The sequence below is a fragment of the Rutidosis leptorrhynchoides genome, chromosome 8 (genome assembly GCF_046630445.1).
Source record: "Rutidosis leptorrhynchoides isolate AG116_Rl617_1_P2 chromosome 8, CSIRO_AGI_Rlap_v1, whole genome shotgun sequence".
Lineage (NCBI taxonomy): Eukaryota > Viridiplantae > Streptophyta > Magnoliopsida > Asterales > Asteraceae > Rutidosis > Rutidosis leptorrhynchoides.
Window position 1 is genome coordinate 15,259,629 of NC_092340.1, and position 72,089 is coordinate 15,331,717.

Sequence of the window (72,089 nt, forward strand, 5' to 3'; positions counted from 1 at the left end):
TACGCGATGTAGTGGAATTTTTTTTGAGTTTTAACTAGTGATGCCAGTGGATAGTGTAATTTTTTTTGTGTGACACCACTGAATTAAGCCATCTAGTAGAAAAGTTTTTGGAGTTTTAACCGGTGACACCAGTGACCACTAATTCTAGATCAGCCACTGAGAGTGTTAGATAATTTTGTTACAGTTTATGGTTTTTTTTATATTTAAACGTATAATGTATAATTTTGGAATTTAATATTTAAATCTATAGAAGTTATAATTCTATTAATCTCCGAATAAATGATTACTCATTTTAAAGTCCCGACTAATTACTCTTCAATTAATAGTTAATTTTGCAAATTTGTATTTGTATAAGAGTATTAATTAATATTAATATTAATTAATTATCGAGTACAATTGTGTTGTTTACTGTAGTTGGTGAGAGAACCAGCAAATAGTTATGTGGCTTTAAATTGTCTCACCGCCGACTCAAATTCTCTCTCATCATTCTTGAGTCTCTATAGAGAGAGAAAAAAACATAAAATTCAGATTTCAGCCCTCTAGAACACTTCTTTGCAGCTTTCATTACTTCATTACAAATTACTGTACAATATTATAATAATAAAAATAAATCCTTTTCTTTGTTCCATCTTCATTTCATTTCTCACCAAAAACTTTATTTTTGAGAGAGAGAGAGAATAAAAGAAGAAACAAATCTCTCTAAGATTTTCAAAGGATGATCATCAAGTTCTTGTAAGCAAACAACATTTCTATAAATAATTCAGGTTCGTTTTCCATCTTTCTTGATTGATTAGATATTAAATTAAATACTATCTAAATTTCTCTTTTTTTTTTTTTTTGGGTTTTAATAGTTTTCTTAATTTGATTCTTTGTTGAAAAATTGAGATTATGACTAATCATGAATGAATCTTGTTCTTACTCAAGAATCACCCATTTCTTACATTGTTATACATGTAAAACAATCATAAAAATAGTACCTTTTTGTGTTTTCGTTACTGTTTTTATGATACCCAGTTCTTGATTAACTTCTGTGCTTCTAAATTTTGGATCTTTAACGCGAAAATAGAATAGAAAAATAATAAAGGCTCTGAATTTCTCCACAACCCATTAATTCTTATACATCTAAACAATAAAAAAGATTATTACTTTTTTGAAATTAATTAATTATTTCCGTGCTATTATTGGATACCTAGTTCTTGATTTGTGGGCTTTGGAATTTTCTACGAAAAGGGTAAAGGAAACTAAGAATATACGGTCCAGATTTCCAGAAATGGCTTCTTGTACTATTCTGATTGTGTTCACAATTTCAAGATTTTTGCCCCTTCTTGCGGGTCAATGGAAGTCTTTAAAAAAAAATAAAAATGGAAGTCTTTAAACGTAAAAGACATTTCTTTTTGAAAGCATACTGCCTAGTCTGTTTGCTCCTTATTTAGAATTATTGCATGTTTTCAGGTTCTAGCTTTTTTTTTTTTTGGTTTAACCTGGTATCCAAACGGTTAACTTGACTAATCCCTATTACTCGTATCGAGAGCTGTGTTGTATGTTATGATACTTTTTATTTGTTTGTACAACTTTTAGGTGGTTTTGTGTGGATATTTGACTTTTTGTTACCTCTTCTAGTCTTTACACCGTATTTGTCTCGTTCCAACCAAGCTCTAGTTCATAATTGTTCAATTGGATTCTATTTTCTTCAACAACATATTAGTTGATTTGTAATTCTTGATCAAAAATTTTACCCCCAAAAAGGTGAAATTATGAAAGAAAGCCATTCAAATTTACATATTAAAAAAAAAAAAAAAAAAAAATCAACCTGTGAGTTTGAGTCCCGTATTAGGTAAAAAGGTGTGTGCTTTTGTTATAATTTTTTTTTTTAAATATTATTTCGCTTTTTTATTATTATTAGTATTGTATTGTATGATACGGACTTACGGAGTATATAATTATAATTATAATTTATAATTTATAATTATTATTATTATATTATAATAATAATAATAATTCAAATTTCAATTTCTGTTTAATTTTAGGTTAAATCCAAGTTGTTTAGTCGTTTAGTTATTTGTTAATCTGAAATTTGCTCAATTTGATTAATTATTTACAAATTTCTTGTTCAAATAACAGTGAAAAAATGTTGAACGCTCCTGTTCGGTTAGTTCGATGCCCAAGATGCCGAAAACTTCTGCAGGAGCCTTTAGAAGTTCTAGTGTACGAATGTGGAGGCTGTGGTACAAAGCTTCAAGGTTCGTACGATATAAAAAGTTCTGTTCTTACTTTCTTCGTTTCTTCGATTTTGTCGCTGTTTATTTCAAACATTCTGTGACATTGCGCTTTAATTTGATGTACTGATGCAGTAAAGAAGCGGAGAAACGATATAGTTGATACAACGTCACAAAAACCCGAAGATGATTCTTCGGGAAAACAGATAATGAAGCAACTTTCTAATGATCATGAAGCAAGCAGCAGCTCAAATAATCAACAATTGGTGGTTAATTCTATTAATGAGCAAAATCGTAACAGTGATCATAATGATCTGCCGAGCTCAAATATAGATCAAGATGCAGTTAAGAAAGCAGAAAATGATTCGTTTAATGCATCATCAGATGAAGTTTGCAGCAGCTCGAATAAACGATCACCGGTTAATTCAATTGTTGGGACGGATCGAAACATTGAGCATAATGATCCGCGTAGTTCAACTGAACTTTCGGGTAATGAAGACCCTGAATCATCTCCTGAAGCCACAGCTTATAACAGAGTAGTTCGAAAGGAAAAAGAAAATGTTACGGTTGACTTTGACCATTCGTCTGAAAAACAAAAATTGAAGCAACTTTCTGATGACCATGAAACTGGTGACACTTCGGATCAACAATCGTTAGTTAAACTAACGAATGAGTCGGACAAAAACATTGATCAAGATAACGAGCAGGAATTTAAAAGCTGTAGAAATATGGATTTGACTTCCAGTTCATTTTCAGAGTTAGAAGAGCCATTACGAGAGGCTAATTTTAATAGGAAGATCGTTAGGGATTTTGCTAGTGGCTCGAAGTCGAGTTTTAAGAGCTTAATTGCAGAAAAGTTGCTCGATACACGACAGAAAAAAGTGATGTACGTGGACGAAGACGACATGTTATCTGAAGATGGAACTGCAGATTTGAGCCACCGTCGAAGATTTGATCGTATCAGTTCGGAAAACGTACAATTCGGTGGCGCGAGTAATTATTACGGGTACGAGGGAAGTGTATCTTCGTTCGATGGTAATGAAGATAAAGTTAGTAGAAAGAATCGAAATGGTTCGAAAGGAGATGAATATGTCGTTTCAGGAAACATGCATCGTTTTAATAGGCGTACAGAATTTCATCCTTGGAATGAGCACCAATCGAACGATGTTCGATCGTCATATGGTTTGAACGAGTCCCATGTGAATCCTAGGTATCATTCATCTACGATTCACGAAAATCCTAAAATGGAGAGAATAGAGTTGTTAAAAATGGTTCGACAACTGCAGGATCAGCTCGAAAAAACAAGCATTTCGAATCCTGCACAGCAAGTTCCTGGTTACTACGATCACGGTTTGAACTATCCGGGTAGATATGGTCATCGAATGGCGTTTTCTGGTGAAACGACAGCTGTCAATAGACAACTAGACAGAAACGCGTGCCACCAATGCTGTCCACAAGACCGACATTTCTCGGCTCAGCTTCCCCGACAACATGTTTGCTGTAACGGGCCACATTACGGGCCCAACGATTACTACAGTCCTCGATATTCTGTCCCTTCGAGCGGTAACCATCATACCGAGTCCGAATTCTCTGTACCTGATGATCACAGGCACAAATATGAAGTCACAAAACCGTATAGATCTCCGAAAAAGAAGCGATATGTGCGGCCTATTGCAGGTGGATCACCGTGGATCACTTGTTACTGGTGCTCGGAGCTACTTGAATTGCCTCAAAGCTTTCTCGTTTTCAAGAAACGATACCATAGTTTAAGATGCGGTGCGTGTTCAAAGGTACTCAATTTCACTCTTTGTAATGGTACTCATGTTAGCCGATACTACCCGGAAGAAACGATAGCTGCTCCTCCAAGTAGTGAAGTGGAAGACTACGATAAGTCAATCGGGTCACGGGCAGACCCGGTTTCCTGTACGGATCGTTCATTTCAAAGAGATTACTCTACGGAAACTGATAGATACGGTTCTCGGGAGTTTAGTGAGGAGAGAATGAAGGCAGCCATGTCTCGAGACCCATCGGCTTCAACCCAGGAGTCTTCTTCAAAGATATCGGGTCGGAGAAATACTATGTCAGAAATCGAGGAGGTTAAGCGTGGGACCCACGCTTCACCACTGCATCGGCTCATGGGGTATGCGTCACCGAGCAAGGTGATACGGGGCTAATTGAGATCGGTCATTGGGGATATTTTGAATATCAGTTATGTTATATATAGTGTATAGTTGCATACATTGGCTTCATATAATTTTGTTGGTTTATTTGTTCAGGCTGTTGATTGTTGTTATCATATGGAATTGGGTATATTTTGATTTTTTGAGCCATATGTTTATTTATATAGATGAACATGATAGTGTATCACATATACATAAATAAATATAAATACATAATAATATGAATTGTAAATCTATATGGCACATTACATTACACCTTAGGACTAAAATTTCTCCAAGGTACATTTACATTGCACTGCATTATGTTGTTATTCATAACAGTTTTTCTTTAAGTATATGCTCAAGTACTATTTATTATATACGTATGAATATGAATAGCTAAAAAGGTAGCAGGGAAGCTTCTATAACCAATTTGACCTGACTAAGATTGTCATGGGCAGACTAGAAGCTGTTACGGTAGTCGGTTCTTCGATTTGAGGCGATCGTGATCCTTTGATCTTGAAGCATGTTCATATTGGGAGCTAGTAACCGAGTGTAGCGATCAAAATATAAAAGCTGTTTCATTAGAAGTGCAAACTCCCGAGGGAATTTTAACCCGTACGATTCACTAACCCGTACCTATGGACATTGATTAAGCCGATTAGTTATGCAGTATTCGAAAGAATCCAAATGCAATAAGCAGAGTCAGTACTATATGTAGTCTTAAACCACGAACTTCATTATAGTGCTAAATGAGATCAAACAAGTGCATATAAAAAGCTAATAGGCAGCTATAATATGCAAAGTTTATAAGATGCTAAAGCTTACCACATCTAGAAACAGTGCATTCATCTGCCTTTCATCAACAACTAAATTGGCTGATACAGCAGTCGCATTTGTGCTTGCTCGGGTAGTTGTTGCAACAACAATTTCCGTATCCAAATCCTGTAAACCAGAAACCTCTTAATTCTTATCTACGTATGATCATTCTATTTGATAATTTACTAAATACAAAATAGGCATAAATTAACAGCGAATTAGTTCTATAACTTGAAAAGGGCCAGAAATGTGTGAATGCATACTTGTATAGATGAAAAGATCTTCTCCAAATCTTTAGCCAAGGCCCTAAAGTCCACATTTGTACTTGTAGCACCCATTTGAATCAAGGCAGAGGCCATTGTCTCGTAATCCTCAATTGCAATTGAACCCAAAAATGCTTCCATAGCACCCCATGTTTGAGGTGATATCCGTCCAACAATTCCTGCAACTCGTAGATGTTGGTTCAGGTGACGTGGCGCATTGTGTGATGCAGGTAAGCAGGTTTGTAAGATAAAATCACAGGTAGCAATTGTGATCCATTTAGTAATGAACAGGACAATTAAGTAGTGTATCATCTCAAATGGGTGACACCCATAAGTAAATGGATTGAATATTCCACCTTCTAAGTCATTTCATTCAGAGAAAGATACTTGTAACAATTTTGTTTGTTTAATCATAGTCGATGCATTTAAAATTTGTAGAAAAAATAATTAATGACAAAATACTATTAGCAGGTGAACCCAACTAGTCCCACCGTCCAGGCCCATGTCGACCCGTACTAAAATGGCCCATTTCAACCAAAACCTGTTTTGGCCCGTTACTCAAATGTATCCCATCCATCCACCCATTGCACTACCTCTCACTTTAATACAAGCAACACTTATAAGATGGACCCATCAACTTATCCAGAGCTAGATTGCAATGAAGCAATAATAATAGGCAGTGTGAGAAAATACAATTGGATACCTACCAAAATCAAGAAATCCAATACGACCATCACGTAATAGCCATAAGTTACCAGCATGTACATCTGCGTGGAAAGTTTCACATGCCATCAAACTACCAAACCTGTACAAATATTCGCACACAAAAATTATTGAATTTCATATATCAGCATATCACGGGGGACATGAACTAGCGTAAGTAACAACAAAATACTACAATTTTTACCATACCATACGTTCAGGGCAGTTATTAGACTGGTTTCGGGACTTGAAACAAGAGAACTTATCGAGTCTAAGTCAGTAAGTGGAACTCCATATAGTCTCTCCATTGTAAGAACTTTTTTGGTACTGCATTCTGGATATACTTTAGGAGCCGTAGCCTGCCTGGTAAGGCCCATTGATTCTAGGTATCTTCTGAAGGACTCTATGTTTTCAGCTTCTTTCTTAAAGTCCACTTCTTCAAGCATTGATACTCTTATGTCATTCACAATGGCAACCTATTAAATGGATTCTAGTATTAAAATGAATTATTTTACTACCCCAACAACAGAGTATTTACACCAGACAAAGAAGAAACATATATCGACTCGATATAACAGATCCAGAAAAGAACTCTAAGACAATGCTTCTACCGGGTTAAGGGTATGTTTGGTAAAACTAGCTAGTAGTTGGTAGCTAGTAGCTAATAGTTGATAAACAGTAGTTGTTAGCTTTTTAGATGTATTTAGATGTTTGACAGAGTAGCTGGAACTGTTAAAAAAAGAGTAATTTGACAAAAATCTAGGAGTTTATTCTCAAACGCTAGTTCTAGTAGCTTCTAGTTTTTCCCTTCCGTCTAAAAGATTTAAGCTCTTTTAACAAAACAAAGCTTTTTATAATATAAGAACTTTTTCATAAAAGCTATAAGCACCTAAAAGCTCCTTACCAAACATACCTTAAAATTATTATAATATTTTTTTTGTAGGTTTGTTATAAAACTAGCCATTATTCCACAAAATAGAGTGTAACTCATTGTATATGTGATATTCAAGGGTAATAAACAAGAAAATGAGTTACTAAAACATGAAAAAGATGACCCTTTTAGCTGCAATGAGGATAGAATTACCAGGTCATAGAACATCTTAAGTGAGAAAATTATATAATCATTATCAGTTAGCAACTGAACAACGGAGCAAAATCTGATTCATTATAATGTTAAAAAGATAGTTTTAAATTTTCAATTTTTCAAAGTCATACCAGTGACGCACGACTCAGCTCAGGGTTCAAAAACTCTACAATGCGAGCAACGACATAAATGAAGTTCAGATCTGCAACTAATACATCTTCAATTCCAGGTTTTAGAACCTTTATTACTACATCCGCTTGCGATCCTTTAAGCCTTGCTGCATGTACCTAGAGATCACATTTCCCAAAATATTACATAAACTTATAGACATATAATAGTAATATTACAATCTAACATAAAGCAATATTGACCTGTGCTATTGAGGCAGATGCAAGTGGTGTAGGATCAACATACTCATAGATACTATCTATTGGGCCCGCTAGTTCCTCACGCAAAATACTCTTTATCTCGTCAAAAGGAACAACCGGAGCTCTATCAAAACAATACTGAAACTCTTCCACATATTCTTGTGGAAACAATGTTGGAGCTGATGCAATAAACTACAAGTAAAAAGGTAAATATTAGTATATTATTAGTATTATTATAAACTGCTGATGGTCGAATGTGACATGATAAAATCAATTGAAAGATACATGAACTCACCTGACCTAATTTGATATAAGTAGCCCCCAAGCGTTCAAACAACTTCCGAAGGTAAAGTGGCGACAACAATCCAAGCTGTAGCTGTGACGGTATTCCGTTAGGTGAATTTCTCGACTGCAATACATTCCACCATCATTCTCATTTAGTTACACATAATGAGCTATATAATTACAAATCCAAAGCTGTTATATACGACTTCTGGTAAAAACGAGAACTACAAAACGTACATACCTGCGATAATTCGGTTAGCCACTCGCTTCCTACACCAACAACCGCTTGAACACCTTGCGCCAGCCTTAAAGCTCCACGAGGACCAGTATTGATAGACGTCTGTACAATATCCTCTACAAGCTTTGGCAGATTCTGGATACTGTCTGCATCACCATACAGTTACAATAAATATAATGTTAATGAAACTGTAAATACATAAACTATAGCTGATGTAACTACCTTGAAGACGCGATGTAAATAGATCTTGTGCTTGTGTTGATTGTGATTCTGAGTACCTTGCATAAAGCCTAAACCTATTAGATCGATGATTCAGGTTCTTTGAGCTGATCAATATGCTCGTAACCGGCAACTGAGAACGAAAATTCAAAATTTAATTTAAAAAACCGTTAATAAACTAAACAAAGTATTGCAATTAATACAAATTATTGTGCTAAATGTTACTAATGTATATAATTACAGTTACAGTATAAGTAGGAACGTAGAGTATGGTTAGTACCTGAGACTGGTGTGGAAAAAGAGTGACGCTACGGCTATGGACAAACCCTCTGAAAACTGAAACAGACGCCATGGATAAATTCAATTTGGTCTTCAAAATTGATTATAAATGATTGTGGATTCCGTTTTTGTTGCGGTAAAGTGATTGCTACGTCACCTTACCTTAATTGTAATACGATCAGTGCCTCTAAAACTGGAATTGGGGAAAAATGTAAGTACTCTGAAAAAGTGTCGTTTTTGTAAAAGAAACTTGCGAAAACCATTTTGCCACGCGTCTTTATCCTATTGGCTGTCTTTAACTGCTAGAGGAGAATTTTTTATAAGATAGGTCGCATGACTGATGCTCATCGTATAAACCTGATTTTTATTTAAGTCGATTTTTCGGGATCCGGATGTGACTTAAACACCTTCGCGATCATATACCACGCACCACGTGCTTTTAAGGGAAACCCGAATCACATTGCAAGAACCTAATCCTTAAACCATCTCGAAGGCGGACGAGGTTTGAATCCTGAATGGATCGAGAAGAAAATCTCCCTGGAATCAATTTGGAGCTCCATATTTCAGGAAGATTGATGAATAGGATGGGCAGGGCGAGACTCGAATAGTGGTGCGGTTAGACCTTTGAAGGTAATGCGCGGCTGGTACATGTGTGTCACTCTGATTTGTTGTGGTTGACAGTGATTCAGTTGAATTGACTGGTTGAGTTTCTGGTGGTAGGCTACGGTTGGGTGGAACCTCCATTTCCCTTTTTACGTCGTATTCCTCACTTTCATAATTAAGTTAGTGTTCGTCAACTTTGGAGGTAGCTAGTTGCTCGTAGTTCTCTCGTAACTAGCTTAATGAGATCGTAGTTACTTTCATATGAAGATTTTTTCTATCAATGGCGGTGGCCCTGCCGAGTTTGAGCCATGACAGTTTATCGATATGTGTGCAACGGTAGTGAAAGGTGTTTGAGTGATGGTTTCAACCGTTGTAAATTCCGGTTGGGTTTGGTTTAGGTTGGGTGTCTCCATTGACGAGGTGGTACGTGATTGTAATCGACCATGGTGTCGGTTTAGTACTTTTTTAAACAAAGTATGTATTTGTGTATGTCCCACGGATGACGTCAATTGTTTGTACACTTTCCGGCGAGTCTTACCGAAGAGACAAGGCTAGGCACGAAAGAGTTGTTGTTCGACCATGTTCGAACCTCAGGAGTTGTTGTGGTACACTATCAACAACCATTAACGGACCTAAGGATCTTGTTCGACAATGTTGAAGTATACAAATCACTATCACAAATATATTTGGTGACTAAAGATTTTGTTTAGTCAAATACTTCGTACGGATCGTCCAACACGATAACATATTGTAGCAACTACAACATACATATCTCATTTAACTCCATAAACTTCCATAAATAAGTTGCTGTAACACTTTTTGCCACATATTTCTAATCACGTTTATATAATAAATTCGATCATCGCAATCAATCTTCAATTGAGGGAGAAGAGTACGGGGAATTAGCAGCGGAACTAGAATGAAACCCTTCATCAATTTTACGTTGATTCTTGTTCGGACAATCAAATTCACAACGACATCGAACTAGGTTTTTGCATCCTCCATAAGATGTAAGTCCATATATTGACATGCATAAACGTATACATGACAACTTCTCACATAAAAATAGAAAATGAGTTTCAGTACAAACACCCGGTGGTAGGTCTTCGTCCATCAACACCTTTGTACCTACAAATTAAAAAATATGAATATAACTTTGGTTATTACCATAACAACATAATTTTCAAAAAGTAATTCACTTTAATCAACAAATCGCAAGGTTGATAGTTAATTATTTTAAGGTGGTGATTTTATAGTATAAATTTTTATTTGTGCATCACCCTTATGTATAAATATCTTAGTGGTGTGAATAAAAAAACAAGAGTATGAAATCAACAACAAATCACTTTATCATTAACAAATCACTTTATCATTGATGATTTTATATTGACTACCTTTTTTTTTTTTTTAAAGCAAAGTAATATTTTTATTAATATTAAAGTTTATACACGGAGGTGTGCCCACCTCAAAAACACGAAATACACATCTAACTACACTAGAAGGATGCTAAGTTAGTAGCCTAAATAAGGGTAGTTAGACAATCACGATTACACTTTGACGTTCACGAAAGAAATACTTGCGGATTATGTCGCCAATTATGCCAATCGATCTCCTTTGCTTTGCATCTTCTTGAAATCCAATCATAAGCGGTAACTTGAATTTCACAAAGAGCATTCGGAGCGGTCCAACATTTGTTCTTAAACACCGATTGATTTCGATTCTTCCAAATTAGATAGCCACTCGTCCAAATTACCGCTTGTAATATCTTTGCACTAATACCCGAGGCGTTCGAACCAAAACCTTCGCTAAAAAGATCCATAATGCTAGCATTCGCGATACCATTAAGACCCCGCGAATCAAATATCTTCGACCACACCTCCATGGATTTATCACAAAAAATAAGTGAGTGGTCAACCGTCTCAATATCGCCATCACAAATGGGGCATCGAACCGAGTTGAGGTCAATGCCTCGTTTGTCAAGCTCTATCAAGACAGGTAACCGCTTTTTCCTTAATCTCCACACAAAAATCTCTATTTTTTTGGAACCAAATTGTTCCTGATTGTCTCGCATACGTTGGTACCTGCAATAAGTGATCGGTTATCAATAATATCTGCAAGAATCCCCGTAGCGAACCCGTTGTTGTTGTTCAACTTCCATCCCCAAAAGTCTTGTTTCTCTGTATTGATTATCACCGACGAAATCAAATCACGCAGGCCCGCTGCTTCATTTGCTGTTCTGCCCATCGGCTCTCGGCTCCAACTCCACGTACCATTGCAGTTAAACCCGTTCCAACCCACTCGATCGATCACTTTTGCATTCGGATCCTCCTCCAACCTGAAAAGTCTCAGGAATTTTTCCTTCAGCGGTACATCTGTGAGCCAGCAATCTGACCAAAAACCCGTGTCTGCTCCATCGCCTATAACCTTGGAAAAAGAATTTTGGAAATTGATGCCGAAGGCATCGATGTGTTTCCCTGTCTCGATAATATTAGCCCAACAAGAGTAACGAATTGGGCCAGAGGAAAGCCCACCCGAATCTAAACCCCCCGAAATATCAAAAATGCTTTTAACAACCTTAACCCACAAAGCGTGAAATGACCCGTTCATATACATTATAAACGATTCACAATAGTTGATTTCATCGCGAGGTACTTGACCTCTATATGATATATTTTACAAACATTGCATTCGTTTTTAAATGACAAACTTTCTTCACATCAAAAGTTGACAGGCATGCATATCATTTCATAATATATCCAACTATAATTGACTTAATAATAATCTTGATGAATTCAACGACTCGAATGCAACGTCTTTTGAAATATGTCATGAATGACTCCAAGTAGTATCTCTAAAATGAGCAAATGCACAGCGGAAGATTTCTTTAATACCTGAGAATAAACATGCTTTAAAGTGTCAACCAAAAGGTTGGTGAGTTCATTAGTTTAACATAAATAATTATTTCCATCATTTTAATAGATCACAAGAATTTCATTTCCAGTTCTCATAAATATACGTCCCATGCATAGAGACAAAAATCATTCATATGGTGAACACCTGGTAACCGACATTAACAAGATGCATATAAGAATATCCCCTATCATTCCGGGAAATCCTTCGGACATGATATAAAACAACATCGAAGTACTAAAGCATCCGGTACTTTGGATGTGGTTCGTTAGGCCCAATAGATCTATCTTTAGGATTCGCGTCAATTAGGCGTGCACTAATTCTCAAAATTAGTGATGTTCCCTAATTCTTAGGCTACCAAGCAAAAATGGGCATATTCGGCTTCGATCATTCAACCATATAATGTAGTTTCGATTACTTGTGTCTATTTCGTAAAACATTTATAAAAATTGCGCATGTATTCTCAGCCCAAAAATATAAAGGGTAAAAAGGCAAATGAAACTCACCATACTGTATTTTGTAGTAAAAATACATATAACGTCATTTAACAAGTGTAGGGTTGACCTCGAATTTACGAACCTATATCAATTGTATATCTATTAATATACATAGTTGTAATCGAACAAATATATATAAATTTATTAGTTGTATCCTTTTTATATTAATATTATATATATGTTATTTATGTAATTGTAGTTATATAAAATTTATACTAAATTTTCATTTAAAATCATAAATTTATATTATATCTTAAATTATGTGTTATATATGTTTATTTTATATATATATATCCTAAATTATAATTATATTAGTATCTATATATATATATATATATATATATATATATATATATATATATATTTAGTATTATATTAAAAATACCTAATTTGTTATATGTAGTATTTTATAATGTTAATATGTTTTTCATATAGTTTTGTGGAATCTCAATATAATTATAGTGTATAAAAAAATGTGTTTCTATGTATAAGATATTTATTTATTAAAAATGATAGTTTTGGTAAAAAAAAATAGTCATAGTAATAATAATAATGATTATATTAATAATGATAATATCAGTAATTTTTAATATAATGAATAATTTAATAATAATAATGATGATAATAATAATTCTTGATGTTAATACTTAATGCCTATTAACAATAATAATTATAACAATATTTTCACGAGTGGTAATCTAAATAGTAATATTTAATAATAATAATAATAATAATAATAATAATAATAATAATAATAATAATAATAATAATAATAATAATAATAATAATAATAATAATAAAAGAGTTCAACCTTTAAAAGGCTTTCTAAAAAGAAACTGCTCCAGTCGAGACTCGAACTCATGACCTCCCGCTCACACCGCAGCACCCTTAACCATCCAACTATTTCCGTTTTTACTAAATTATAACCCTAAATAATATATATAACGTATATCTCTCTGTTTCTCCTTAAATCTTTTTCTTCTTCACAAGACAAGTTGTCCAGAGTACATACTAAATCATAACAGCGAATTTTATCATCTATCTTCATTAAATCAGTATCATCATCATCCTAATCACTTTCATAATCATAATCATAATCTTAATTATAATCACAATCTTAATCATATCATCACCCTCATTATTTTCGTTCATAACCGTCATCATTTTCTCTTAATCATCTCGGTATTCCTGAGCATCATATAAATAATTATATTGTTGTGATTGTTTGGAAACATAAACACACGCATCACCAGTTAACGAATTCACTATCTCTGCAATTAACTTCTCGGCCCAATTAATAAAACAAAACACAAGCCCAACAAAATGAAACCCACATAAGTGATTACATGGATCCATAAACAAACAGCCCAACCAACGATATTTTGATTGTTACGGCCCAATCAGGATCAATTGAAGGTTCGGTGTACCAGATCAGCAACAACAAACACAATCACTTACATTTACTTTATGTATTTTATTATTGTAATTACACATCACCTCAAATTCCATTGTCGACCATAAAGATTATAAAACATCCACCTTTGTTTTTAATATGCTTTTAACTTTCTCTTTATCTCCATTTCATTGTAAAAGTTTGGAAGAAAAGGTATGTGCAGCTGCAGTTTCTTCCATTTGTTCTCGGTTCCATTTTGTGTAGTACATCGTGCAGAAGTGAAACGGCCCATAGCTGGGTAAACGGGCAGCAGTAGAAACGAGTATTCATTAGGTGGTGGTTATTGTTTGATGGCCAACAAAGTAGCAGAAGTTATCGATTTACATCAAAAAGAACGGTTAATAATTTAGCTGTAACAACTGTCCCTTCGAAACAGAAATCAAAGAACAAGAAAGAAGAAAGATGGTGGGTTTCGTTTTTGTTAAACCGAAGGCGGTGGTTATAATTTAAGAGAGAGAGAAGAGAGGGTGGTGTTTGATTGTTAACATGGAAAACAAGAAGGAACGATTAATGATGGTTTCGATTGTCTTACTCGTTTCATATAAAAACAAGACGAAGAAAGAAGAAAAAGAAAGCGATGATAGTGTTGGTTGATAATAATAAACACGAATGAAAGATAGCAGGTGGTGTTGAGGTTTCATATAACTCATGTGAGTGTATATATATACATATATAATTAAATAGATAACGATAGATAATGTTGATGAATTCATTGTGATTGTAAGAGTGTTTGAAAATGGTAATTGATAATGTAAAGTCGTTGGATATCTTTTACAATTGGTGTTGATCGTTTTATTGAAAAATTGAAATCTGACACATATTATTCGTTCGGGTACATAAAATATATAAAAAAAATTAAAAGATGAACTTGATGTGTAACTGAATTTGGATTATGTTAATGACTGATTCCTGGTTCATACAATATTAGAATTTGAAGAATCAATTAAGCACAGTTTGAAAGTGAAAAGAAACAGATTTGGATTCATCCTTTTGATTTTATATAATTATTAGTACTTAATAATTATAATTATATTAATAATAATAATCTAAATAATAAAAAAATACTACTGATCTTATATGTATAATACTATATATATACGGAGTATATCTGTTTTATATTTATATACGGAGTATACCTTTATTTATATAAGTGTTAAATTAAGTAAATTATTGATATTAATTTATTAATAAAAATCCATTGATATTATTAATTTTTGATAAGAATACCAATAATAATAAATAAAAAATACTAATGTTAATCAATAATAATAACAATAAATATATTAATTATAAATAATAAAACCTTTAATAATAATTATAACAATGATAATAATAATCTTATTAATGATAATATTAATTATTTTTAATGTTCAATATAATATTTATATCTAACAATATTACTAATATTAATCAAAATAATTAAAATTGTAACTTTACTACTGGTTATAATAATAGTAAAGATGTTAACAATGATACAATAATATTGGTAATTGTAATAACTCAAATGTATCAATTTTCATATAATAAGTTTTAATAATATTATTAATATTAAATGTAATAATATAACAACTATACTTGTACTTACATTTATTATAATATATAATATTATATTATATGATAACATTTGTTTAATATTTATATATTACAACTAATTTTAAATATATATAATTATATATTTATTTATTTTAATTACACTTATTTATTTTGTATATTATTTTTACATAGTTAATTTTAATGATTTAATTGTAGTTTATTATCTCAATTTATTATACATACTATTATTTATATTTACCTATATATATATATATATATATATATATATATATATATATATACATACATACATACATATTAGTTTATAACAATTGTTCGTGAATCGTTGGTAATGGTCAAAGACCAATTGAATATATGAAACAGTTTTGAAATTATCAAGACTCAACATTGTAGACTTTGCTTATCATGTCGGAATCATATAAAGATTAAGTTTAAATTTGGTCGAAAATTTCCGGGTCGTCACAGTACCTACTCGTTAAAGAAATTTTGTCCCAAAATTTGAGTGAGGTGGTCATGGTTAACAACAAAAACGTTTTCATGACGAATATGAGTTGATAAATAGAGTTTTATCATCATTGAGTAATATGGATAAAATGATTCGATTAATCGAAGCGTATGAATGAAGCTATCACAAAAGATCGAGATGAAGAAATGGAGATTTTTCATAACTTTTGACGTAGTCGCGATTGAATTCCGGAATTCAAGGGATTTAAAGAAAATCTTCGAAATTCACAAGATTTGATTCTTCGGCGAGTAAGGAAATTAAGATCTCTATAATTAAATGCGGTGATCTACCTCGATTACTCTATCTGATATTTCCATTATAAATTAATCTCTTCCGTTCCATTATTCTCACCATTCCTATACTTTCTTTCTTAGTTCATACATCCAAAAGATGGTGAAAATGTTTAATCTCGTTCTAATCCTTGATATTTTCCTAATCATCATTTCTGTCATCCTTCTATTCAATCTTCCAACAGAAAATCTGTTTACCTCTACTATTACTTTGGGTGATACTATTCTTAATTCTACCGTGTCTTTATATTGCTATTCATATTAATATCCACGGTTTGTAACCTCCGTGTTGTTATTGGGTTTTATATTTTCTCTTATATTTTGGAGCTCGTTGCCCTTTTTTTTATTATCTTCTCGACCTCTAGTAAAGCGAGTAATGGTCCCGAATTCGTAGGTATGGAGTTTCGAATGAACTTAATGTTCTAAACAAGAAAGAACTTAATAGCACGATTTGATTTGTCAAATTAGCAGAATCACTGAGAATAGAACTATCAAGCATATATTTTCTTGATATGTTCAGAAGTTAAGCAGAATGAAAGAGTTATGGAACATAGCACGTGATGACGTTATGATCTGTGAATTATCACGTCCCATTAGAAACTCAGCATGACTTACTGTAATATAATCACGTTGATCAAGTGTCATTATATTATACTAACTCATGCATCAGTTCCCCAACACTTCAAAAACATTCATAATTTAAACTCGAAAGTTTACAGAATAAAGAAACTATACAGTTTCCTTTATGATGTAACATAGATAGCGCGAAGAGATAAATAATTTCGGACAAGAATATTTATGAAAATATCCTTAGAAATATCGAAGATATTTATGATGATATTTTGGAATTTCTAAGATCGAAGGTTGGTGAAGAAAGATTTTTCCACAAGATTTAACATGAGTACGGAGCAAAATATTTTCTAAAGATTTCATCAGAAACAGAATCATCAGGATTCTTTATGTACAAGTTTAGCTCTTGTGATTTGTCAACAGTCTCCTTCATAATTTCGCATAATTCGCTTTTTGGTACTAAATTTTCTATCGAGCATTTCCAACACTCTATTTTTTTATCATCATACTTTCGACGATTAAGGTCGTTTACAGTTGTCTACAGTTTCTGCTGCTTCATTCAGCTTTTTCAACATTCCGAGTAGTAAATCGTAGACTAGGTGCTTTTCAGAATTTCAGAATGGAAAATCTTAATTCTAAGAGATAAATGTTATATGTATACATTTAACTGTTGATGTAGACCTGCTGCGAGATTTCAAAATACTGATTGCTAATCTCTGGTAATTGATGTGGTAATTCTCGTTATAAGATGTAGATGAGTATATGATAGGGATTTAATGAACAAGTATAATGGTTCTTTGGAGAGAATTAAGCCATTGAGTAATGAAGTTGCTGGTAAGTTTAATGCTAATGTGGTGGAATATAAACGGCTCTCCGGTAACGATGACAAAAGGCAAACTTATATATCAAGGTTATAATAAGGCTAATTCGAATGAAAAGTCGAAATTGATTTGTTGGAGCTGTAACAAAATTTGCTAATTTGAAAAGAATTGTATGGTTATTTTCGATAATAATAATGCCAAAGGAGCTAGCACCGATACGTGTTAAATGTTTACTCAGGTTTCGAGTGTTTTCAGGTGCATAGCTATATGCATCACTCTTTTCTCTCGTAGATGAAGTGCGGTTGGTTCATCCTTTCAATTGAGGTGTTTTCAAGAATCATGAAAGGTTTGAACACAGATTGTAATCGTCAAAATACAAATGAGGTTTAAGATGAAATCAAGTGGCAAACTTGAAGAATTGTTTAGTTTCATATGTTATAATCAATATTTTAATTCATTTTAATTGTCCAATATTGGTAGTCCACAGTTAGCAGTCCACAGTTACTAATTCAATAATTCATATATAATTTATAATATTCGAATTAATTAATACGTATCGTGACCCGTGTACATGTCTCAGACTCGATCACAACTCAAAGTATATATATTATTATAGAATCAATCTCAACCCTGTATAGCTAATTCTATCATTACTGCATATAGAGTGTCTATGGTTATTCCAAATAATATATATAGATGCGTCGATATGATATGTGAAAACATTGTATACGTGTCCCGATATTTAAAATGCGTAAATAACAGTATTTAAATGACGATAAATAAAGTACGTAAAATAAATAACAAAAATTAAATGACAATAAATAAAATTGCGAGAATTAAATTGCAAAAAAATAAATTGCGATAAATAAAATGTAATCAGTTAGCTCGGAACAGTTAGCTAGGATTTTTGTTAGTGTGGATTCTTAACAAAATTTCTCATAGTTAATTTGTTTGTTTCTAACAAATTTTATTTCTTTCCAATGTTTTTTTCATTATGCCACTTGTTGGATTCTGATAGGTCAAAATTCAAATATGAAATTGAATGAAAATTGTGACGATCGCTCCAAATCCATATGGAAGAACACGTCATTCATCGATTTCATTGCGATGTTGTAGGGATGGGGTACGAAATAGTATTATTTTTAGTACGAAATACTATTAAATATGCTACAATTTTACACAAGTTATTTATTTATTTATCGAGTGGATATACTTAAACCTTGCTACAACACTTATAGGCAGTGTACCTAATCGTATTATAGTATAGTTTTTAGTAAGTCCGGTTCGTTCCACAGGGAAAGCTCGAGAAGTTTAACGCACACAAAATAGAAAAATAGAAAAATATATATCTATAAAGTAGTAGTATTATTATTATATAAAGGGGGGTTTTACCGATTAATGACCGGTTTGTCGATTTTAAGCGTAAAAATAAATGACGGAATTTAAAGTGCATAAAATAAAATTACAGTAAAATAAATGACAGAAAATAAAATTACAGTAATTAAAAGTACGGTGAGAAATATAATAAAACAATTATGCTTATTTAAACTTCCATAACCATGATGTTTGACTTTTTGATTTTAGTTTAGTCCAATGGGTTAATTGTCCTTTGTCCTGGAGTATTTGAAATCTATATGGTTTTTGTCCAAAATAGATCATCGGTCATAATTATAAATTGCTCGGCAAATTAGCCTTATTCCCGAAGTCAAATATTCCAACTAATTAGGGATCCGAACTGTAACAAGGTCTTAATACTTTGTTTAATGAATACACCAGGTTATCGACTGCGTGTAATCCAAGGTTTTAATTCTTTGTTAACAATTACACCAAGTGCCCTTGAATGTAATTCACCCCTGTTTTATTGGTCCATGAATATTAATTTATCCAATTGATCACTTTGAATAATCAATTACCCAACCCAAATAATTAATTAAACGATTGTAAAGGATGTCGAATAAACATCACTAAATAGGACATCCATAACCATTTAATAATTTATTTAGATTAATTAATTTGAAGATAGGTTCGACAGGCTCCCCTGAGTTGTCACCCAATTTAGACAATACCCCCCATCTATTAATTGTCCATGGTCCAAAGTCCACAAGAGTCGGTCTTTTGTCCATATCCTAATTATGGTCCAAAGTCCAATAGTCCCGTCTTAATTTAGTCCAACATCACGATTACTTCGGTATTAAATAAGCATAATAACGGCTTAGCTACTAGACATTAAATTAAAAAGGAAGTTCATAACTTACAGTGGGTATTAATTTTGTAGCGTCACCCGGACAGAGTTCAGACTTAAAACCCGTAAATTAATTGTACCATAACTAAAACTAAATCATTATTATTAAATTTAAAAGTAAAATTAAAATTATAATATATATATTACATATACGTTTACATATATATATATATATATATATATATATATATATATATATATATATATATATATATATATATATATATATATATATATATATAGAGAGAGAGATTTTGATTGATAAAGGGATGGATAGATCGAGCAGAGAACGAGGCCTTTTATAGGCGAAATATAGATTTGAATTTTCATTTATGACCCCTGAACTATGCTCAATTAACAACTTTTTATTATTTAATATTATTCTTATTATGAATTATTTAAATATTATATTTTATTCTTGTGCATAGTTGACTCGTAATTTTTACACCGTTGCGTCGAGCGTTGAGAGTTGACTCATGTTCCGGTTCCGGATTTTCGAACGTCCTTGCGTACTATTTTATATCGTGTACTTTGCGTTTTGTAACTTGTACTCTTGTCATTTTTAGACGTTCCTCATCAATAAATTGAACCTTTTTAATCGTATCTTGTACATTTGAGCTTTTTGGACCTTTGCATCTTTAAATCGTCATTTTCGCCTTTTGTCTTCGCACTTATTTAATATAAACGAATATTACTTGAAAATAGAACAATTGCAACTAAAATCTTGTCTTTCTTGAGGGATAATGCTATGAAATATATGTTCCTTTTTAGCCTTATCAATATTCCCACACTTGAGCGTTGCTTGTCCTCAAGCAATACAGTCTTGAAATAAGATAATACAAATCACACGAATCACTTCTTTATTCTTCATACTTTGTACATCAGTGATTTTGATATGGTGGTATAAACAATGATAGTAACGATAAAATCATGGTTAAAGGTGGGTGTGTCATCCACAGTTGCCTTGGGTTTAGGTCAACGACACTTGCAATCAAATAGCCGATTTACTTTCGGTTTCCAAAGCAAAGTGCACATTTGAAAGGCGGTTTACAGTCCCACATGACTATAAAAATGTAGATCCCTAAGGAAATTGGATCTTTATGAAAACTTTTGATCTTTTAAAAATTTAATCTAGCTATTACCCTAGACAAGTTTCCTGATATAATCCACCATTAGTGTAAAAAAAATATATTTGTGGATCAGTATTTTGGCTAAAACTTTTAGGTTCGTGTAATCCACTGCTATCCCGGTATCGAAAAGCACACATCCAGTTTACTTGTTCCGTATATTACCTTTCGGTAAACTACCGTCCGGTTGTAAAGGAAAGCGATGAACAAGAAATTGTTAAGGCAATGTCTAATGACATGCATTTGTTCATGGTCTAATTTCGTGTCGGATGCTAGTACTATCCTTGGTAGGAGCAATAGTAAAGATCATCCTATAATTTTTCGGTCTGGCACAAGGTCTTGTCTCCGACCATGCTATGCAACCACCGTTCTTACGGTTGACACCCGATTTGGTTCAGGTGACCTAATGAATTCCAGGTGAATTCCTAGGATTTTACGTTCAATGGTGATGAACGCATTGAAAATGGGTTTTCAGAAAACAAATCGGTTTGTATTTTTGATCAAAATATTTTCTCGTTCAAGCTCGAGTTTAGATATCATTGAATTCCATGAGTTTGAATTCTCAATCTTTAAGGTCAATCTCAAGGATTGAGTAATATCAGTCTTAAAAGCTGATTTTTAATCTTTAAGGAGATTATCCTTTCTGGGGATCTGATTCATTAGTCTTATCAAGCTAATTTGCACGGTGCCTCTCCATTGTACGAGATAAATCCTTCTCATGGTTAGGATGAATCTGACCACCTGGCGACCCTGTTTGATGCTGAGGTTCGTGGATTTCCTGCTGATTTTAGAGATGACTTTTCTAGATTTTTCGTCAACCTACAACTGGTCTGGACGACAACTTCATGACCTAAATCAAGAAGCGCGTTTCTTTTTCGGAAGACTTTACTTCCTTTTAATGATGGAATTGATTCATCGTGTAGATCCATCTTTCTTACAGTAAATCGGGTAAAACTGATTAAAATCGTCCAAAACAAAAGTACCTGCAATAACTTTACAGAAACATGTGATAGATAGTTTTTAATTGAATAACTTGGTACATTCTCCCCACACTTAGTTTCTTTCTTTGCTTTTTTTATTCTCCTTTATTCCATTTTAAATGAATTCAATCATTTTAGGGTGTTTCTCAATTTATGTCCTTTCCGAGGTAACGATAATTTCGGCATTAACACCTAGTTTTATCGTTCATAAATATGTATAAACATGATTTTGAATTCATTTAGTTAAAAAATTTTAAAATTTTCATAATATTTAGAAAATAAGCCAAGTATAAACCCGAGAGAATTTATAACCCTTCCCCACACTTGAGATCATGCAATGCCCTCATTTGCATGAAATCAGACTATAATTATAAATTCATGAGGGTGATTAGTGTAGGAAAGTGATTAAAAATACCCAGTTTGTAATTACAAAGCTCGTCGAATGATAGATGGCTCGCCTCATCGTTCATTCCTTCATCTATTATATCACAATTGTTGTTTTGCATCTTGTCGTCAAAATTAGAAGCTTTTGCTGAACTTAATGACATTCTTTGAAAGTGCGTTGTTTTACCCTGTTGTTTACATGATAAAATACAAACACATATACATATTTTTGAAGTTGGGTATATTACCCCACATTCAAAAATTTATAAAATCTAAAAAAAAAAATTTTTGGCATACTTTAGATCAATAAAATTAAAAATAATGATAATAAAATTTGCCGTCCCACCCTCGGGTAAAGCAATTTCGGCTCAACGACCTAGTCTTTAACTCACGACAAATTTTAGAAAGCATTTTTTTTTCAACTTAATGAAATAAAGTAAATTTTGTTTTTTTTTAAAAAAAAAAACACACAAAACTTAAATTTAAAAAGCATATTAATTTCATAAAAAAAACTATAAAACAAAAAATTTAGAATGGGGGGAGAAAACTAGTTCTTTATTGTCTGCTAGCGGAAAAGACCAATCAGATTCCATTCTCGGAACTACACGAGAATAGAACAACTATCTCTAGACAGCATTTTCTTAGAACACTTGAATCTCCCCACACTTAGGTAGGTGTGGTGTCGAAATTGTGATTAGCTTTATCGTCAATTTCTCTTGGCCCATAATCAACTTGCATATCTGTGACTTTCTCTTTAAGCCATTGGTCGGATTCCTGTGTAATATCCACAATTTCAACTAGCTTCACCTTTTCTTTAGGCGATAGATTGGATACTAATCGGTTACATAACTTAAAGTTCCCTTTACTTCTAGCATCGCGAATCCGTTTAATAAGTTTCTTCATTGAACTATTAATAACGGGATCATTTAATTTTGTATCAACAACGGGGTTCTTTATTATCAGGTCATCATTAGGTGTTACTTCATCTTCCCCACACTTAGGCGTTTCATTATTATTAAGCACTACCGTTGGAGTTGGTAAAACAACATGGTTCTTACCAATCGTTTTTACTGGTTCAACGGTTTTGGTTGGTGGAGATTTAGACTTTCGAATCATAAAGGTGATCGATTTGTCATCACTACTAAGTGTCATTCTACCATTTCTTACATCAAATAACGCCCTGGTGGACGCAAAGAATGGTCGACCTAAAATTAGAGGAATGTTTAGGTCCTCTTCTATGTCAATGACAATAAATTCGACTAGAAAGGTTAAATTACCTACTTGAACGGGTAGGTTGTCAGCAATTCCAACTGGGTGCTTAATGGTTTGATCAAGGAGTCGAACACTCATATCCGTTGGAGTTAACTCACCTACACCTAATCTCTTATATAATAAAAGAGGCATAACACTCACACTTGAACCTAAATCTGCTAGTGCATCATACATGACACAGTCACTAAGTAGACAAGGAACAATAAATTCACCTGGATCACCTACCCTAGGTGGAGGATTTGGTGGAACTGTCTTCACCGGGTTTACTTCTACTGTTTTTGTTTCTTGCACTTTTTTATTCTTCTTCTTCTTCTTTCCAGAGGTATCATAAACTTTATTACCTATTACTTGCTCATACTCAACTCCTTTTCTTGGAAACGAGATGAGTGGTCTGTATGGTGCCACCACTGGCTTTACATACTCGGGTGGTGGTGGTGGTGTAACTTCTTCATTGTTACTCACATTTAAAACCTTCCCATCTTCTGGTGCTGGTTTTTCAGAGTTTGTTGACACCATATTAACATTCTCATTCCGAGGATTTACTTCAGTATTACTCGGTAGCTTTCCTTGTTCCCTCTCACTCATCATGCTAGCAAGAGTACCTACGTGTTTTTCAAGATTCAAAATGGAAGCTTGTTGAGTTCTTAATGACTGATCAAACCTCTCGTTCGTTTGGGTTTGAGATGTAATGAATTGTGTTTGAGATTCAATCAGCTTTGCCATCATTTCTTCTAGATTTGGCTTTTTCTCTTCGGGTTGTTGTGGTGGTTTATACAAGTTAGGTCTTTGTTGATTGAAAGTGTTGTTTTGAGTTGGTTGGTTATTCGAACCTTGTTGGTTATACGAGTTATTGTTGGGTCCATTTGGATTGTAAAGAATGTTTTGATTTCGATTGAAGTTCAGCTTTGGCGGTTGATAATTATTTTGATAATTATTTCCCGGCCTTTGGTTCATATAGGAAACATTCTCTCGTTGTTCCATCGTTGGTTCAATGTGACAATCTTTCGTTAAGTGTGGTCCACCGCATTGCTCACAACTGATTCGTATTGCGTGAATATCTTTATTCATCTTTTCCATTCGTCTTTCGAAAGCATCTATTTTTGCGGAAACGGAATCAAAGTCATGGCTAGAATCGGCTCTAGCCGCTTTAGATGAACGAAAAATATCTTTTTCTTGATGCCACTCATGAGAGTGGGAGGCTGTGTTATCAATAATTTTGTAAGCTTCAGTTGCGGTTTTCTTCATAATTGAACCACCAGCTGTTATGTCGATGTCTTTCCGTGTAGCAACGTTGACACCTTGGTAGAATATTTGTACTATTTGATAAGTGTCTAAACCGTGTTGAGGACATCCTCTCAACATCCTTCCGAATCTTGTCCATGCCTCATATAATGTTTCATTTGGCTTTTGCGCGAACGTAACAATTTCTCCTTGAAGTCTCACGGCTTTGGATGCCGGAAAGAATTGTTTAAGAAATTTTTCAACTAAAACATCCCATGTGTCAATCGCCCCTTCAGGTAACGATTCTAACCAATCTTTGGCTTCTCCCTTTAAAGTCCAGGGAAACAACATGAGATAGATTTGTTCGTCTTCTACTTCTCGGATTTTGAATAGTGTACAGATCCTATTAAAGGTACGAAGATGTTCGTTTGGATCTTCATTCGGCGCACCACTGAATTGGCATTGATTAGTCACCATATGTAGAATTTGTCCTTTGATTTCATAATCTGGTGCATTAACGTTTGGTGGAGTAATTGCATGACCTTGGCCAGTGCGTTTAGCTCGCATTCGGTCTTCCATACTTAGAGGTTCTAGATTTTCCATGATTGGAAGTGTTGTATCCGAATCACTAGAGGTTTCTAATTTAATGGTTTCTTCCTCAACAATCTCTGTTTGAATGATTGGTGGTTCTGGAGGAATAATTAATGGATCAGGGTCTCGGAATTGTCCCTGAGTATTCTCCGGATTCTCAATTGTGAGGTTTGTTTCAAAAACTGGGTTATCGGAAATTTGAGTTTGAGTACTTGGTCGACTGGATGACGATTCTAAAGAAAAATCAATGGCGGCGATATTTGCTAAATGTCTTGATCGAGTTACAGGTGGTGAACGTATGACCGGCGGCGAACGTCTTGCTCGGTGCATACACAGAATATCCTATTAGTTATAAAAATAATAAGAAAAACTTATATAAGCTATCCAATTAATAGACTTTTCTGATTTTTGCCCACGTTTCGAATAGCCAAAAGATGCAGCAGAGGGGCAGGATTCGTTTGGTCTCAATATAATTGAGGACTGTTTGGCTCCAACAACCCGTTCCACGTACAAATCCAACTATTACTACGAACCAGAAAAATGTCAACGTCTATTAACTTAACCACTTAGATAATTTCTCTTTCCGTTTAAGAAATATTAGATAAGAAGTAGATAAAATTCTATGTCCTATAACTAGAATGACGAGAAATAAGGAAGAAATAGATTGCGCGTCGAAAAGTGTCGAAAAAATGAAAAAGGCGAAGAGTGGCTTGTAAGACTTTTAAAACACGCGATTAATCCAACCTTATTACGACTATTATCTTAAAATTAAAACTACAAATGGAAATCACTAATTGGAATTGTAATTGATACATAGGTAAACGGCTTCGAAAAATAAGAAAATAGCACGAAAAATGGCGTCGTAAAATTCTAAAGCACCTAAAACTTAGTCTAAGGAATAAGCACTTAAGGGATTTTACGGCAAAGCCTAAAAATCTAGAAGTATAAAAATAACTACGGCAAAAATAAACTTAATACTAAAAGTTGCGACTATAGTCTAAAAATCTAAAGGTAATAAAACTAAAAATAATATATTTTTTTTTTATTTTTTTTTTTATTTTTTATTTTCGAGCAAAGTAACAAAATAAATGGTGGAGATTTTGTTCACAATATAAATGTCGAATTCGAATTTTTAGGATATTGAATTTGTGAGTATCGACAACATTTAAAGGGGTTTGTGATTGAGTTATACAATACTCCGTAGTATACAGATGGGTTTTGAAGAAAAGGTTGGATTTCGAAATCTAAAATTAAGTTGGTGTTCTTTTAGTGTGACATCCGTTGGATGGGTTTTAATTGAACGGTAGATTAGTAGCTTATATTCCAATCCGTGTGATGTGTTTGTTACTAACTTAATATGGAGTATTTTTTTTTTTTTAAGGGGGTTGATTCTAACACACCTAATTTTGATCCATACACATCATTATAACTGAACTACCTATTTTACCCTTTTTTAAATTAATATCAATACTTGGTAGATAAATATTCTCAATTTCAACAACCACCACACACCCAGCTTTTCATATACTGGTAAAATAAGAACTTCTTTTATACAATATCTCTTTCAATGACAAGACACCACCTTCACGATCAACATGATGTTTTTTTTTTTTTTTTTTTTTTTATATATATGGACTATGAATTATTTATAAATGAACTGGAACACTTAGAATCGCAATTAGATTTTTAAATGTGTACTACTACTATATATTATTATTGTGGAAATGCTATTTCGTATCAATAACTTGGGTGTGTTCCAAGTTAAATTAATTTTGAATTCTAAAAATTACTTTGTACGAACTATGAAGAATCGGTTTCACACATTGGGTCCCACCCACTTCATTTATTGGTGGTGGATATCAACTTCAATTGTTAGCCACGTGATTCAAAAAGCAAAAAGAAAGAAAAGGCAAAAAGAGGCAACAATTAAATTACTTTGTTGGTGTTGGTACAAGTCACGGACACATAGCAATTAAAAATGACCACTTACTAAAATTTTAACAAAATCTATATTTGACACACGTGTCCTCGAAATTACTTTTTTTTTATAATTATATTTTTATAAATATAAATTAAAAATATAGCGTTTTAGCGCTCCCCGGCAGCGGCGCCAAAAATACTTGATGTTGTAGGGATGGGGTACGAAATAGTATTATTTTTAGTACGAAATACTATTAAATATGCTACAATTTTACACAAGTTATTTATTTATTTATTGAGTGGATATACTTAAACCTTGCTACAACACTTATAGGCAGTGTACCTAATCGTATTATAGTATAGTTTTTAGTAAGTCCGGTTCGTTCCACAGGGAAAGCTCGAGAAGTTTAACGCACACAAAATAGAAAAATAGAAAAAATATATCTATAAAGTAGTAGTATTATTATTATATAAAGGGGGGTTTTACCGTTTAATGACCGGTTTGTCGATTTTAAGCGTAAAAATAAATGACGGAATTTAAAGTGCATAAAATAAAATTACAGTAAAATAAATGACAGAAAATAAAATTACAGTAATTAAAAGTACGGTGAGAAATATAATAAAACAATTATGCTTATTTAAACTTCCATAACCATGATGTTTGACTTTTTGATTTTAGTTTAGTCCAATGGGTTAATTGTCCTTTGTCCTGGAGTATTTGAAATCTATATGGTTTTTGTCCAAAATAGATCATCGGTCATAATTATAAATTGCTCGGCAAATTAGCCTTATTCCCGAAGTCAAATATTCCAACTAATTAGGGATCCGAACTGTAACAAGGTCTTAATACTTTGTTTAATGAATACACCAGGTTATCGACTGCGTGTAATCCAAGGTTTTAATTCTTTGTTAACAATTACACCAAGTGCCCTTGAATGTAATTCACCCCTGTTTTATTGGTCCATGAATATTAATTTATCCAATTGATCACTTTGAATAATCAATTACCCAACCCAAATAATTAATTAAACGATTGTAAAGGATGTCGAATAAACGTCACTAAATAGGAAATCCATAACCATTTAATAATTTATTTAGATTAATTAATTTGAAGATAGGTTCGACAGGCTCCCCTGAGTTGTCACCCAATTTAGACAATACCCCCCATCTATTAATTGCCCATGGTCCAAAGTCCACAAGAGTCGGCCTTTTGTCCATATCCTAATTATGGTCCAAAGTCCAATAGTCCCGTCTTAATTTAGTCCAACATCACGATTACTTCGGTATTAAATAAGCATAATAACGGCTTAGCTACTAGACATTAAATTAAAAAGGAAGTTCATAACTTACAGTGGGTATTAATTTTGTAGCGTCACCCGGACAGAGTTCTGACTTAAAACCCGTAAATTAATTGTACCATAACTAAAACTAAATCATTATTATTAAATTTAAAAGTAAAATTAAAATTATAATATATATATTACATATACGTTTACATATATATATATATATATATATATATATATATATATAGAGAGATTTTGATTGATAAAGGGATGGATAGATCGAGCAGAGAACGAGGCCTTTTATAGGCGAAATATAGATTTGAATTTTCATTTATGACCCCTGAACTATGCTCAATTAACAACTTTTTATTATTTAATATTATTCTTATTATGAATTATTTAAATATTATATTTTATTCTTGTGCATAGTTGACTCGTAATTTTTACACCGTTGCGTCGAGCGTTGAGAGTTGACTCATGTCCCGGTTCCGGATTTTCGAACGTCCTTGCGTACTATTTTATATCGTGTACTTTGCGTTTTGTAACTTGTACTCTTGTCATTTTTAGACGTTCCTCATCAATAAATTGAATCTTTTTAATTGTATCTTGTACATTTGAGCTTTTTGGACCTTTGCATCTTCAAATCGTCATTTTCGCCTTTTGTCTTCGCACTTATTTAATATAAACGAATATTACTTGAAAATGGAACAATTGCAACTAAAATCTTGTCTTTCTTGAGGGATAATGCTATGAAATATATGTTCCTTTTTAGCCTTATCAATAGACAATCACCGTAAATAATAGTTTACAATAGTAATTCCGTTGACAATGTAGTCAAAATAAGATACATGGTGATGATTTGGTGAATGCAACGTTTCCTTGAAAAATATGCCATGTAAGACTCCATGCACATAGCTTGTCTAACATATAAGCAAACAGCGGAAGACTTCTAGGGAACCTGAGAATAAACATGCTAACAAGTGTCAACACAAAGGTTGGTGAGTTCATAGTTTTAATGTTTTTCATAATCTGTACATAAAGGTGGATCACAAGATTTCAGTTGTTTCATCCAGAAACGTTTATCAAAATATTCTACAAGATTGAGCACCCTGGTAACTAAACTTTAACGTCTATATAATAAGTACCCCTGTTTTAACATACATGCAGCCAACATGTACAATACACGCAAACCAACTTGTACTAAACTCAAATAGCATACGTCTGTTTAATAGTTCAGGCTAGGGTTTCTATACCTAGAACAGACGGGGATGTCAAGCCCTATGGATCCATATACTACTACTCGCGCCCACCAGTTCTTATAACCGGTAGTTACTAGTTACCAAAGCTAAGGGATTTTTGGTTCAAACTCAGTGTAGAATTTAGTATGTACTTGTATCCATTGCATTTAAAATAAAGTGCATGTATTCTCAGCCCAAAATATAGATTGCAAAAGCAATTAAAAAGGGAGCAAATGAAACTCACCTTAGCAGTACATAAAGTTGTTCACCGAAATGTGATCGAAACTCGGAATACCAAATAACCGTAGATCTCAACCTAGAGAGCATATGTTGGTCAATAAATGTCTACCAAGCTAGGTCTGGTCATAGTGTATCATAATCCTAATGCTCGAGATCGACATACAAAAGTAATCCAAAGTTGTTTCAAAAAGTCAATTTTGACAATAGTTCAACAAAACGAGACGTGCTTTATATAAGAATTCATTTACTCGGCTGGTAATATTTAAAAATCCATTTTATCAATCTCGTAAACAAGTTGTTTAAATCTTAATTGCAGATTCAAAAGCAATTTCAATTAACGTCAATCATAATTCAGTTGATAATATCTTTTAATCCGTTCATCGAAAGTATTCGATATCTAAATGAAAAGTTATTGATTTTTCGTTAGCTTTCCAAAAACATGTATATCATATATCTTTTACTAGTAATATATGTATTTAATTCGTGATTCATTATAAACTGTTTAACGACAAAATTTAGTATACAAGCATGCATAAACATATATACTCGAGCACTAGACATGGATACACAATTAATATATAAAAGATAAGATATGAATGCTCACGTATCAATATTGTGATTCAATATTGCAGGAAAGTACGTAGACGCAACAGAGATGATAAACACTAGGTTTGACTTGCAAACAATACCCACGAATATTACCCATAACCTCCATAGCTATAACCCATAATTTCCTTAGCTCTATCCCGTTTGAAAAGCTTGTTTTGAAGTGACACACTCATGACCTCGTCGTAGTATTTTATGTATAATATTAATTAATAATAATAATAATAATAATAATAATAATAATAATAATAATAATAATAATAATAATAATAATAATAATAATAATAATAATAATAATAATAATATATAAAGAGAGCAGAGGATGTGAGCATATATATGTGTGTAATCGAGCAAAAACGAATTCAATTTATAGACTTTTCCTGAAATCTGACCCCATGCGATCGCATGGGTTTTATGCCTATTTTCCATGCGATCGCATGGCCCCAAAATCCAGCTCACAATTTTTTTTAACTTTTAGCTTGTCGACATATTTTTATATAATATATATATAATATATTTAATTTAAATAATTAATTATATATTATATTAAATTCACGTGCATAGTTGACTTGTAATTTTTTTCCGATAAGTCGTACGTCATCACTCGACTCATGTCCCGGTTCCGGTTTTTCGAACGCATTTTCGTACGCTTAAAAAACTTGCATTTTACGTTTCGTGTCACGTACCTTTGTCAAAATATAGCCTTAAATTATCCCTAAACTATACCACTCAAAGTATATATTAAACTTTCGAGTGTTTTGGTCATTTACTTCTATAAATCATTTTCTCGCTATTTGTTAATATATATATAATAACAATTCGTTTTATGACCAGTTTAATATTATATTTTATATATTTTCAATATTAATATATACGTTTTAAAATACATATCACAAGTTATTCATATATCTAATTCCAACAGTTAATATTCCTTATTATTGTATGTCTCCAAATTACATTATTTAAACAAACACTTTACCATTTATTTCGAATATCGTTAAAAATGAACGATTTCCCAAATCAACGTGGACATCACAACAGAGACTCGTAATAATATCATAATCTTTAAGGGACTCAATAAATATCTTTTAATTCAATCGTTTGACATAATCTTTTAACTCCGTAGTTAAATATATCAATCAGATAATCAAACCAATAAGGTTAATGCACAGTATCATTTTTATAACACTTTGTTACGTTTTCAAGTTATAGTATATATATGTATCTATTTACATATATTTGTTCGCGAATCATTGAGAACAATCGAAGGGTATTTGAATAGTTCAAGAATTTTAGGATTCAACTTCATAGACTTTGCTTATCGTGTCGGAAACGTTAAAGATTAAGTTTAAATTTGGTCAGAAATTTCCGGGTCATCACAGTACCTCCCCGTTAAAGAAATTTCGTCCCGAAATTTGAGTGAGGTCGTCATGGCTAACTAAAAAATTTTTTCATGACGAATATGTGTTGATAAATAGAATTTTTATCACCGTTGAATAATATGGATAAAAAAATCCAATTACTCGAAGCGTATGAGGGAAGTTATCGTAATAGAGTGAAATGAAGAATAGAGATTCGTCTTATCTCTTGACGTAGTAACGATTGATTTCCGGAATTTAAGGAATAGAAAACCTTCATAATTTAAATAAGATTTGATTCTTCGGAATTTAAGGAAATTAGGATTTTCTTTGATTAAATGCGTAATCTGCCTCGATTGCTATGTCTGATATTTTGCTATAAATTGACCTCTTCCGTTTCATTTATTTTCACCACTCCTATAATCTTCTTCCTTATTTCATACTTACAAAAGATTTGTGAAAATGCTTCATCCAGTTCTGATTCTTGATATTTTCTTGGCTATCATATCATTCATTCTTCTTTTTCATCTGCCACCAGAGGAGGTTATTTCCTTCTACTATTACCTTGGGGTTATATTATTTTTCATTCTCCCGTGTCTTTATATTGCTATACGCATTGATATACACGGTTTGTAATTTCGGGGTTGTTTTCGGGTTTTATATTTTTCATTATATTTCGGAGCTTCATGCTTTCGTTTTCTCTTCCCGACTTTAATTCAAGCGAATAATGGTCCAGAATTCGTAGGTATGAATTTCGGAATGAACATAATTAATATTCTAAGAAAGAAACGGTAATGGCACAATCTGACTTGTCAAATTACCAGAATACCTCGAAAAAGACCGAATCATCAAGAAAAATATTTTCTTGATATGTTTAGAGGTTAAATAGAATGAAAGAGTTATGTAACATGGGTCATGATGAGGGTATGATCTGTGAACCTTTATCACGTTCCATTAGAAACTCAGCATGACTTACTGTAATATAATCACATTGATCAAGTGTCATTATATTATAGTAACTCATGCTTCAATTCCCAACACTACTTAAAAAACATCCATTTTTCGAAATTTTCAGAAATTAGAAACTAAAATAGTTTCTTTTATGATGTAACACAGATAGCGTGAAGAGATAAATAATTTCGGATGATAATAGTTATGAAGATATCTTCAGAAATATCGAAGATATTTATAATGAAAGATATGATAATATCTTAGAATTTCTAATATCGAAGGATGACGAAGAAGATTTGTTCGTAACAAATTTTGAGTCAGGAGCAAGGTATTCGTTAATGACTTTAGCAGATACTGAATCATTTGTATTCTTTGAAGGCAGGTTTAGTCTTTGTGATTTGTCCACAGCCTCCTTCATGGTCTGCTCAATCCGTTTTTAGTTCCAAACCTTCTCTTTTTCTCAGCTTTACCACAATACTATTCTTTATTATCAAACTTTTGACTGTTAAGGTCGTTTACAGTTTTTGCTGCTTCATCATCATTTTTTAAAAAAATTCGGAGAACTAGTTTCGCAGTTTGGGTGTTTTTCAGAAACTTCACCTTCGAAGTAAATAAGTCTAGGAGATAGACATTATATGTATATATATAACTGTTAGCGTAGAATTGCTGCGAAATTCGAAATACTGATTGCTAATTCCCGGTAGTTGGTATGGCAATTACCGTTACAAGATGTGGATGAGTACATGATAGGGTTTCAATGAACAATTATAATGGTTTTTCGAAGAGACTTTAAGTCACAGATTAATGAATTTGCTGGTACATTTACTGTTAATGTGGTGGAACATGAAAGGTTCCCCAGTACCAAAAACATATATGCCAAAGTTACAAGTCTGAAAGGTCGTCGTTGACTGTTTGAACGGTTGATAATACTGGATACTTTGAAAAGGAATTGCAAGGTTATTTTCGGTAAAAATAATGCTAATGGATCTTGCACAGATTTAAAGTCAAGGTATAGCTTTGAAATATGTAGAGATCTAAGAATGATGTCACCGGTTCAGAGTTATGACTTGGATTCTGATCCGTCAATATCAGAATATGTAATTGAATTTGTATGAAAACGATTGTATATCGTTGTGAGCATTGTTTATAATTTTTGAATCAAAGTTGAAGAATGTACAGTGTAACATATTAATTGCGAACTTATATATTTCCCGGGTATTACCTACCTGTTAAAGATTTCACAATTAATACTTTGTACAAAAGAATTTTTATTACCGTCTTTATGAAAATATATGTATGTATATTTTCTCCAGATGTAACACAGATTTAATGAGCTAATATCATATTAAGCTCATTTAATTTTTGGCTGGATTACAAATGAATAATCTCTAAAACATTAAAGATTTCATAATCTTCGTGGAGTATTTTACTAATGTAATCAATAATTCGTTATTCAGTTTTATTGATATTTCCTCAGTGAATCATGTTGGTGCTTATGGAACTCTTGCTAACTTCGCAAGGTAAAAATGATGTTTTCTGAAAAGTTTCGAGTATATCGAAAATGAAAATGTAAAATCAATTATGTAATTGAATAATACACTTGGTTTATTATGAAATGGAATTCATTAAGTTGAAACAGAGATTGTAGTTAATAATGGTTAAGTTGTTAAGGAAGGATGTACATCATTGCATATTAGTAATATGAACTAACCGAGTAGTACCTACCAGTTAAGATTCACACGTAATAGCTTAGTACGAAAAGATTTATTTTGATTTTAAAATTCATATATATTAAATATACATAAAATTTCTTCAGGGGAAATGAGTTAATACTTCATCGGTTATTGTTGCTGGTATTTCTTGGTAACTACGGTGCGTATGACGTTGATGCTCGTGGAACAGATTGTGAAGTTGAGGTTTGCGATGCGAATATTGTTGGTGGTGGTAATGGTACTGTTGGTGTTGTTGTCGGTGGTACTGTTGATGCCGGTGATGCTGCTGGTGCTTGTAACCTTTGCACCATATTCTCCAAAGCCACTACCCGAGCGCGAAGCGCGTTGACTTCTTCTACTACACCGGGATGATTGGCGGTTCGGACGAGCGGATGAATAAGATCCATAATTTGAGATAGTATATTATCATGACGAGATACTCTGGAAATGAGAGAGAAAATGGTGTCTCGAACAGGTTCGCCGGTAAGTGCTTCATGTTCTACGCAAAGAGGGCAATGTGGTGGATGGAAGGGATCGCCTTCTTCTTGTCTCCAATAATTAAGTAGGCTACGAACCCATCCTCAATTCATCCAGAATAGATGATGGCTAATTGGTTGATCCTTTCCGATTACACTGTCTTCGGAATTCAGGTGAATATCCATATCGGAATAGCTGTCAGAGTTTAAGGAATTTGAACTAGATACGGGATCCATCTTGTATAATTAGGGAGATGATTTTTGATATGAATTAGATTATAGAATTTAGTTTGGTATTCTTCAATACATAATTTACATATGTATATATAATACCAAATTCCATAAATCACGGAGAAATTTTCGGAAGATGTCAGGAAAAGTTTACAGTAACAGATACGCTAAGATATGAATTTTGTCTATACACTATTCATGCAATCAATGCAGTAAAACATGTCTAGACTAGAAATGATAAGCAGGTAACTTCCGACAAAAAATGATAAGCAAAACTTTTGGCATGCAGACACGGTCGAAGTCCAGACTTACTAATGCATCCTAACAACTATCAGTTAGACACACTCATGCAAGACCTGGTTCGCTAGGACCAACGCTCTGATACCAACTGTGACGATCGCTCCAAATCCATATGGACGAACACGTCATTCATCGATTTCATTGCGAGGTATTTGACCTCTATATGATACGTTTTGTAAACATTACATTCTTTTGAAAAGGCACACCATAAATGAATATTTAAATCAAAGGTTTTCGACATCTGATGATTTCTACATATAGACAATCACCGTAAATAATAGTTTACAATAGTAATTTCATTGACAATGTAGTCAAAATAAGATACATGGTGATGATTTGGTGAATGCAACATTTCCTTGAAAAATATGCCATGTAAGACTCCATGCACATAGCTTGTCTAACATATAAGCAAACAGCGGAAGACTTCTAAGGAACCTGAGAATAAACATGCTAACAAGTGTCAACACAAAGGTTGGTGAGTTCATAGTTTTAATGTTTTGCATAATCTGTACATAAAGGTGGATCACAAGATTTCAGTTGTTTCATCCAGAAATTTTTATCAAAATATTCTACAAGATTGAGCACCCTGGTAACTAAACTTTAACATCTATATAATAAGTACCCCTGTTTTAACATACATGCAACCAACATGTACAATACACGCAAACCAACGTGTACTAAACTCAAATAGCATACGTTTGTTTAATAGTTCAGGCTAGGGTTTCTATATCTGGAACAGACGGGGATGTCAAGCCCTATGGATCCATATACTACTACTCGCGCCCACCAGTTCTTATAACCGGTAGTTACTAGTTACCAAAGCTAAGGGATTTTTGGTTCAAAATCAGTGTAGAATTTAGTATGTACTTGTATCCATTGCGTTTAAAATAAAGTGCATGTATTCTCAGCCCAAAATATAGATTGCAAAAGCAATTAAAAAGGGAGCAAATGAAACTCACCTTAGCAGTACATAAAGTTGTTCACCGAAATGTGATCGAAACTCGGAATACCAAATTATCGTAGATCTCAACCTAGAGAGCATATGTTGGTCAATAAATGTCTACCAAGCTAGGTCTGGTCATAGTGTATCATAATCCTAATGCTCGAGATCGACATACAAAAGTTATCCAAAGTTGTTTCAAAAAGTCAATTTTGACAATAGTTCAACAAAACGAGACGTGCTTTATATAAGAATTCATTTACTCAGCTGGTAATATTTAAAAATCCATTTTATAAATCTCGTAAACAAGTTGTTTAAATCTTAATTGCAGATTTAAAAGCAATTTCAATTAACGTCAATCATAATTCAGTTGATCATATCTTTTAATCCGTTCATCGAAACTATTCGATATCTAAATGAAAAGTTATTGATTTTTCGTTAGCTTTCCAAAAACATGTATATAATATACCTTTTACTAGTAATATATGTATTTAATTCGTGATTCATTATAAACTGTTTAACGACAAAATTTAGTATACAAGCATGCATAAACATATATACTCGAGCACTAGACATGGATACACAATTAATATATAAAAGATAAGATATGAATGCTCACGTATCAATATTGTGATTCAATATTGCAGGAAAGTACGTAGACGCAACAGAGATGATAAACACTAGGTTTGACATGCAAACAATACCCACGAATATTACCCATAACCTCCATAGCTATAACCCATAATTCCTTAGCTCTATCCCGTTTGAAAAGCTTGTTTTGAAGTGACACACTCATGACCTCGTCGTAGTATTTTATGTATAATATTAATTAATAATAATAATAATAATAATAATAATAATAAAAATAATAATAATAATAATAATAATAATAATAATAATAATATATAAAGAGATCAGAGGATGTGAGCATATATGTGTGTGTAATCGCGCAAAAACGAATTCAATTTATAGACTTTTCCTGAAATCTGACCCCATGCGATCGCATGGGTTTTATGCCTATTTTCCATGCGATCGCATGGCCCCAAAATCCAGCTCACAATTTTTTTTTAACTTTTAGCTTGGCGACATATTTTTATATAATATATATAATATATTTAATTTAAATAATTAATTATATATTATATTAAATTCACGTGCATAGCTGACTTGTAATTTTTGTTCTGATAAGTCGTACGTCATCACTCGACTCATGTCCCGATTCCGGTTTCTCGAACGCATTTTCGTACGCTTAGAAAACTTGCATTTTACGTTTCGTGTCACGTACCTTTGTCAAAATATAGCCGTAAATTATCCCTAAACTATACCACTCAAAGTATATATTAAACTTTCGAGTGTTTTGGTCATTTACTTCTATAAATCATTTTCTCGCTATTTGTTAATATATATATAATAACAATTCGTTTTATGACCAGTTTAATATTATATTTTATATATTTTCAATATTAATATATACGTTTTAAAATACATATCACAAGTTATTCATATATCTAATTCCAACAGTTAATATTCCTTATTATTGTATATCTCCAAATTACGTTATTTAAACAAACACTTTACCATTTATTTCGAATATCGTTAAAAAATGAACGATTTCCCAAATCAACGTGGACCTCACAACAGAGACTCGTAATAATATCATAATCTTTAAGGGACTCAATAAATATCTTTTAATTCAATCGTTTGACATAATCTTTTAACTCCGTAGTTAAATATATCAATCAGATAATCAAACCAATAAGGTTAATGCACAGTATCATTTTTATAACACTTTGTTACGTTTTCAAGTTATAGTATATATATGTATCTATTTACATATATTTGTTCGCGAATCATTGAGAACAATCGAAGGGTATTTGAATAGTTCAAGAATTTTAGGATTCAACTTCATAGACTTTGCTTATCATGTCGAAAACGTTAAAGATTAAGTTTAAATTTGGTCAGAAATTTTCGGGTCATCATAAAAATGGTTATTCTGCGGTGAACGGATACGTATATCGATGGTTGTAAATAGGATAGTAAATGACTGTTGAATTAGATTTGAAAGAATGTACAGTGTACTTATTAATGTGAAATCTGAATATTCCTCGGGTATTACCTACCCGTTAAAATATTTTCACCATTAACAGTTTGTACAAAAGAATTTTTAATTACAATCTTTATGAAAATATAGTTACATATATATTTTTTTCAGATGTAATCATGGATTTAATGAGTTAATATGATATTAATCTCATTTGATTTACCATCAAAACTAGAATACATAATCTCTAAAACATTAGAGATTAAATAATCGTCATGAAGAACGAAGATAATTGATGCAGAACGATACGTAGAGCGATGATTATACTCGAGGTACAGAATGAGATGTTGAGGCATGGATTGTTAATGGTACTGGTGCTGTTACTGATGGTACTGTTGGTGCCGGTGATGTTGTTGAAGCTGGTAAATTTTGCACCATATTCTCCAAATTGATTACTCGAGCGCGAAGTTCGTTTACTTATTCTATTATTCCGGGAAGATTATCAGTCGAAACGAGCGGATGAATAAGGTTTAGAATTTTGGATAGAATATAATCATGACGAGTTATCCTGGAAATGAGAGAGAAAATAGTATTTTGGACAGGTTCGCCAGTAAGCGCTTCAGGTTCATTGCTAAGAGGTGAATTCGGTTGATGGAAAGGTTCATCTTCTTCTTGTCTCCACTGATTAAATCGACTACAAACCCATCAGATGAATTGGGAATGACTGATTCATTCTAGTGACGTTGCTTCTGGAGCTTAGGTGAACATCCATGTCGGAATAGCTGTCGGGTTCCGAAGAACTTGAACTAGTGACGAGCTCCATTTCGTACGATTGAGTAAAGGATTTTTTGATAAGAATTAGATTATAGGGTGTAGATTAGTACCGTGCAATATATAATTTACATATGCATATATAATACTAAAATCCCATAAGTTACGGAGGAATCTACGGAATCTGTCAGGCAAAGGTAACAATAACAGATACGCTAAGATATGAATCAGCAGATACGCTAAGATATTAATTTTGTCTATACACTATTCATGCAATCATTGCAGTATGATGTGTCTAGACTAAAAATGATAAGCAGGAAATTTTTTGACAAAAATGATAAGCAAAACTTTTGACATGCAGACACGGTCGAAGTCCAGACTCACTAATGCATCTAAACAACTACTAGTTAGACACACTAATGCAAGACCTGGTTCGCTAAGACCACCGCTCTGATACCAACTGAAATGACCCGTTCATATACATTATAAACGATTCACAATAGTTGATTTCATCGCGAGGTACTTGACCTCTATATGATACATTTTACAAACATTGCATTCGTTTTTAAATGACAAACTTTCTTCACATCAAAATTTGACAGGCATGCATATCATTTCATAATATATCCAACTATAATTGACTTAATAATAATCTTGATGAACTCAACGACTCGAATGCAACGTCTTTTGAAATATGTCATGAATGACTCCAAGTAGTATCTCTAAAATGAGAAAATGCACAGCAGAAGATTTCTTTAATACCTGAGAATAAACATGCTTTAAAGTGTCAACCAAAAGGTTGGTGAGTTCATTAGTTTAACATAAATAATTATTTCCATCATTTTAATAGACCACAAGAATTTCATTTCGAGTTCTCATAAATATACGTCCCATGCATAGAGACAAAAATCATTCATATGGTGAACACCTGTTAACCGACATTAACAAGATGCATATAAGAATATCCCCTACCATTTTGGGAAATCCTTCAAACATGATATAAAACAACATTGAAGTACTAAAGCATCCGGTACTTTGGATGGGGTTCGTTAGGCCCAATAGATCTATCTTTAGGATTCACGTCAATTAGGCGTGCACTAATTCTCAAAATTAGTGATGTTCCCTAATTCTTAGGCTACCAAGCAAAAAGAGGCATATTCGGCTTCGATCATTCAACCATATAATGTAGTTTCGATTACTTGTGTCTATTTCGTAAAACATTTTTAAAAATTCATGCATTCTCAGCCCAAAAATATAAAGGGTAAAAAGGCAAATGAAACTCACCATACTGTATTTTGTAGTAAAAATACATATAACGTCATTTAACAAGTGTAGGGTTGACCTCGGATTTATGAACCTATATCAATTGTATATCTATTAATATACATAGTTGTAATCGAACAAATATATATAAATTTATTAGTTATATCCTTTTTATATTAATATTATATATATGTTATTTATGTAACTGTAGTTATATAAAATTTATACTAAATTTTCATTTAAAATCATAAATTTATATTATATCTTAAATTATGTGTTATATATGTTTATTTTGTATATATATATCCTAAATTATAATTATATTAGTATCTATATATATATATTTAGTATTATATTAAAAATACCTAATTTGTTATATGTAGTATTTTATAATGTTAATATGTTTTTCATATAGTTTTGTGGAATCTCAATATAATTATAGTGTATAAAAAAACGTGTTTCTATGTATAAGATATTTATTTATTAAAAATGATAGTTTTGGTAAAAAAAAAAATAGTCATAGTAATAATAATAATAATGATTATATTAATAATGATAATATCAGTAATTTTTAATATAATGAATAATTTAATAATAATAATGATGATAATAATAATTCTTGATGTTAATACTTAATGCCTATTAACAATAATAATTATAACAATATTTTCACGAGTGGTAATCTTAATAGTAATATTTAATAATAACATAATAATAATAATTATAATAATAATAATAATAATAATAATAATAATAATAATAATAATAATAATAATAATAATAATAATAATAATAATAATAATAATAATAAAAGAGTTCAACCTTTAAAAGGCTTTCTAAAAAGAAACTGCTCCAGTCGAGACTCGAACTCATGACTTCCCGCTCACACCACAGCACCCTTAACCATCCAACTATTTCCGTTTTTTCTAAATTATAACCCTAAATAATATATATAACGTATATCTCTCTGTTTCTCCTTAAATCTTTTTCTTCTTCACAAGACAAGTTGTCCAGAGTACATACTAAATCATAACATCGAATTTTATCATCTAACTTCATTAAATCAGTATCATCAGCATCCTAATCACTTTCATAATCATAATCATAATCTTAATTATAATCACAATCTTAATCATATCATCACCCTCATTATTTTCGTTCATAACCGTCATCATTTTCTCTTAATCATCTCGGTATTCCTGAGCATCATATAAATAATTATATTGTTGTGATTGTTTGGAAACATAAACACACGCATCACCAGTTAACGAATTCACTATCTCTGCAATTAACTTCTCGGCCCAATTAATAAAACAAAACACAAGCCCAACAAAATGAAACCCACATAAGTGATTACATGGATCCATAAACAAACAGCCCAGCCAATGGTATTTTGATTGTTACGGCCCAATCAGGATCAATTGAAGGTTCGATGTACCAGATCAGCAACAACAAACATGTGATGACCCGGGAATTTCCGACCAAATTTAAAATTAATCTTATAAGATTTCGACACGATAAGCAAAGCCTATTATGTAAAGTCTCAAAAAGTTTGAACTATTGTCATACATTCAAGTGACCTTTAACCATTCCCGACGATTCACGAACAATTTCTTGTAAATACATATGAATTGTAATGTTTGAATTTTAAAGATTCAATTTATGTTGGTATACATATTACATAAACAAGAAAATGTAACATTAATATAATAAGTTTAGTTACAAGCTAAATTATAGTTGATATAGTAATATTACTACTACTTTCAATATTAACATCTATATTAGTAATTATTGATATGAAAATAAATAAATACATAAATCGTTATATTATTATTATTTATATTATTATGATTAATATTATTATTAGTATTAATAATAATATTATTATTATCATTTTTTTTTCTCTTTCTTTCTTTTACTTTTATTATTAATATCCTGTTGATGGAATTATTATTAATATTATCAATATTATATTTCTATTATTACTAGTTCCTATTCTTATTAAAATTATTAGTAGATTGATATCATAAATTAATATTACAGAAATTTAATAATACAGAGATATACAAACGGATATATAAATATACAATTATATAAGTATAACTATGGATATATAAACTAATATAAAAGAATTTAGATATTAATACATATATAGGAATATATAAATACCGTATATAAATACAAATAAACTATGTATTATGTTTTCAATCGTTATCAGGCAATAGCATTTTTTTTTGCTTTATGTTCCAATCCAGTAGATTTCACGATCCATAGCAGAAGAACAATCCAAAAATCTGTTACGTATCGACATCTAATTTTATATCTTTTTCTTCATCTTTCTCTATTCTTGATTGATTCTCTGACAGAATTAACCACCCCACTAAATCGAATTAATTGTCCTTGTTGTCTGATTGAAGAGAAGTCGACTAATTTGATATAATTAATCACCTCAGGAGTTAAACGAATCATTCTCCATTACCATTATCACTAATATCACCACCTTTCTTACTTCTTCGATCGTTCTCTAACCTTTTCATAACCTCATGGCCACCTTGAAGTCCACCACAAACAAACACTATCTTCATCAATACCCACGACTTTGAACACCATTATTCACCATCATCAAACAACATCCTTTCTAATTCTGTCTCCGTTACCATCTTATAACCATCACCATAATCGCCATTATCACCAACTCATACACGACCACCACAGCCTACACAACCCCATCGATTCCTTTTGTGCTTTCTATCGATGATCCACCATCAAAGGGCTGCTGCAAAAATTCACTGTTTTTTATTTCAAATACAGCAACCAACCACAAGATGGCGTTTTTTTTCTCCTGGAACATTAACGAAGGAAAGGGTATGAGAGGTTACCAGTTTATAGTGAGATGTAATATTTCGGCAAGTGGAGTATAAAACATAAATATGGCACTTTATCATCCTAGTGGAACAAACAACAAATTATGGCAGACGTATAACAAACAAAATGTTGCCCCACTTACTAATCTAATGGGCACCGAAAGTTTATGGAATGGTGGGATGGAAAGCTTTGATAAGGTGAAGAATGTGAGCTGTAAAGGAATTACATGTTATTAGTTGATCTCCAGCGAACCCCACAACTGCAATATTACGACTTTCTGTTTTTTTCCTAATTCACGTACCAATCAAATAAAGATTGGGCTTCATGATCAATTTGAATAACGGGCCATATAAAGGTTGAGATCCTTCCCTTTTATGCTTGGGCCGATTAGACTATGCTGGGCCAAGGTAATTTGGGCAGAAAATGATTAAGTGGGTTTTAGGAATTATTGGGTTACCTTGATAAATAGCCGAGATACCTGGTAACTGCTACTATACTTCGTGATTATTTATTTTAGGGAATGTTGTCAAAGCGAAGGGGTATAAAATAGTTATAATTTTTACAAGGAAATACTATTAAATACGATACAATTTTACACAAGATATTTATTTATTTATAGAATGGATATACCTAAACCTTGCTACAACACTTATAGGCAGTGTACCTAATCGTACAGTAGTGTAGTTTTTAGTAAGTCCGGTTCGTTCCGCAGGGATCTTTTAAACAATCATAACGCTAAATTTTTAAAAACTATATTTGTAAAAATACAAAAATATATATAAGTATTATTATTATTATAAAAGGGGGTTTTTACCGTTTAATGACCAGTTTGTCGATTTTAAAACTTTAGTCGCAGTTAAAACCTAATGTAAAATATTAAAAATAAATATAACTTAATTTAAAGCGTAAAGTAAATAACGATAATGAAATTGCAATAAATAAAAGTGTGATAAATAAAATTGCGATAATAAAAGAGTATGATAATTAAAAATGCAATTAAATAAAATGACAATAAATAAAAGTGCGATAATTAAAAGTGCAAATAAATATGAAATATATAAATTATGCTTATTTAAACTTTCGTAATCATGATGTTTGACGTGTTGATTTTAGTTTTATTACCATGGGTTAATTGTCCTTTGTCCTGGATTATTCGATATGTCCATACGAATTTGTTCATAATAGTCCATCAGTCATAATCATAAAGTGCGAAAGTATTTGTCAAATTATTCTTATTCCCGAAGTCAAATATTCCAACTAATTGGGGATTCGAATTGTAACAAGGTCTTAATACTTTGTTTAATGAATACACCAGGTTATTGACTGTGTGTAGACCAAGGTTTTACTACTTTGTTAACAATTACACCAATTACCCTTGAATGTAATTCACCCCTGTTTCAACAAGTCTATTAACTATTAATCCAGTTCCGTGTCCAGTAAAATGAACAATTATTGATATTTATAGATATCCCGTCCACCGTACCCAGTCAAGCGTATGTGGTTATATATAAATACGTCAAATTATAAGTCTATATATTAAATCAACGAGGTATCATTTAATTCATATAAAACCCATTAATAGCCCATAGTCTAATTTCTATAAGTGTCGCTCTTTTATCCAAACCCCAATTATGGTCCAAAGCCCAATTACCCAATTTTAATATTTAGCCCAACATCACGATTACTTCATCTTAAATAAGCATAATAATAACTTAGCTACGAGACATTAATTTAAAAAGGTTGAACATAACTTACAATAATTAATAATAGCGTAGCGTTACACGGACAGAATTTCGACTTACACCCTTACAACATTCGCTAATATACCCTTATTATTAGAATTAAAATTAGAATTATAATATATATATATATATATATATATATATATATATATATATATATATATATATATATATATATATATATATATATATATATATATATTATACGAGTGAGAGATAGAGGAAAGATATATGGATATATATTCGACCAAAAACTGCGAAATTTATAGATGTGACCAATATTTCAGGGCCATACGATCGCATGGCTTTGATGCCTGATTTCCATGCGATCGCATGGAGGTAGGTATCAGCTCACACTCATTTGTTTTCTTGTTTGCCGACGTTTATAAATATAATATATAATATATAAATAATTTTAAGAATTATTTAAATATTATATTATATTTATGTGCATAGTTGACTTGTAATTTTTAGTCCGTTGCGTCGAGCGTTGAGAGTTGACTTTGGTCCCAGTTCCGGATTTTCGAACGTCCTTGCGTATAATTTAATATCTTGCACTTTGCGTTTCGCGTCTTGTATTCTTGTAATTTTGAGACGTTTCTTATCAATAATTGAAACCACTTTGATTGTATTTTGTACTTTTGAGCTTTTTGGTCGTTTGCGTCTTCAATTCGTCGAATCTGTCTTTTGTCTTCACCTTTTATTATTTAAACGAATATCACTTGTAAATAGAACAGTTGCAACTAAAAGCTTGTCTTTCTTGAGGGATAATGCTATTAAATATATGTTCATTTTTAGCATTATCAAATATTCCCACACTTGAGCGTTGCTTGTCCTCAAGCAATATAGTCTTGAAATAAAAATACTAGAATCACTTCTTTATTCTTCACACTTTGTACATCAGTGATTTCTATACGGCGGTATAAACAATGGTAGTAACGATGTGGTTTACAGTCCCACATGACTATAAAATTTAGATTCCTTAAGGAAATTGGATCTTTATGAAAACATTTGATATTTTGAAAATTAAATCTAGCTTTTACCCTAGATAAGTTTTCCGGAATAACCCTTCACCGATGTTGCAAAATGTTTTTGTGGGTTTGGTGGGTTTCAGATTTGAAAATTTTAGCTCAAAACTTGCGGTTTTGTGTCACCCACTTGCTAACCTTGTATTGGAAAAGCAACACATCCAGTATACTTGCTCCATATATTACTTTTCGGTAAACTACCGTCCGGTTGTAAAGGAAAGTGTTGAACAAGCAACTGTTAAGGCAATGTCCCCTGACATGCTTTTAATTATGGTCTATAACGTGTTGGATGCAATTACTATCCTTTGTAGGAGCAATAGTAAAGCTCACCCTAAAGTTTTTCGGTCTGGCACAAGGTCCTGTCTTCGACCATGCTATGCAACCACCGTTCTTACGGTTGACACCCGATTTGGTTCAGGTGACCTAATGAATTCCAGGTGAATTTCTAGGATTTTACGTTCAATGGTAATGAACGCATTAAAAATGGGTTTTTCAGAAAACAAATCGGTTTGTAATTTTGATCAAAATATTTTCTCGTTCAAGCTCGAGTTTAGATATCATCGAATTCCATGAGTTTGTAATTCTCGATCTTTAAAGTCAATCTCAAGGATTGAGTAATATCAGGCTTAAAAGCTGATTTTTAATCTTTAAGGAGATTATCCTTTCTGGGGGTCTGATTCATTAGTCTTATCAAGCTAATTTGCACGGCGTTCTCCCCATTTTACTAGACAGATCCTCTCATGGTTAGGATAAGTCTGACCACTTGGCGACCCTGTTTGATGCTGAGGTCCATGGATTTCCTGCTGATTTTAGAGATGACTTTTCTAGATTTTTCGTCAACCTACAGCTGGTCTGGACGACAACTTCATGACCTAAACCAAGAAGCGCGTGTCTTTTTCGGAAGACTTTACTTCCTTTTAATGATGGAATTGATTCATCGTGTAGATCCATCTTTCTTTCAAATATATTACAGTTTTCCGGGTAAAATGGTTAATTTTGTCCAAAACAAAAGTATCTTTGTACAAAATATGTGATATATGTTTTAAAGAACTTGGTAAATTTTTCCCACACTTGGCTTTTATTTTCCTTTCTTTGCCTTTTTATTGACCTCTATTCCATTTTAAATGAATTCTAACATTTTAGGTTGTTTCTCAATTTATGTCATTTCCGAGGTAACAATAATTTCGGTGTTAACACCTAGTTTTATCTTTCATAAATATGTATAAACATGATTTTGAATTCATTTAATTGAAAATTTTGAAATTTTTTACTAGAATTGGGTAGTCAGTATATAAGACTAGGGCTGTTCTTTATTATCAGAGAGCACTAGATTCTAATACAACTACTGCGTTACTAGTATTCCTAATGGTAACCAAGTGTTCAAATTTAAAATTTTAAAAATCCGAAAGAATTTAACCCCTTCCCACACTTAAGATCTTGCAATGCCCTCATTTGCAAGAAATCTGTAACAATTTAAATTATTGAGGGTGATTAGCGTAGAAAAATGATTAAATTTTACCAAAGTTTCCAAACATATTGGCGTTTGTTTGCTGAATGATAAATGGTGCACATCATTTGTTCATTCCGTCTTGTTGTTACATCACATTTGTTTTTCGTTTTTGTCGTCAAAATCAGTAGCTTTTGCTGAACTTAATGACAGTCTTTGAAAATGCGCTGTTTTACCCTGTTGTGTACAATTGACAATATACATACATACAAATATAAACATGCATGGTAATTTGAAATGGGACTTAAAATCCCACTTTCAAATCAAATATGAAATATTAGTACAAAATAATAAAAATATCAAACAATACATTAATGTATCACAATATCATATGTTTAAATATAAATAAAAATCATAAAAAGATAAAAATCATAGAAATCACCAACAGGAACTATATCAATCTAGATAGGGGTTCCAGTTCATGTCGTCGTCGGTTCCATGCAGCGACGGAGCTTGAACACTAACAATGAGGGGGCCATAAAAACTCAATCAAAACATGTAATCTCTTATATATAAATAAAATCCATAAAATTCAAAATAACGAAGACATGATGATTAATGGTTGATATAGGAAAAAACTACAACTCAGCTCGACGACCCTTAAGGTCCTTAAACTCATCAATTACAGACTCAGAATCAAACATTTCTGCAATTTCTCTTTCAATATAAACCACCAAGTTAGAAGAGAGAAAATCTTCTGACATTTTATTACGAAGCCGATTCTTAATAATGTTCATTGCTGAAAATCCCCTCTCGGTTGTTGCAGTGAAAATTGGAAGTGTCAAAATTAGTCGCGTTAATCTTTCAATCAAACCATACGCTTCACACTTTACTTTCTACAAGGAACCTACATAGTCCAGAAATAGTTGAAATGCGACTCAGCTTTAGATTCTTTGACTACTCAGCATTATACAGCTCAAATTCATAACTCAATAGAATCATTTCTTGTCCAGTAAAATTCATGGGATAATATTTCTCAACAAGAGAGCAAATTTGGTCAATATTTAATATTTAAGAAGCTTTTCTAAGGACTAAAGCAGAACTAAGAGTCACAGAAATGTTAGGATACGAAGAGGAGAGACTGAAGAACAGGGAAGTTAGGATACAAAGAAAACGAAAAGTCGAGACGGTAAGGGTTTGTGATTTAATAATCTAATTAATTTATTTTAACATTTAATAACAAAAAATGATTAATAAACCAGTAAATATTCAAATTTTAATTTGATGGGGTCACGGTTTAAACTTTAACACATTTAATTGTTAAAATTATATAAATTGCTAGTAAGGATATAACTTTTTGGGGGGACCATGGCACCCCCTGCCCTTACAATCCTCCGTCGCTGGTTCCATGGTTGGTGATAGGTGTACTGGTAGGCCTGGTTAGGGTCGTAGAGAGTATATGGTGGTCTCATCTCGGGCTGGTGTGGAGGATAGTAAGCGGGTCGGGTCGGAACGTAGTGATCCTGAGGTGACAGCCGGCTCATAATCTGACGCTGATGATAGTCCCATCTATCATGCTGTCATTGCCTGGAATGCTCGTAATCATTCCGGGCTTGCCACTGCTCCATCCGACTAAATCTCTCCCCGTTTATCATATCTACCTCGTCTACACGCTGGTAAACGTCAGTCATAGCCTCCCTAATGACATCCCTAATGTCATCCGCTTTCTCCATTTCCTCATCTGAAACTCTCTCTACCTGAGGATGACTACCTTCATAGGGTACTGGCTGGTTGCGTCTGCTCTTTAATACCTTAGCACCCTGATAGACCTTCAATCCTAAAGGCTCAACCTGTTCCCTACATTCCAAAAGTGGACCCCCTTGGTCCCTATCTACACCCAAATACTCTCCAATGAGAGTAACAAAAATACCTCCTCCTATTATTCTCCCTTCCTGTATTCCTTCCACCATCTTAGACAAATAAAAACCAACACAGTAGGGGATATTAACAAAGCTTCTTGGGTCTCGAATACACTTTAGGTAAAATAAATCATGTAAGGTCATTTTCTCCTTGTTGTGACCTCTCTGTGTAATCGAGTTAGCCAGAAATCTATGAATTATATGAAGTTCGGCTTTGTTAATATGTAAGTAGGAGTGTTTTTCTCCCAGCGTAAAAATATTATAGTTTGACATACGCCTCCAGACGGCGTTCGCGTCAAAATTCCTATCTACCCTTTCACCATGATAAATCAAATTCATACAATCGGGTAGTAGTAATTCACCAGGAGTGTAAATCTGTAATGCCCTGGCCATGTCCAGCATGGACATCTTGTACATCCTACGGCCAAGTATAAACCTAAGAAAACTTCTATCATCTAACCTATCCACATCTGCATTTAATGCTATAGTACTCATGAGCTCAACACACCATTCTTTATATACAGGCCTACGAATGATGAATAGACGTTCCCAATCATGAAAAGAAGTGCTGCCATACCTTTGGATCAAATGCTGTCTAACTGAGTTAGCAAGTTGGACCCTTTCCAAAGGATCCCAATCGATTACCCTTGGCACTTCTACATTTTTCGGTAGAAGTTTGAATTTGTTACTTTGATATGCTGGGTAATCCCTCCAGCTTCTATCGAATCTCAGATTAGGATGCAACGTGTGTTCAGGAATCGTTGGGTATTCTACTGGCGAATGCATCGAAAATACTGTGAAGGCATCAACAAGTTGTAGCGGATCATAATAAGGTACGTATTAATCAGGTTGTTGTTGTGGTTCCTGTTGTTGTTCCGGTTCAGGCTCATATTGCATTTATGGTTCAGGTTCTGGAGCAGGTCGTCTAGATGATGATGATGAACCTCCAGTTTCAATATTAGTAAATCTCTGCAAAATACATTAAACACAAAATTTGTGCATCCAAATATGCATTAGTGTTAGCAAAATAACAACTTAACATAATTACAATAACATGTTAAATCAAACTTAAACTTATACGCATTTTCACAATTTTAACAATTCTACACTTTTTCAAATACGCATAAATGAAAATTTTTACAAAATTCATAAACATTCAACTCAAATAACATGTTAAAACAACCATTACTAGCATTTAGCAAGTTTTAAATGGCATTTACATCAATTTAATCAATTTCATGAATTTTGTACCTAAAAAGTCTACTTTAATCTCAAAAATCATGTTTAGGATCAATGTTTGGATCATTTAGTTACCTAAACATGTTACACTACTTAATTTAGCAATAATTCATGATAAAAATCGGCCATAACCTGTTTATATCAAAAAGCCCCAAATTGCTCAAGAACAAAAACCCTAGATTTCTAAAAATTTTGAAGTTTTTGGCTTCAAATCATGTTAAATAGCATCAATCTAGGTTATACATGCATAATATACTAACAATTTAACTCTAATTACACTAGAAATTAATAAAATCAAATTAGGAAAAATATAGCTCAAGAACACTTAAAATCAAATTTAAAGAGGTTTAGGGTTGAAATTGTTACCCTTTTTGATAAACTCCTTATCAAATTCATGTTTAGAGCGGATTGTAGCAAGAAATTTGGTGAATTTTGGTGAAAAAATGGCGATTTTAGGATTGTATATGTGTGTATGTTCATGTGTGTGTTGGTGTTTGAAGTGAGGCAGAGAGCAGAACTCGCTGGCCTTTTCTTTCTGTCCAGAATTCCAGCCTCAGGCGACCGCATGAGGTTTGTGAAGGAACCCCATGCGATCGCATGAGGCCTGTATTTGTTTTTTATTTATTTATAAAAACCCTTACTTAATAAAACATATATTTAATTAAAAATTAAAAATTTGTTTCTTTTTAGGATGAGGGCGTTTCGGATCGTTGTCCTAGTCCGTCCCTCGACAAAATTTTAAAATTTGTCATTTTTAAGCGCGGTTTTAAAAGTAAAGATTTTTGGATTTTTTAAATATTTTTGGCATACTTTAATTCAATAAGCTTAAAAATAATGATAATAAAAGTTCTCGTCCCTCCCTTGGGTAGAGCAATTTCGGTTCAACGACCTAGTTTTCAACTCACGACGAATTTTAAAAATCAAAATTTTAACTTAGCGAAATAAAGTAAATTTTGTTTTTAAATTCACACCAAACTTAAATTTAAAATGCATAAAATTAAAAATTCATATTATGAAAATTGAAAATTCACACCAAACTTTTATTATATTTTTGTTTTTATACATACAAACTTATATTAAAAATATTAATTTTTCAAATATTTACAAACTTAAATATATTGATTTTAAAAAGTTACATTAATAATTTAATATTAATTTTAAAAACAAAGTAAAAATAAAATTTAAAATCTTTTTGGTCTTTTATCTCACTTTAATCAATCAAATATTATCAAAAATATACGCCCCTCTTTTCGATAAAGTAATTTCGGTTCCATAACCTAGTTTAACTCATGACGAATTTCTGAAATATTTTGGGTTGATTGATTAAAGATATTTATACCTTAAGAATAAACGGTAAATTTCGCAATGATGTAATAAATTTTTGTATGATATCAATAATTTCGGTCGCAAACCTAATTTTATTGAATACCAATTTAATACTTTATAGCGAACAATTTAGCGTTTAATATTAAAAGGTTAAAAACAATAAAATAAAAATAAAAACTGTACATACTTACCTGTAAGATAGAATTCTCAGTGACCTACTTTAGCCCACTCATAAGATAGTCGGACTAATTAGTTTTCCATAGATACATAGGCATAACCTCGAGCATTCAACGATTTTTCTTCGAAACATATGAACGGTCCTTCTCTGCATAAAGTAATGAACTCGGTATTGGAATATGTCTGATTCGTCGAGCATTTTCCTTCGTGTGACCATTTTCCGCATTTGTGACATCTTTCAAGGTGGCGTGCTCTTCTTTTCACTGCGGATTTTGATATTCCATTACCAAAATGTAACTTATTATGATCATTCCTGAGTTCTTTTCTTACTCCGTCTAATTTGGCTCTTATTACTGACACCAGGTCACTCGGGAGTGTGTCATTATTACGTTTAGTGATTAAAGCGTGTAGCATTAGACCATGGTTTAGTTCACAGGAATTCTTCATCTGGTAAAACCTAAAAAAATAAAAATTCAGAATGGGGGGAGAAGACTAGTTCTTTAGGGTCTGCTAGGGAAAGACCATTCGGATTCCATTCTCGAGAACTACACGAAAACAGAATATCTAACTCTAACAGAAATATATATTACCCTAAAAAGATTCGAACCTCCCCACACTTAGTTAGCTGTGGTGTTGAAATTGTGATTAACTTCGTTGTCAACTTCCATCGGATCATGTATGTAATGTTTACTCTGTGACCATTAACTTTAAATTCAATCCCATTTGAATTTATGAACTCTATTGTTCCATATGGGAAAAATCTTTTGACTATGAATGGTCCAGACCATCTTGATTTCAATTTTCCCGAAAATAGCTTGAATCGTGAATTGAAAAGAAGAACTCGGTCTCCTTCCTTAAATTCTTTTGAACTTCTAATTCTTTTATCATGCCATTTCTTTGTTCTTTCTTTATAGATTAACGAATTTTTGTATGCTTCATGTCTTAATTCTTCTAATTCGTTTGGTTGACTTAATCGTAGACGTCCGGTTTCATGTAAATCAAGATTACATGTCTTCAAAGCCCAAAATGCTTTGTGTTCAATTTCTACTAGAAGATGACATGTTTTTCTGTAAATGAGTTTAAAAGGTGTGGTTCCAATTGGAGTTTTGTACGCTGTTCTAAAAGCCCAGAGTGCATCCTCCAATTTCATGAACCATTCCTTCGGATTTGATCCTACGGTTTTCTCTAGAATACGCTTTAAAGCTCGGTTGGTATTTTCAACTTGTCCACTTGTTTGTGGATGATAAGCGGTTGAGATTTTATGAGTTACTCCATATCTTTTGAGAACTTTCTCAAGTTGATTATTACAAAAATGAGTACCCCGATCACTTATTAAAGCTTTCGGTGTTCCGAACCTTGTAAAAAGACGTTTTAAAAAGTTGACTACAACTCGTGCATCGTTAGTCGGGAGAGCTTGTGCTTCCGCCCATTTAGATACATAATCAATGGCAACGAGAATGTATAGATTATTATGAGATTTTGGAAATGGACCCATAAAGTCAATACCCCAAATGTCAAATACTTCACATACTTGAATGACATTTTGTGGCATTTCATCACGTTGACTTATTTTTCCTGCCCTTTGACAAGCATCACAGGATTTGCAAAGAAGGTGTGCGTCTTTGAAAATTGTAGGCCAATAGAATCCAGCATTGTAAACTTTTCTTGCTGTGAGCTGAGGCCAATAATGCCCTCCTGTTGGTCATGTGTGACAATGGTTTAAGATTTGACTAGCTTCATCTCCGAATACACATCGGCGTATTATTCCATCGGGACAACTTTTAAACAAATGTGGATCTTCCCAGAAATAGTGTTTTATATCACTAAAGAATTTCTTTCGTTTTTGGTACGATAATCTTTTTTCAAGGAATCCACATACTAAGTAGTTTGCATAGTCTGCAAACTATAGAATTTCATTATAATCTATCTTCAATAGATATTTATCAGAAAAGTTGTCTTGTATGGCCGATTCATTTAGAACTTCTAATTCAGGATTTTCAAGACGAGAAAGATGATCAGCGGCGAGATTTTCTGCTCCCTTTTTATCTCGGATTTCAATATCGAACTCTTGTAAGAGTAAGATCCAACGGATTAATCGTGGTTTGGCATCTTGTTTCGAAAATAGGTATCTAAGAGCATAATGGTCAGTATAGACCACCGTTTTAGCTAGAACGAGATATGAACGAAATTTGTCAAAAGCAAAGACAATGGCAAGGAGTTCTTTTTCAGTAGTAGTATAGTTCATTTGTGCTCCTTGTAACGTCTTACTAGCATAATAAATAGGTTGAAATTGTTTTTCAATCCTTTGTCCTAAAACGGCTCCCATTGCAAAATCACTTGCATCGCACATAAGTTCAAACGGTAGATTCCAATTTGGAGTTATCATGATCGGCGCATTAGTGAGTTTTTCTTTAGGAATATTAAAAGATTTGATACATTCATCTGAAAAGATGAATGGAGCATCCTTTTCTAGGAGTTTATTCATAGGAGTGACAATTTTAGAAAAATCTTTTATGAAACGTCGGTAAAAACCGGCATGCCCTAGAAAACTCCTAACTCCTCTAACATTGGTGGGATGTGGAAGTTTAGCAATTACATCTACTTTAGCTCTATCCACTTCAATTCCTTCCTTTGAAATTTTATGACCAAGAACGATGCCTTCTTTAACCATGAAATGACATTTCTCCCAATTAAGTACTAGATTTGATTATTCACATCTAATAAGCATTCGTTCAAGATTAACTAGACATGATTCAAATGTATCACCGAAGACTGAAAAGTCATCCATGAAAACTTCCATGCATTCTTCTATCATGTCGTGAAAAATCGCCATCATGCACCTTTGAAAGGTTGCAGGGGCGTTGCAAAGTCCAAATGGCATGCATTTATAAGCAAAAGTACCATAAGGGCACGTGAATGTGGTTTTCTCTTGGTCCTCGGATGCGATTGGAATTTGAAAATATCCGGAGAAACCGTCAAGAAAACAATAGTAACTATTTCCGGCTAATCTTTCCAACATTTGATCAATGAAAGGTAAGGGAAAGTGATCTTTTCTGGTAGCGTCATTTAATTTTCTATAATTAATACAAACACGCCATCCTGTTACAGTCCTAGTAGGAATAAGCTCATTTTTCTCATTTGTGATGACAGTCATGTGAAATGTGCCGTTCTTATTGATTAAAAACGTTCCATATTAATTGATTTCGTTGCGAGGTTTTGACCTCTATATGAGGCGTTTTTCAAAAACTGCATTCATTTTAAAACAAACCATAACCTTTATTTCATCAATAAAGGTTTAAAAAACTTTACGTAGATTATCAAATAATGATAATCTAAAATATCTTGTTTACACACGACTATTACATAATGGTTTACAATACAAATATGTTACAACGAAATAAGTTTCTTAAATGCAGTTTTTACACAATATCATACAAGCATGGACTCCAAATCTTGTCCTTATTTAAGTATGCGACAGAGGAAGCTCTTAATAATCACCTGAGAATAAACATGCTTAAAACGTCAACAAAAAAATGTTGGTGAGTTATAGGTTTAACCTATATATATCAAATCGTAACAATAGACCACAAGATTTCATATTTCAATACACATCCCATACATAGAGATAAAAATCATTCATATGGTGAACACCTGGTAACCGACATTAACAAGATGCATATATAAGAATATCCCCATCATTCCGGGACACCCTTCGGATATGATATAAATTTCGAAGTACTAAAGCATCCGGTACTTTGGATGGGGCTTGTTGGGCCCAATAGATCTATCTTTAGGATTCGCGTCAATTAGGGTGTCTGTTCCCTAATTCTTAGATTACCAGACTTAATAAAAAGGGGCATATTCGATTTCGATAATTCATCCATAGAATGTAGTTTCACGTACTTGTGTCTATTTTGTAAATCATTTATAAAACCTGCATGTATTCTCATCCCAAAAATATTAGATTTTAAAAGTGGGACTATAACTCACTTTCACAGATTTTTACTTCGTCGGGAAGTAAGACTTGGCCACTGGTCGATTCACGAACCTATAACAAATATGTACATATATATCAAAGTATGTTCAAAATATATTTACAACACTTTTAATATATTTTGATGTTTTAAGTTTATTAAGTCAGCTGTCCTCGTTAGTAACCTACAACTAGTTGTCCACAGTTAGATGTACAGAAATAAATCGATATATATTATCTTGTATCAATCCACAACTCAGTATATACATATCTCAGTATTGATCACAACTCAAACTATATATATTTTGGAATCAACCTCAACCCTGTATAGGTAACTCCAACATTCACATATAGAGTGTCTATGGTTGTTCCGAAATATATATAAATGTGTCGACATGATAGGTCAAAACATTGTATACGTGTCTATTGTATCTCAAGATTACATAATATACAATACAAGTTGATTAAGTTATGGTTGGAATAGATTTGTTACCAATTTTCACGTAGCTAAAATGAGTAGTTTTTACCAATTTTGTTTTGCTCGTCATTTCTTCGTTTCTAATCCGTTTTGAGTGATTTAAGCGGCCACGGTTTTGTATTGAACTTGACTTTATGAAACTAAACAGAAAAGGTATAGGTTTGTAGTCAGAAATACAAGTTACTAGTCGTTTTTTGAAAGAGGTAGTCAGTCTTTTGTTTTTCTGCTCTCTTTCCTTCTGCTCGTGAAGAGCTGTCGACTCAACCATTTCACCACAAGACAAAGTCTCAATCGATCTCTTCTTTTATTTGTTTGTATATCAACTAGATGATGCTTCATCCACAGTTATAGAGAAAGTTTGTTAGCAATCAGGGTCACTCTCTATTTGCTTTATTATCTTTTCCATACCTTATCTGATTAATACACTGAACGACACCTTTGAGTTGTATAACAATCGATCCTCTATCCAGTTGATTAAGGCACACATTTTTCTCCACCATCTCCATATATATATCTCTCTCTCCCTCTTGTTTACTGTTTTCTGGTTCGAATGCTACACAACCCAAACTGCTACTACATCTATTTATCTATTACAATCAAACAATCACCAACTCCTTGTACTACTACAACTGAAATCGTTTCTATTTTCCGTCCATAACAAACCCACAATCATCTTCATCATATATGCTATCATCAAATTCTTTTCTCTCTTGAACACCACCACCCTAAACCGTCACCACCTTATTCTTGTTCATGTTTCCAGCTCACAACCACCATCGACTAACCATCGTGTCCGACAGCTATCAATAACTCTACACCACCAGACCCCTACGATAACTACCTCTACTGTTTTTCTGTCCTAAACTATCATCACCGAAAGCCATTATCAAATACCACCGATTACATCACCACTTGATATTTTTTCTGTTTCAGTCGAAGTCACCAAGATCATGACCATAACCGAAAACAAGCCTATAGTCTTATTTCTTTTTATAATCCTTTCATGGTTATCAAAGCACCATCATTGATAAACTGAATTTTTTTTTCGAATGACAACAACACCACCCACTCAAATACCCTTGTTAGTGCTACCCTTTATTCGTTTTTTTATTTATGGTCTAATTGAAGACAGACTACTAATTGAGACCCTACATACTACTATATTGTTGCTTTCTGTTCGATGCCAAACTCCACCCAAAAATGGGGACCCATTTGTGCTAATTGTGTTATGGAGATATCATGAACGTGGTTAAATGAAATGATGATGCGAATTGTTTATGATTAGTGATGGAAGATAACGATGATGATGATTGTTTGTTTTCCTTCGGCTGCAATTGAATTTTTTTTTACCCGTTTCCTTTTCCAACCTCGGTCAAGAACATACTACTTATATTTGTTAGATGGGCTGAAATCCTATGTTTATAAATTGGGCTAGCGACTTTTAAGGCTTATGAAATATGTGTTGGGCCGTGATCCATGTTGGGCCAGATTATTGATATTGAAGGAGAAATAAGAAACTGGTTATATATACTCTAATCTAGGATTATATCAGAAAACAAGGATGGCTGGGTGGTAAGGAGTGTTTGTGTGTGAGCAAGAGGTCTTGGGTTCGAATCCCGTTCATGACAGATTTTTTTTAAAAAGCTTTAAAGGTAGTCCATTTCATTTATTATCATATTTATTATTATTATTATTATTATTATTATTATTATTATTATTATTATTATTATTATTATTATTATTATTATTATTATTATTATTATAATTATTATGATTATAATTATGAGAGGATTAATATTATTATTATTATTATCATTAAAATGAGCACTAGGATTATTATTACTATTATTATTATTATTATTATTATTATTATTATTATTATTATTATTATTATTATTATTATTATTATTATTATTATTAATATTGTTATTGGTATTATCTCTAAAATTATCATTTTTGAAATTTTTATTATTAACAAAAGTATTTTTAATAAGATTACTATTTTCATTATCATTATAAGTATTATTATTTTTATTATCATTACTAACATTGTTATTATTATTACTATTATTTTTATCACTTTTATTATTGTTATCATTATTAACATATAAAATTTTTATCCTTATATTATTAAAATCACCATTTTTATTAAAAGTATTATCAATCTTATTATTATCATTACTATTATTATTTTTAGTATTATTATAATTATTATTTCTAACAAACAAATGCAATCTATATAAAATATAATACAAGACAACTAATATTACATATTAATATGTTTTTAACTGATATATTACCACATATATTGATAAAGCTTTAATTAAATTATGTATTATATATTCATTATAAGTATAATCATATTTAAAGATACTAATTTTAATAAATTATAAAATATAAGTAAACTTAGTTGATTAAGTGGGATATGTGTTAATATATATGCAAATGATATAGGTTCGTGAATCTGAGGCCAACCCTATACTTGTTCAATATCGTTCTATGTATTTTTACTACAAAATATATTAGGTGAGTTTCATTTGCTCCCTTTTTAAATGCTTTTGCAATATATATTTTTGGGACTGAGAATACATGCGCTGCTTTATAAATGTTTGACGAAATAGACACAAGTACTTAAAACTACATTCTATGGTTGGATTATTAAACTGAATATGCCCCTTTTTAGTCTGGTAATCTAAGAATTAGGGAACAGACAGCCTAATTGATGCGAATCCTAAAGATAGATCTATCGGGCCCAACAAGCCCCATCCAAAGTACCGGATGCTTTAGTACTTCGAAATTTATATCATGTCTGAAGGAGGATCCTGGAATGATGGGGATATTCTTATATGCATATTGTGAATGTCGGTTACCAGGTGTTCAATCCATATGAATGATATTTTTGTCTCTATGCATGGGACGTATGTTTATGAGAACTGGGAATATGAAATCTTGTGGTCTATTAAAAATTATGAAATGATTATTTATGTTAAACTAATGAACTCACCAACCTTTTGGTTGACACTTTTAAAGCATGTTTATTCTCAGGTATGAAAGAAGTCTTCCGCTGTGCAATTGCTTATTTTAAAGATATTACTTGGAGTCATCCATGACATATTTCAAAAGACGTTGCATTCAAGTCGTTGAGTTCATCAAGATTATTATTAAGTTAATTATAGATAGATATATTATAAAATGGTATGCATGCCGTCAACTTTCGATGTAATGAAAGATTGTCTTTTCAAAAACGAATGCAATGTTTGTAAAATGTATCATATAGAGGTCAAGTACCTCGCGATGTAATCAACTGTTGTGAATCGTTTATAATCGATATAGACTTCGTTCGGATGGATTAGGACGGGTCTCTACAGTTGGTATCAGAGCGGTGGTCTTAGCGAACCAAGTCTTGCATTAGTGTGTCTAATTGATAGTCGTTAGGATGCATTAGTAAGTCTGGACTTCGACCGTGTCTGCATGTCAAAAGTTTTGCTTATCATTCGTGTCGAAAATCATCTACTTATTATCCTTAGGAAATTATCTGCTTATCATTTCTTATCGAAAATTACCTTCTTATCATTCTTAGTCTAGACACAACTTACTGCATTGAATGCAAGAATAGTGTATAGACAAAATTCATATCTTAGCGAATCTACTAATTCATATCTTAACGTATCTGTTACTATAGACTTTATCTGACACGTTTCCTTAATTCCCTCCGTAATTTACGGGATCTTCTGTACTATGTATAGGTATTCTATGTAATTAGAATATCATCCGATATCCGAAAATTTAATTCTTATTGAAAAAATTCCTTATCGAATCGTACGAAATGGAACTCGTCACTAGTTCAAGTCCCTCGGATTCCGATATGGAATTCCACTCAAGCTCCGAAAGCAGTATCACCGGAATCGATCAACTAATCAGCCATCCCCAATTTATCTGATGAGTTCGTAGTCTACTCAATCATTGGAGACAAGAAGAAGGCGATCCTTTCCACCAACCAAATTCACCTCTTGGCGATAAACCTGAAGCACTCACCGGTGAACCAATCCGAAACACCATTTACACCCTCATTACTTGAATATTTCACCATGATTATAAACCTTATACATCCGCTCGTTCCTACCGACAATCATCCCGGAGTAATAAGTCAACGAGCTTCGCACCCGAGTTGTAGCCTTGAAAAATATGGTGCAAAATGTACCAGCTTCAACAACATCACCGGCATCAACAGTACCATCAGTAACAGCACCAGTACCATCAATAATCCGTGACTCAACATCTCATTCTGTACCTCGAGCATAATCATCGTTCTACATGACGTTCTACATTATTTATCTTCGTTCGACATGGCAATTATGTAATCTCTAATGTTTTAGAGATTATATATTCTTGTTCTAATGGTAAATCAAATGAGATTAATATTATATTAACTCATTAAATCTATGATTACATTTGAAGAAAATATATATGTAAGTATATTTTCATAAGGATTGTAATTAAAAATTCTTTTGTACAAACTGTTAATGGTGAAAATATTTTAACGGGTAGGTAATACCCGAGAAATATTTAGATTTCACATTAATAAGTTACATTGTACATTCTTCGAATCTGATTCAACAGTCATTTATTATCCTACTTACACCCACAGTTATACGTATCCGTTCACCGCAGAATAACCATTTTCATTCAATTTCATATTTGGATTTTGACCTATCAAAATTTAACAAGTGGCATAATGAAGAAAACATTGGACAAAATAAAATTTGTTAGAAACAAACAAATTAACTATGAGAAGAATTCTGTTAAGAAACCACGCTCACAAAATCCTAGCTAACTGTTCCTAGCTAACTGTTAATTCCTTATTACATTTTATTTATCGCAATTTAATTATCGCAATTTTATTTATCGTCATTTAATTTCTGTTATTTACTTTACGCACTTTATTTATCGTCATTTAATTTCTGTTATTTATTTTACGCATTTTAAATATCGGGACACGTATACAAGGTTTTGACATATCATATCGACGCATCTATATATATTATTTGGAATAACCATAGACACTCTATATGCAGTAATGATCGAGTTCTCTATACAGGGTTGAGGTTGATTCTACAATAATATATATAGTTTGAGTTGTGATCGAGTCTGAGACGTACACGGGTCACGATACATATTAATTAATTCGAATATTATAAACTATGTATGAATTATTGAATTAGTAACTGTGGACTGCTAACTGTGGACTACCAACATTGGACAATTAAAATGAATTAAAATATTGACTATAACCTATGAAACTAAACAATTCTTCAAAGTTGCCACTTGATTTCATCCTAAACCTCATTTGTATCTTGACGATTATAATCTGCGTTCAAACCTTTCATAATTCTTGAAAACACCTCAATCGAGAAGACGAACCAACCGCACTTCATCTACGGAAGAAAAGATCGATGCATATAGTTATGCACCTGAAAACATTCGGAACTTGAGTAAACGTTTAACACGTATCTGTGCTAACTTCTTTGGCGTTGTTATTACCGAAAATAACTTTGCAACTCTTTTTCACAATAGTCAATTTTGTCACAGCTCCAGCAAGTCAACTTCGACTTTTCATTCGAAGTAGCCTTACAATAATCCTGATATATATACAATTACCCTTTTGATATCGGAGAATTCTTTTATATTCCACCATATTACCAGCAGACGTACCAGCAACCTCGTTGCTTTTTGGCTTAAATCTCTCTGACAAATCATTATATTTATTCATTGAAACCCTATCATGTAATCATCCGTATCTTGTAACGAGAACTGCCATAACAATTACCGAGAATCAGCAATCAGTACCTTGAAAACTCACATCATATCTACATCAACAGTTATATGTATAACATTTATCTCTTAAAATTATGATCTTTCATTCTGAAATTCTGAAAAGCACTCAGTCTACAAATCAATACTCTGAATGTTGAAGAAGCTTAATGAAGCAGAAGAAGCCGTAGACAACCGTAAACGACCTTAATCATCAGAAGTTGATGATAAAGAATAGTATGTTGGAAAGGCTCAGAAAAGTTGGAACTGGAAAATGGATTGAGCTAACCACAAAGGAGACCAAGGACAAATACAAGGACCATACCATACATTCAAAGAAACCAGGTAATTCTGGATCCGATGAAACCTTCAACGAATATCTTGCTCCGTACTCTTGTTAAAATCTTGCGAAAAATCTTCCTCATCAACCATCGAACTTAGAAATTCCAAAATATCATCATAAATATCTTCGATATTTCTGAAGATATTTTCATAAATATTCTCGCCCAAAATTATTTATCTCTTCGTGCTATCTATATTACATCATAAAGGGAACTACTTTAGTTTCTAAAATTCTTTAAAATTCGAGTTTAAATTATGAATGTTTTTTGAAGTAGTGTTGGGAATTGATGCATGAGTTAGTATAATATAATGACACTTGATCAACGTGATTATATTACAGTAATTCATGCTGAGTTTCTAATGAAACGTGATGATTCACAGTACCATCATCATGTGCCATGTTACACAACTCTTACATTCTATCTAATCTCCAAACACATCAAGAATATATCTTCTTGATAGTTCTATTTTTTTTCCTTGAATCCTGGTAAATTAACCAACCAAGATCGTGCTATAACAATCTCTCTCTTAGAACATTAACTATGTTCATTCCGAACTTCATATCTACAAATTCTGGACCATTATTCGCTTGACTTGAAGTCGAGAAGAGAAGGCAAAAGTATGGAACCTCTGAATATAAAAGAAAATATGAGAAAATTAAGTTTCGTCATATCTTTTGACGTAGATAGGATTGATTTCCGGAGTTCAAGGGATTTAGAGAAAATCTTCGTAATAAAATATGATTCTTCAGGTAATCAAGGGAATTAGGATCCGTTTTAAATGCGATCATCTGTTTTGATTGCTCTGTCGGATATTTTACTATAAATCCACCTTCTTCGTTTCCTTATTTCCACGGCTCACACCTTCTATTCTTTCTCCCTCAATTCATACTTTAAAACATTTGTCAATATGCTCCATCCCATTCTGATCCTTAATATACTCTTAACTTTCATATCTGTCATTCTTCTCTTTCATCTACCACCGGAGGATTTTATTTACTTTTACTATTACCTTGGGGTTATAGTGTTTTTAATTATCCCGTGCCTTTACGTGGCAATACGTATTGATATGCACGGTTTGTAATTTATGGGTTGTTGTCGAGCTTTATTCACTCTTTTGCGATAGCTTCACTCGTACTCTTCACATAAACGTATTGTTTTATTCACATTACTCAATGATGATAAAACTTTAATTTTCAACTCGTATGAGTCATGAGAACATACTTATTATCAGTCATGAACATCCCGATCAAATTTCGGGACGAAATTTCTTTAACGGGTAGGTACTGTAGTGACCCGAAAATTTTTGACTAATTTTAAACCAAACTCTCGATACGATTTAATATTTTTGACACGATAAGCTAAGTCTGTAAGGTTGAGTCTCAAAATTTTTTGAACTGTTATTATATATTAAATTATTCCTTGACTATCCCCGACGATTCATGAACAGTTGTTGTAAATAAATATGTATATATATATATATATGACTGTTATAAATAATTAATATGTATATTGTAGTATGTATATATAGATATAATATAAATATTCAAATAAGGTTATTATATAAAATAACTAATACATAATTAATGAAAGGTAAGGTTGATATATTAAGCCTTATTACAAGTTAAATTATAATTGTTATATTAATATTACTATTATTACTTCCACTAATATCATTATCTGTATTAGTAGTATTAATATAATATATAATATACAGATATAGAGATTGAAACATATAACTTGTTGTTACTAGTATTATTAGATATTATCATTTATATAATTATAATTATTATTACTAGTAGTAATATTAAAATATGTATATAACATACAAGTTGTACTCAAATATAAATACATACATAAAATACTGTTATATATAAACAGATAAATAGATGTAGATAAATATAAATATATAGCAGATAAATTTATAGTAAGATTATATAAATACGATATATAAATACAGCAAATAAATATAATTATAAATTCAGTTACCTATAAATTTATATAAATATATATTTACGCGTAATTTATTTTCAGATCACTATCAATCTTTTGTTTTTCTGCTCTCTTTCCTTCTGCTCGTGAAGAGCTGTCGACTCAACCATTTCACCACAAGACAAAGTCTCAATCGATCTCTTCTTTTATTTGTTTGTATATCAACTAGATGATGCTTCATCCACAGTTATAGACAAAGTTTGTTAGCAATCAGGGTCACTCTCTATTTGCTTTATTATCTTTTCCATGCCTTGTCTGATTAATACACTGAACGACACCTTTGAGTTGTATAACCATCGATCCTCTATCCAATTGATTAAGGCACACGTTTTTCTCCACCATCTCCATATATATATCTCTCTCTCCCTCTTGTTTACTGTTTTCTGGTTCGAATGCTACACAACCCAAACTGCTACTACATCTATTTATCTATTACAATCAAACAATCACCAACTCCTTGTACTACTACAACTGAAATCGTTTCTGTTTTCCGTCCATAACAAACCCACAATCATCTTCATCATATATGCTATCATCAAATTCTTTTCTCTCTTGAACACCACCACCCTAAACCGTCACCACCTTATTCCTGTTCATGTTTCCAGCTCACAACCACCATCGACTAACCATCGTGTCCGACAGCTATCAATAACTCTACACCACCAGACCCCTACGATAACTACCTCTACTGTTTTTCTATCCTAAACTATCATCACCGAAAGCCATTATCAAATACCACCGATTACATCACCACTTGATATTTTTTCTGTTTCAGTCGAAGTCACCAAGATCACGACCAAAACCAAAAACAAGCCTATAGTCTTATTTCTTTTTATAATCCTTTCATGGTTATCAAAGCACCATCATTGATAAACTGAATTTTTTTTTCAAATGACAACAACACCACCCACTCAAATACCCTTGTTAGTGCTACCCTTTATTTGTTTTTTTATTTATGGTCTAATTGAAGACAGACTACTAATTGAGACCCTACATACTACTATATTGTTGCTTTCTGTTCGATGCCAAACTCCACCCAAAAATGGGGACCCATTTGTGCTAATTGTGTTGTGGAGATATCATGAACGTGGTTAAATGAAATGATGATGCGAATTGTTTATGATTAGTGATGGAAGATAACGATGATGATGATTGTTTGTTTTCCTTCGGCTGCAATTGAATTTTTTTTTTTTACCCGTTTCCTTTTCCAACCTCGGTCAAGAACATACTACTTATATTTGTTAGATGGGCCGAAATCCTATGTTTATTAATTGGGCTAGCGACTTTTAAGGCTTATGAAATATGTGTTGGGCCGTGATCCATGTTTGGCCAGATTATTGATATTGAAGGAGAAATAAGAAACTGGTTATATATACTCTAATCTAGGATTATATCAGAAAACAAGGATGGCTGGGTGGTAAGGAGTGTTTGTGTGTGAGCAAGAGGTCTTGGGTTCGAATCCCGTTCATGACAGATTTTTTATAAAAAGCTTTAAAGGTAGTCCATTTCATTTATTATCATATTTATTATTATTATTATTATTATTATTATTATTATTATTATTATTATTATTATTATTATTATTATTATTATTTTTATAATTATTATGATTATAATTATGAGATGATTAATATTATTATTATTATCATTAAAATGAGCACTAGGATTATTATTATTATTATTATTATTATTATTATTATTATTATTATTATTATTATTATTATTATTATTATTATTATTATTATTATTAATATTGTTATTGGTATTATCTCTAAAATTATCATTTTTGAAATTTTTATTATTAACAAAAGTATTTTTAATAAGATTACTATTTTCATTATCATATAAGTATTATTATTTTTATTATCATTACTAACATTGTTATTATTATTACTATTATTTTTATCACTTTTATTATTGTTATCATTATTAACATATAAAATTTTTATCCTTATATTATTAAAATCACCATTTTTATTAAAAGTATTATCAATCTTATTATTATCATTACTATTATTATTTTTAGTATTATTATAATTATTATTTCTAACAAACAAATGCTATCTATATAAGATATAATACAAGACAACTAATATTACATATTAATATGTTTTTAACTAATATATTACCACATATATTGATAAAGCTTTAATTAAATTATGTATTATATATTCATTATAAGTATAATCATATTTAAAGATACTAATTTTAATAAATTATAAAATATAAGTAAACTTAGTTGATTAAGTGGGATATGTGTTAATATATATGAAAATGATATAGGTTCGTGAATCTGAGGCCAACCCTATACTTGTTCAATGTCGTTCTATGTATTTTTACTACAAAATATATTAGGTGAGTTTCATTTGCTCCCTTTTTAAATGCTTTTGCAATATATATTTTTGGGACTGAGAATACATGCGCTGCTTTATAAATGTTTGACGAAATAGACACAAGTACTTAAAACTACATTTTATGGTTGGATTATTAAACTGAATATGCCCCTTTTTAGTCTGGTAATCTAAGAATTAGGGAACAGACAGCCTAATTGATGCGAATCCTAAAGATAGATCTATCGGGCCCAACAAGCACCATCCAAAGTACCGGATGCTTTAGTACTTCGAAATTTATATCATGTCCGAAGGAGGATCCCAGAATGATGGGGATATTCTTATATGCATATTGTGAATGTCGGTTACCAGGTGTTCAATCCATATGAATGATATTTTTGTCTCTATGCATGGGACGTATGTTTATGAGAAGTGGGAATATGAAATCTTGTGGTCTATTAAAAATTATGAAATGATTATTTATGTTAAACTAATGAACTCACCAACCTTTTGGTTGACACTTTTAAAGCATGTTTATTCTCAGGTATGAAAGAAGTCTTCCGCTGTGCAATTGCTTATTTTAAAGATATTACTTGGAGTCATTCATGACATATTTCAAAAGACGTTGCATTCGAGTCGTTGAGTTCATCAAGATTATTATTAAGTTAATTATAGATAGATATATTATAAAATGGTATGCATGCCGTCAACTTTCGATGTAATGAAAGATTGTCTTTTCAAAAACGAATGCAATGTTTGTAAAATGTATCATATAGAGGTCAAGTACCTCGCGATGTAATCAACTGTTGTGAATCGTTTATAATCGATATGGACTTCGTTCGGATGGATTAGGACGGGTCTCTACAATTGACGTATATGCTTCGGAGTTTTTGGGGTTTCCCACTTTTCAACGGTTTCGATCTTTGCCGGGTCCACCTGGATACCTTCTTTGTTCACTATGTGACCGAGGAATTGAACTTCTTCCAACCAAAATGCACACTTTGAAAACTTAGCGTACAGTTTTTCTTTCCTCAATACTTCTAGCACTTTTCTCAAATGTTCACCGTGTTCTTGGTCATTCTTTGAGTAAATAAGTATGTCATCAATGAAAACAATGACAAACTTGTCAAGGTATGGTCCACACACTCGGTTCATAAGGTCCATGAACATAGCTGGTGCATTAGTTAAACCAAACGGCATGACCATAAACTCGTAATGACCGTAACGTGTTCTGAAAGCAGTCTTTGGAATATCATCTTCTTTCACCCGCATTTGATGATACCCGGAACGTAAGTCAATCTTTGAATAAACAGACGAGCCTTGTAGTTGATCAAATAAGTCGTCGATTCTCGGTAGTGGGTAGCGGTTCTTGATGGTAAGTTTGTTCAACTCTCGGTAGTCGATACACAACCTGAATGTACCATCTTTCTTCTTGACAAACAAAACAGGAGCTCCCCATGGTGATGTACTTGGTCGAATGAAACCCCGCTCTAAAAGTTCTTGTAATTGGCTTTGTAGTTCTTTCATCTCGCTGGGTGTGAGTTTGTAAGGAGCACAAGCTATTGGCCCAGCTCCTGGTACAAGATCTATTTGAAATTCAACGGATCGATGTGGGGGTAATCCCGGTAATTCTTTCGGAAATACATCGGGAAATTCTTTTGCGACGGGAACATCATTGATGCTCTTTTCTTCAGTTTGTACTTTCTCGATGTGTGCTAGAACAGCATAGCAACCTTTTCTTATTAGTTTTTGTGCCTTCAAATTACTAATAAGATGTAGCTTCGTGTTGCCCTTTTCTCCGTACACCATTAAGGGTTTTCCTTTTTCTCGTATAATGCGAATTGCATTTTTGTAACAAACAATCTCCGCTTTCACTTCTTTCAACCAGTCCATACCGATTATCACATCAAAACTCCCTAACTCTACTGGTATCAAGTCAATCTTAAATGTTTCGCTAACCAGTTTAATTTCTCGATTCCGACATATATTATCTGCTGAAATTAATTTACCATTTGCTAATTCGAGTAAAAATTTACTATCCAAAGGCGCCAATGGGTAACTTAATTTAGCACAAAATTCTCTACTCATATAGCTTCTATCCGCACCCGAATCAAATAAAACATAAGCAGATTTATCATCAATAAGAAACGTACCCGTAACAAGCTCCGAGTCTTCCTGTGCCTCTGCCGCATTAATATTGAAAACTCTTCCGCGGCTTTGTCCATTCGTGTTCTCCTGGTTCGGGCAATTTCTAATAATGTGGCCCGGTTTTCCACATTTATAACAAACTACATTGGCATAACTTGCTCCGACACTACTTGCTACGCCATTACTCATTCCGACACCATTTGTTCCTTTCGTTCTGTTAACCCCTGGTCCGTAGACCTCACACTTCGCCGCGCTATGACCATTTCTTTTACACTTGTTGCAAAATTTGGTGCAGAACCCCGAGTGATACTTTTCACACCATTGGCATAGCTGCTTCTGATTGTTGTTGTTGTTGCGGTGGTTATTGTTGTTGGGATGATTGTTGTAGTTGCTGTTGTTGTTGTTGTTGTTGTTGGGCCATTTGTTGTAGTTGCGATTGATGTTGCGATTGTTGGGATAGTAGTTGCGATTATTGTTATAATTGCTGTTGTTGTTGTATTGGTGATTCTTATCACCGTTTTCCTCCCACTTTCTTTTGACTTGCTTCACATTGGCCTCTTCAGCTGCCTGTTCTTTAATTCTTTCCTCAATCTGGTTCACTAGTTTGTGAGCCATTCTACATGCTTGTTGTATGGAGGCGGGCTTGTGTGAACTTATATCTTCTTGGATTCTTTCCGGTAATCCTTTCACAAACGCGTCGATCTTCTCTTCCTCATCTTCGAACGCTCCCGGACACAATAGGCACAATTCTGTGAATCGTCTTTCATATGTGGTAATATCAAATCCTTGGGTTCGTAACCCTCTAAGTTCTGTCTTGAGCTTATTGACGTCGGTTCTGGGACGGTACTTCTCGTTCATCAAGTGTTTGAATGCTGACCACGGTAGTGCGTAAGTATCATCTTGTCCCACTTGCTCTAGATAGGTATTCCACCATGTTAACGCAGAACCTGTGAAGGTATGCGTAGCGTACTTCACTTTGTCCTCTTCAGTACACTTACTTATGGCAAACACCGATTCGACCTTCTCGGTCCACCGTTTCAATCTGATCGGTCCTTCGGTTCCATCAAATTCCAAAGGTTTGCAGGCAGTGAATTCTTTGTAGGTGCATCCTACACGATTTATGTACTGCTAGATCCAAGGTTATTGTTGGTATGTAGCGCAGCCTGTACTGCGGCTATGTTTGAAGCAAGAACGGCATGAAATTCCTCTTCGCTCATATTCAAGGTGTGTCGAGTAGTTGGTGCCATTTCCTTCAAATTAGTCAAATGAAACAAGTTAATCATACAGAATATTAAGAGTAGTCAATAGTATCTCATAGCATAATATGAACTCATTTATAAAAGCTTTTTCTTCATATTAGCGTTTTATAAGTTTAAAGTCGGGTAGTACCTACCCGTTAAGTTCATACTTAGTAGCTAATATACAATTCAACTACTACAATTCTATATGAAAAACTGATTATAATAATATTTCGCGTTCAAACTTTTACACAATATTTTTCAAACTTACAATACCGCTTATTTTACATATAGCATGAAATATAGCACACAATAAATTTGATACAAGATGGTTGTGAAGATAATTCTAGCTAGTACACAAGTCGTTCAACAAAGGCAATAAAGACACGTAATTCATACGTCCAGAAACAAGTCATGCATTCTGGTTTTACTAGGACTACTTCCCATCCTTGGTCTTGTGGAATATAACCGTTATGGCCGTTGATAAGACAGCGCGTTGTAACGTCGTCAAAGGGACGAGGGTTACGTAATATCCAACAGTCCCTTAACAATCTAAAAACCTCATTTCTTACCCCAATTACCGACTCCGTCACTTGTGGGAACGTTTTGTTTAATAGTTGTAGCCCGATGTTCTTGTTCTCACTTTGGTGAGAAGCGAACATTACTAAGCCGTAAGCATAACATGCTTCTTTATGTTGCATGTTAGCCGCTTTTTCTAAATCATGAAGTCCTATATTCGGATATATTGAGTCAAAATAATTTCTTAACCCGTTGCATAAAATAGCATTTGGGTTCCCCGCAATATATACGTCAAAGTAAACACATCGTAACTTATGGATTTCCCAATGTGATATCCCCCATCTTTCGAACGAAAGCCTTTTATAAACCAAGGCATTCTTGGAACGTTCTTCGAATGTCTTACAAACTGATCTCGCCTTAAATAGTTGTGTCGAGGAATTCTGACCGACTCTAGACAAGATTTCATCAATCATGTCTCCGGGTAGGTCTCTTAAAATATTGGGTTGTCTATCCATTTTGTGTTTTTATACT

At 32.6% G+C, this 72,089-nt stretch overlaps 2 protein-coding genes and 1 non-coding gene across 3 annotated transcripts; 2 read left to right on the forward strand and 1 right to left on the reverse strand.

Annotated features, from left to right (window-relative positions):
• The first annotated feature begins 574 nt into the window (after positions 1-574).
• LOC139861312 (uncharacterized) lies at positions 575-4,539 on the forward strand. The gene is made up of 3 exons (XM_071849688.1): positions 575-764; positions 2,122-2,240; positions 2,352-4,539. The coding sequence occupies exons 2-3, from the start codon at positions 2,129-2,131 to the stop codon at positions 4,388-4,390; spliced, it is 2,151 nt and encodes a 716-aa protein (XP_071705789.1). The 5' UTR covers positions 575-764; positions 2,122-2,128; the 3' UTR covers positions 4,391-4,539.
• A 78-nt stretch (positions 4,540-4,617) lies between these two features.
• On the reverse strand, positions 4,618-8,843 carry LOC139861313 (uncharacterized aarF domain-containing protein kinase At5g05200, chloroplastic). Its single transcript, XM_071849689.1, has 11 exons — positions 8,634-8,843; positions 8,357-8,486; positions 8,138-8,280; positions 7,907-8,020; positions 7,615-7,803; positions 7,375-7,530; positions 6,370-6,635; positions 6,165-6,262; positions 5,458-5,636; positions 5,204-5,320; positions 4,618-5,014 (listed from the first exon to the last, which is right to left on the reverse strand). The coding sequence occupies exons 1-11, from the start codon at positions 8,703-8,705 to the stop codon at positions 4,838-4,840; spliced, it is 1,641 nt and encodes a 546-aa protein (XP_071705790.1). The 5' UTR covers positions 8,706-8,843; the 3' UTR covers positions 4,618-4,837.
• A 16,330-nt stretch (positions 8,844-25,173) lies between these two features.
• LOC139865193 (small nucleolar RNA R71) lies at positions 25,174-25,280 on the forward strand. The gene has a single exon (XR_011764712.1). It is a non-coding gene; the product is annotated as a small nucleolar RNA R71 (small nucleolar RNA).
• Positions 25,281-72,089: the final 46,809 nt, after the last annotated feature.

What these genes read in the sequence shown, in the direction of transcription:
- LOC139861312 (XM_071849688.1), top strand. Translation starts at nt 2,129, where the DNA reads ATGTTGAACGCTCCTGTTCGGTTAGTTCGATGCCCAAGATGCCGAAAA. An exon ending in CTGTGGTACAAAGCTTCAAG is followed by an intron (nt 2,241 to 2,351) that starts GTTCGTACGATA and finishes GTACTGATGCAG; the next exon opens with TAAAGAAGCGGAGAAACGAT.
- LOC139861313 (XM_071849689.1), bottom strand. Translation starts at nt 8,705, where the DNA reads ATGGCGTCTGTTTCAGTTTTCAGAGGGTTTGTCCATAGCCGTAGCGTC. An exon ending in TTTTTCCACACCAGTCTCAG is followed by an intron (nt 8,487 to 8,633) that starts GTACTAACCATA and finishes TTTCGTTCTCAG; the next exon opens with TTGCCGGTTACGAGCATATT. An exon ending in TATTGGATTTCTTGATTTTG is followed by an intron (nt 5,637 to 6,164) that starts GTAGGTATCCAA and finishes TACGAGTTGCAG; the next exon opens with GAATTGTTGGACGGATATCA.